Genomic DNA, 72089 nt, shown 5'->3' with positions numbered 1-72089 from the left:
TCATTAGCTTCATAAAGATAAAGCTATCCTCTGGGCACCGTGATTCTTCAGTGTAGACACTCGTCCTTTAGATCAAGGGTAACAGGAAAAGTTCTTGCTCAGATCCTTTCTTCTCCCTCCCCACATACCTCCAATAATCCTGTTATGGATGCCTGCACTGCAAAGCGAGGCCCATAGTTATTTGGCATAGTTCCCTCCAAATTGAAGCTGTTCTGGTGTAACATTTCAGAGCAGCTGTGCCAAACATTAAAGTACTTTTTTCTTTTTTTTTTTAGTTTTTGCTTGCTAAGTATTCGAATGAGAGAAATTCATTACTATTTCCCCTTTCTGAGCTCTACACTAGTGATGGGGAATTCAAGGAAGACAGGATGACAGAGAAGAAAACTATGAAGATGTCTGTTTTTTTACTTTTGCTAATTCGGCAATTAAAAAACTTATGGTGTAATTTCTTTAGACTGTCACGTATCCTCTATGTCATAATGGCCCCATTATCTAGTTTTAAGAGGATGCTCATAGTTTTAAAATGGGTGCACAGATGTGGCCTTATCAAAACACCTGTGTCAAAAAGTTGCTTTAAAATATTGAATGTTTAGGGCGCCTGGGTGGCTCGGTCGGTTAAGCGTCCAACTTCGGCTCGGGTCATGATCTCACGGTCCGTGAGTTCGAGCCCCGCGTCGGGCTCTGTGCTGACAGCTCAGAGCCTGGAGCCTGGTTCAGATTCTGTGTCTCCCTCTCTCTCTGCCCCTCCCCTGTTCATGCTCTGTCTCTCTCTGTCTCAAAAATAAATAAACGTTCAAAAAAAATTTAAAATATCGAATGTTTATTAAACTCCATTTTAGTGATAAATTCATTCAAGAAAAATAGACTAAAAAAATAGGCTAGACATTGATATAAATGGAAGGAAATGTATAGAAAGTTGAACAAGCATACCAAAAAACGTTGATTAGAAAATCCATGTCAGGGTGCCTGGGTGGCGCAGTCGGTTAAGCGTCCGACTTCAGCCAGGTCACGATCTCGCGGTCCGTGAGTTCGAGCCCCGCGTCAGGCTCTGGGCTGATGGCTCGGAGCCTGGAGCCTGTTTCCCATTCTGTGTCTCCCTCTCTCTCTGCCCCTTCCCCGTTCATGCTCTGTCTCTCTCTGTCCCAAAATAAATAAAAAACGTTGAAAAAAAATTTAAGAAAATCCATGTCAAGCAGGAAGTGTTTTAGATTCCTGTCCTTGACCTTTTATAAATTTTTTGTCAACCAGTTAGATGAAGGAATAAAGGTATAAAATTCATTGTTATCTTATTCATGGGCAACACCTATTTAGGAAGGGCAGATAATCTTTTGGAGGACAGAATTAAGTTTTAAATTATTGATTCTCACCCTCTAACTTCCATTCCAGTGAACTGATAATAATGTTCAAGATGTTAGGACAAAAACAACAACAACAACAACAACAACAAAAACCCAACAAAGGAAGAGAGGCCTGGATTTACAACACCTTCTTAGGAGAAAAAAAAGTAATGTTATCTATTGATTGGTAAATTTACCATGAGATTACTGTGTAACATGCCTGTTCTAAAAGTCAATTGAAATTAGATTACGTGAATAGGAATAAAGTATGTGGAATGAGGGAGGTGATAGTACCACGGAGTCTGGAATATCAGTTGGTCAGATGTTGGCGGAAGTCATATGATTGGTTCTGAATGCTGTACACCAAGAGTGATTCTAAAACCTGGAATAAAACAGAGAGGTATAAAAGGCTAAGTGGTGATGGTGATGGTGGTAGTACTGTTTTATGAGAAAGTGTTGGAAATAGGACAAATGACAATATTTAAAGAGCTAGCATATGACCAAAGTGGATTGGGGTTATTCTGTAGAGTGTAGAGGGCATGGAAAATGAAAGTTACATGGAGAGAGAATTCAGAGGAACATAAGGAAGGACTGTTTGGCAGTTGGCAACTGTCCAAGAGTGGAATGTGTGCCTTGTATAAAAATGTGTCCTGTACACAGTGAAAACACCATGTAGAAATGACCATTTAGAGGCCTGCTTGATGAGTTTTTCAAGCACTGCTTCCATGTTGGAACTCAGTCATAAAGAAAGCCAGAACAATGGTTAATGTTTGTTGAATAAATGATTTTAAATTCTAAGATGATGACAATGAAAACACTCAACCATTATTTGTCAGTGAAACACATTGTAGTTTTGTTCCTCGAAAGTCTCAGGAGTAGATGCAAAAGGAAGAGACAGAATAGTGTATGATTTATAGGGAGTGAAGAAGTATAGAGGTTAGCAGGAGGTCAGTTGGTATACAGTTGGTCAGTTGGCCTAAGAAAAAAGAGAAGGGCTTATAAAGGACACGAAGAACCCTGGAGATAAACATATTTTCCAGAAAGTGCACATTGGCATGTCTTCCTGAAAGGAGCGTTTACGCTGGAGTTGGGGAGACTTAGGACGGATTTAGCTAAATAGGCAGGTTAATTAAACTCGTGGTCATTTGTTCTCTTTCAGTAAAGCAAGGATAATAATTCTGAGCTATAGCTGATCACTATTAATAGATCTTACTAGAGTAGAGAAATGGGAGAGAGGAAAAATTGGTGTGTGAATGCCCACACTTAGAAACAAGGGACAAATGAATGCTCCTATCCACTAGTGCCTTCATATTTGTAACTAATGACGGGATCATAGACGGTATTGATAGCTTAACTTTTCCCACTCCCCATTTCATATTTTTTGCCCCCAGCCAGTGTCTGAGTTCATTGTGGTTCCTTACTTAGTGGGGTGGCTCAAATCTTCATTCCTAAGGAATCTGTGCTGTTACAGTCCTGCTTTTGTTGAGTGGCTGTTAACTTCTTACTAACTTTTACCATAAAATGTGGGAAGACGAAGTAACACTCTCGTGGATCTCTTCCATGCTAAAAATACTCCCCCTGCTTCTTTCCTATTTTTGTGTCAAGAGGTGTCCCAAGTAGCCAATGGTAATCTCAGGTTCCAGGACAATGTTTTATTGTTTGGTGGAATCACTTTTCCTCTGGGAATGAAGACTTCTAAGGGAAAAATGCCAAAAGTTGTAGAGAAAGGAAACAAAAACATTGCTAGTGAATCATTAGCATTAATATGAGAAGAGCCATTTCTTTGTCTATCTTGTGATTCCTAGACTCATGAATTCTGGGTATAGGAAAAGCATCACTACATATTTACAGCTGATTCAAAGCATATCTTACATCTAGGAGGACATTATTCCGGCCCCATAAAGTGCTGTCACCAGCTGGTGCCATAACTGAGTCTTCCAAAGGCCATTCCATAATTTTATTAAGCCAGCTGTTTCAGGATGAGGGAAACATGATGATACCAGAGAAAGAAGTCCATGAGCATGAGACAAATGTTGTACTTCATTTGCTATAAAGTGAATTTCTTTGTCAGAAGCAATGTTGTATGGAATACTGTGAAGGTGAATAAAGCATTCGGTAAGCCCACAGATGGTAGTTTTAGCCGAAACTGAGAGTAGGAAAGACAAAACCATATCCAGAATAAATGTCTTTTCCAGTGAGAACAAAGAGCTTCTCCTTCAATGATGGAAGTGATCCAGTGTAATCAACCTGATACCAGGTGGTTGGCTGGTTCCCCCCAGGAAAGGGTGCCATTTTAGGGGCTCAGTGTTGATGTTTGCTCTTGGCAGGTTGGGTACTCAGCAGTGGCTCTAGCCAAATTGGCCTGGGTGAGTGGAAATCCGTGTTGCTGAGCCCATACACAAGTTCCATCTCTGCTTCCATGATCATTGTCTTCATGAGCCAGTTGAGCAATTACAGAGATAAAAGAATGGGGGAAAGAATGGGTCACTTTGTGCAAATGATTATTAAGATCTTCCTCTTCTAAGATTGCTGTTTGGGACAGCATTTTTATGGGACAAAAAGATTCTCATATCTGTGCCCACTGGGAGAGGTCTTTCCACATATCTCTTCCCTAGATTGTGTTTTTTTTCATGTTTCTCCCAGCTATGTTTCTTCTGGCCAGAGAGCCAAACTGTGAGCCACTGCTCATGACTCATTTTTAGATATGTGCTTCCATCCATCTATTCTTCTCTTCCAGGCAAAATGAACAATCAGGTCCACAGCTTGAAGTTCTTCCCATTGGAAAGATTTTCTTCATTGCTCTCCTTCAGGGCCACACCTGTAGTACTGCAGCTGTTCATTTTAGATAGTGCCAGAATCATGTGTAGAATTATCTGTGAACAAGGACCAAATTGTTCTTCTTTATTCTGGTGTCATAGACAACTTCACATTAGAGAGAAAGGAGGAAATGTGGCAGGGGTCTGAGCCATGGAAATTTGAGCCACTTTTCATGTAACTGGTTTGTGACTTCAAAACTTGGGGAGAAAAACCTATGTATCACTTCCACTTGACTAAAATACTGCTATAGAGGATTTTGTGGGTCACACAACACTCAGTTCATATGAGTATTTCAGGTCACATGTTTATTTAATGGCCAGTATTAAGTGTTAGGGCTCTAGTAGGACCCAGTTACAAGGCAGAAGCTGTTTGTCAAATGCAAATGATTATCTGCACAGAAGCATAGCTTTTCTCCAAAGTCCAAGAAGGGTATCCTATGATTTATGTATAGAAGTCAACCAAAGCTTTCCCTTAGGATCACCAACTGCCATAGACACTTCAAGCACTGTTGAATATACTGAGTCATGTGACCCAAATGATAAGACAGGTTGAATAGAAGAGTGGATCTGTTGCAGAACTTCCTTTTGATCTAGAACTCAAGCACACCATTTACTGGGTTATTTAGTGAATAGGTTGAAGTAAGATGCTCAAATCAGGTATCTATGCCAACTAAAATTCAGAAGTCCATCTTTTAGAGGTAGTGGGTGCCAAATACAGAAACATGCTTACCATTGGGTAAGACATACTTCAACATGCACCAGACCACCGATACCCTGGAAATTTCGCTAGAAATTTTACTACTTCCTACTCACTGGGTTCAGTCAGCATGATATCATCTGTATGGGCTTGCTTGATGTCCTGTAGAAAAGAGAGAAGCAAACAAGTTCCCAGAGGACTAGACCATGGAGACAGCTGGAGAGTTGATAGAGCTCTAAGGTGAAATGCTAAAGTCTATTACTGTTTCTGTGGCCTTTACTAGCAAGTACAGAGGAAAAGTATTTTTTTCAGTTTTGTTATTTTTTAATTGAAATATAATTAACATACCACGTTATATTAGTTTCAGGTGTACAATATAATGATTCAACATTTCTGTATATTAGTTTTCATCATAAGTGTACTCTTTTTATAATGTTTATTTATTTTTGAGAGGGGGAGAGAGTGTGAGCAGGAGAAGGACGGTGGATGGGGGGGAGACAGAGGATCTGAAGCAGGTCCTGTGCTGACAGCAGAGAGCCTGATGCGGACTCAAACTCATGAACCATGAGATCATGACCTGAGCTGAAGTCAGATGCTTAATTGACTAAGCCACCCAAGCACCCTGATAATTGTACACCTAATGCTCTTTATCTATTTCATCCCCCTCTCCCCCTGCACCTCCCCTCTGGAAACCACCAGTTCTGTATATATGAGTCTGTTTATTTCTCTTTTGTTTTCTTTGTTTTTTTTCTTAAATTTCACATGAGTGAAATCATATGGTAATTGACCTTCTGATGATTATTTCACTTAGAATTATTCTCTAGGTCTATCCATGTTGTTGCAAATGGAAAGATCTCATTCTTTTTATGGCCAAGTAAAGCATTCCATTGTGTGTGTGTGAGTGTGTGTGTGTGTGTGTGTGTGTGTGTGTGTGTATCCATTCATCTACTGATGGACACTTGAATTCCTTCCCTTTATTGTCTATTGTAAATAATGCAATAAATGTAGGAGTGCATTTATCTTTCTTAATCAGTGTTTTCATTTTCATGAGGTAGACACCTAGCAGTGAAATTACTGGGTAGTATGGTACTTCTATATTTAGTTTTCTCAGGAAACTACATACTTTTTCCCTAGTGGTGGCACCAATTTACATTGCCACCAACAGTGCACAAGTGTTCCCTATTCTCCCTATCCTCTCCAACACTTGTTATTTCTTATCTTTTTGATACCAGCCATTCTGGGTCATATGAGATGATATCTCATTGTGGTTTTGATTTGCATTTTCTTGATGATGAGTGATTTTGAGCATCTTTTCTTGTGTCTGTTGGCCATTTGTATGTCTTCTTTGGAAAAATTTCTGTTCAGGTTCTATGTCATTTTTAATCAGATTATTTTTTTTGTTGCTGTTGTTGTTTCAGTGTCAAGTTCTATAAGTACTTTATAGATTTTTGGATACTAACCCTTTACCAAATATGTCATTTGCAAATATCTTCTCCCATTCAGTAAAGTTGTCTTTTGTTTTAATGATGGTTTCCTGTGCAAAAGCTTTTTATTTTGATGTAGACCCAGTAGTTTATTTTTGCTTTTGTTTCCCTTGCCTGAGGAGACATATCTAGAAAAATGTTTCAATGGCCAATATCAAATAAATTACTACCTATGTTTTCTTCTAGAAGTTTTATAGTTTCAGGTCTCACATTTAGGTCTTTAATGCATCTTGAGTTTATTTTTGTGTATGTTGTAAGACAATGGTTCGGTGTCTTTCTTTTACGTGTAGCTGTCCAGTTTTCCCAGCACCATTTGTTGAAGAGAACTGTCTTTTACCCATTGTATGTTCTTGCTTTTTTTGTCTTAGATTAATTGACAATGTAAGCATGAGTTTATTTCTGGGCTCTCTGTTCTGTTCCATTATTCTATGTTCCAGGACCATACTGCTTTAATTACTACAACTTTGTAGTATCTCTTGAAATTTGGGATTGTGATACCTCCAGCTTTGATCTTTCTCAAGATGGCTTTGGCTGTTCAGGGTCTTTTGTGGTTCCATGCAAATTTTAGTATTATTTATTCTAGTTCTGTGAAAAATGTCATTGGTATTTGGTAGGGATCACATTGGATCTGTAGATTGCTTTGGGTAGTATGGACATTTTAACATATTCATTCTTCCAAATGATGAGCATGGAATATCTTTCCATTTTGTTGTGTCATCTTCAATTTCTTGCATCAGTGTTTTATAGTTTTTGGAGTACAGGTCTTTCTCCTTTTTGGTTAAGTTTGAGAAAACGTATTTTTGAGATCAATAGTCTCAAACTAGAAAAAAATGGAGTTGTTGACTTGCTCCAATAAAGCAGCCACATCTGGAAATAAGCTGCAGTTGTGGTTACCACCTAATTAAGTTTATAATAGTACAGTGTCATTTTTCAAGACCCATCTGCCTTATCCATAGTCCAAATAGGTGAATTGAATGAGGATGTGGTAGGGCTCTGTCCTTGATGATGAGAGAAATCTTGGCATTCTCTCCAGGAATGTGCTATTGTTTTTCCTCACTACTTTGGTCAAGAGTGGAAGTTCTAGAGGCTTACATTTGACATTTTCCATTGTAACCTACTCGATCCATAGGTCAGGGATCCAATGTGGGGACTGTGCCAATTTCTGAGTATGTCTCTTCCAACTATCCTTTCCAGAGTTGAGGAAATAAACATGGGGTAATTTGGGGGCACCCACTGGGTTCACTATGAGGCTGATGATCTGATCCAAAATGTCATTGACGATTAGATCTCATTTCTCCTTCTTAAACCTTATCTAGCCTGGTGGATCATAGTGGTAGTTTGGATTCTCAGGGAATAGTCACTGTCTAATAAATCCTGAAAAATATGATTATTTATTTGTCCCCATTGTATAGACTGTCACCCGCAAAATTGGCTCATGTCCTTTTGGAGAAAGCTAGGAGGAAGATTTATAGTTTAAATTGTTACAAGTGTAGCAGGGTCCTCACTCAAGTGGACCCATCCTCAATTTCTATAAGAGGCTCTAGGTCTATAAACAGGCTTAAGTCTAGAAATTTGTTGAAGAGCTGTAACTCTTTTATGGTGGCTCAAGAAACAGTTTTATCATACTTAGACCTTTTATACTTATACAATTAAGTATTAGTACAATTATACAATTAAAGTATGACTTTTTCAGATTTCTCATCTATTTTAATCATAGAGACATAATGATTGATTAGTCAATGCCAAAGAGCCCTGCAGGTCAAATGATTCTGGCAACTGTTTCAGTTCTGTGTTGTTACTGTTTTTTAATAGTAGCCATGCCCATCCAGGGTGCTTGAAAAAAATTATGTTCACTGTTCTGTGTTGTTTATTGTTCTGTTCTATAAATGCCAATTAGACACTGTTGGTTGGTTGTATTGTCCAGTATGTCCATATTCTTGCTGATTTTTGTCTAGTGGTTCTATGAATTCCTGAGAGTAGGGTATTAAAGGTGCCATTTGTAATGGTGGTATTGTCTCACTGTTTTGGCAAAACACACCAGTCTCCCATCCCAAACACATATGCATACAACTTGTTCTCCATGCAGAAAACATTATTATTAATAAATTAAATAATCAGGAAGAGTATGATTTGGTGATTGTTGAAATTCTGAGTTTTTGTCATTTTCATATTTTGAAAACTAATGCAAATACTTTGGTGTGTGTATCACATACCGTAATTTATGATTTGATTTGAAAATTTATACTTTCTAATATAAAAAGTTTTCAACACTTTCTAAAAACCCAGCATAAATGAAGTCTTATAATTTTCTGTCTTTATTTTATGGACAAATGTGGAAACCTATAGTTATTTTCATGGGTGGAACACACTGTGGCATTTAAATGCATTAAGATGATTTTGATTACCAAACAGTGTGTCTTAACATCCGATCAAGCAGCAGCTATGCGTTCACAGTTTAATTTACCCTTTCTGTTGAATACACATAAAAATCATAAATAAAATACATTTATTTAAAAATTAAATGCCCATAGCTTTGTTCAAAAATAAGATAAATATTTTTGAGAAATGAATAGAACGGAAACTGATAGTAATAAACAGAAGGCTAAAGGTACATATTTCTTGGGATTTAGGGAACCGAATGGTGAAAGACAATTGGAATTTGACTGCTTTGGACTAATGTCAATCAATATTGCCTTCTGTTCATGAGTAGTTAGAGAAACAAGTTGATGAATCAAACTTGGAGGATGTGGCTAGGGTTCCTTGCCAAGGAAAGCAGGCTGAAAAAGGCTGCCACAGTTGCCTAGAGTTATACCTTGCGTGGTATGATAGGAAAGAGAAAACAGTCATGCACCCAGGATCTGGATCATGCTCTGTTATGGCCTTTGATATCATTCCAGTACTAATGTGAAATAGGAGCCTTGAGGTGCCATTATAATGCACAGTTGTACATTGGAGGTCTTGAGGGTGCAATGTAGGCAAGCATAAAGCTGCTAGGGAAGAATGAACAGAGAGAATAAGAAAGGAAGAAAAGTGAACTACCACTAAAGAAGCATGCAAATTAAAATTTTAATGCACAGGAGGAAATCTATTTCCAAGACACGACTGTCTCAAGCAACAGTTGGGGCATAAGTATATGTCCATAAAATTCAAACAATAGAATGATTTGAATATGACATTAAAATTAATATATTTAAGAGCCTCAAAGATATAAAAGTAGAAATACTACTTAAAAATAAATTGATTTATGAAATAGATTCAGACTGATATGTATTTTTGAAAAACAGTTACAGATAGTAAAAACCAATTAAAAATCTTAGGAATAAAGAGTATTGAGAAAAGAATTAGCTAATTGGAAAATACTACTGAGAAGTTCATCTGGAACCTAGCACAAAGATAAAGAGGTGAAAAAGATAAATGGGTACTTAGAATGATGGTGGAAAATAGATTGAGAGGCTCCAACATATGTCTTGTAGAAGTCCTAGGAGTAGAGAATTGAGGAAATTGTATAGAGTAACAGCTAAAGTATTTTCAGGTGTGCAGTTGAGAAAACAAACAGCTAAACTATGTGTTAATAACTACTCTATGTCTACCTTTTTATAAGTAAAAAAAAAATTAGGACTATAGATCTAGGTAGTAACATGGAAAATACAGATGGGGAAAGGGTGTTTGTGATAAGATTCTTGTCTTTTGGGAGAGAAAAAAGATATTAAATAATTTTAGAAAAAATATTTTCTTAGGTATGCATGTTGACAACCTAAAGGTTATCACTGAAGAATAATAATCAAATATATAACTTCTAAGCCATGAGATATATTAATATACATTTCAAGTCATTTTTCTTCAGATGTTTTACTCCTTGAATAGAGACATGACCTTACTCTCCTTTTTCCCTCTCATCTCCTACTGGGACTTCTCACTCAGTAAACCCAATGGGAAGCCTTAGGGAAAGGAAGCTGGTTGATGTGCCCACATAGATAGATCCACCACTTGGGACACAGAGTAGAATGTAGAATTGGGAGATCTGATCTGGAGGTGGAAAGGAATATATTTGGTAAAACCTCATCACAAAAATAAATCCCAGGTAGAATAAAGACCCTTATGTGAAAAACACAGCATTGAAATTATTAAAAGATAATGAGACTATATCTAGGGAGTATGGGAATATTTCTTTACCAAGATCCCAAAAACACATCTCAAAAGACAGACAGATGAATGGAACTATAGTAAAATTAATTTTTTGGACAGTAATATGCAAAACAATCAAATGTCAATAACAAACTACATATATAGCACACAAAGAATGGCATTCCAGGATATATAAATACTATGAATCAATACAGTTGGCCAAATAATCATTAGAAGATGTAAACCATTATACAGCAGTTAACATGAATTGGTTGGATCTTTATGTGTCAATGTGGATAAATCTCAAGACAAAATACTGAATTAAAAAAACCTCATGAAATGATTATAGAATATACTTAATATGACCGTGACTGGAATAATCCCATTTGTGAAAATTAAACTAAAAGTACAATAATGCTGTGTATTGTTTCTGGATAGATATGCAATAAAAGTACAAACAAACAGATTAGTTATAGTAAAGAAATCATGTTAGTTACTTGCAACTAGGATTGGAGGGGATTGGGAGTGGGTAATGTAATGTAGGTGTTTGAATGTAATCTCTAATGTTTTATTTCCTTTTTATTATTGTTTAATTTGTATATATTTTTTATTTTAGAGAGAGAGAGAGAGTGCGAGTGGGGGAGAGGGGCAGAGGGAGAGAGAAAGAGGATCTTAAGCAGGTTCCTAACTCAGCACAATATGGGGCTGGATCCCATGACCCTGGGATCATGACCTAAGCTGAACTCGAGTCAGACACTTAACTGACTGAGCTACCTAGGTGCCTCCACCCCCACAGATGTTTTCTTTCTTTTCTTTTTACTTTTTTTAACATTTATTTATTTTTGACAGAGAGAGAGACAGACAGACAGAGGACGAGCAGGGAGGGGCAAAGTGAGAGAGAAACACACACAAAATCTGAAGCAGGCTCCAGGCTCTGAGCTGTCAGCACAGAGCCCGACGCAGGGTTCAAACCCACGAATTGTGGGATTATGACCTGAGGCGAAGTCGGACTGACTCAACTGACTGGGCCAGCCAGGTGCTCCTATTTCTTAAAAAAAATCTTAAATATGACCAAATGTCAATTTTACTTAATTAAAAGAGGTATAGGTACATTTTATTATCCTTTTTTTATTTTCTGGGCTTTAAAAGCTTTTTTGGGGGGGCTTTAAAACTTTTTAAAAATAACAAAAAGGAAGAATACTTTATTAATGCAATACAAAAATACTTTCTCTCAGATATATGAGTGTGATTAGGGTCATCATGAGACTACTAATTTTAATTCTGTAGACCGAGTTCATGATGCAAGTTAAGGAATTCCTTTTGTGCTTTTTCCGGTCCTACTGTTTTTCTGGTAATGGAGGCAAACAAGCAAGACGTATTTTTCCTCTGTCTTTCCTTCCCATAGCAGAAGAGTATTAAAAATAGTCCCAGGAGTTCAGGAACTGAGCAGCCAGAAAGTGGTTCTTAATTCATGCATAAGTGTTAATTGATTTCTTAATTGAATAAGCACAATTGTACAAAACAATATTCGGGGCTATGTAGATAAATACAGAAATGATCTTAGAGAAAAAGCAGGTGGCAGGAAATTAACATTTACTAAACACCTCTTGTGTGGCAGGCTCTAAACAGGAATTTGAGTGCACAATCAGACTATTAATATGGAATCCTTTAAATCTGATGTTTTAAAATATATACTCAGTGTTTACTTAATTTTGGCACTTAGAAACTTGTTTCCTATCAATAAAAATGGAATACTTGTGTTCCACATAACAGATTCATTCCATAAACTCATTATCACAGCATTTAACTTGTGTCTGCTGTACTGTTTGGTCGTTCACACCGTAAGGAAAGAAACACCTCTCTTGGACAGAGTTTAGACTGTATTTGAAGTTTCTTTTCCGTCTTTTCTGAATAGGAAAACATTTCCTATTTTCCAGGGGATTTTATTTCTCTGACTTTCTTTTCTGATACTCTGAACTGTAAAGCTAATTGGTTGACATAAAAATGAAGAGCAAGGAAGGTCCTAAGGTTCAATTCTTGATTTTTCACTTCCTGTTTGACCCCTGTTGGGCAACTGCCTTTTTAATATTCCAGTTGCCTCATCGGGCAATTGAGATGTTAATAGTGCCACCTAGCTCAGAGGGTTGTTGGGAGTGGAGGGAGGGAGGTTAAAAAAGTAGGAAATAACACATCTGTCACTTCGACATTGAGCAGCATTAAGCTTCTGCAAATGTAACCTATGGTTTTGTTTTTTTTTTTTTGAAAGAATTACAAGTTAGGTGATAAAATAACTCATCTGTTCTTGGAAGATAGCACTATACCACACAATCGTGTGCTTCAGATTTTCAGACTTGATGCCCGAGGCCATGTCAGCTGTTCAGTCTCCAGCCTGGGGTATAGGTGGGAACCTGTACTATGCCATTTTCATCTTGCTCCAAACGGGTCCATTCTGTAGGGAGTGCTTTTTAAAACCTCCACTTGAGGGCGCTGTCTACTTCTGTGGGAATTAGAATATCACAAATGTCCAGTTACACAAAGAACCTTTTTTGATTTAGCCCATATCGTATTTCCAATTTATTCCAGGGTCATGTTAGTTCTCCTTATTGATTGTTGCCCCAGGCAGGTGCCATCCTGACCTATGCTGAGCACTGATATTAGACATTTCATTACATTGCATTAATCTTCTCAATTATCTTGAGGAGAATACTTGTCCCAATTTTATAGATGGGCAAAAAGCCTGAGAAAGGTTAAGTAATTCTCCCAAGTTGTCCTAACTAGCATGTGGTATAAAACTCAAACTTAAGCCTATATCAGTCTAACTACAAGACTAGTTGATATTCTTTCATGATTTCTCTCTATTTAATATATATATTTGTTTACAAATATGTGTATATATATATGTCTATATAGTACATGTATATGTGCATATACATGTATATGTACATGTGTGTATATGAGCATATGTGTATATATTTATTAGTGTAATTTTAGAATTTAATGGACAAATATTTCATATATAATTATTATATTTAGACTACATTTTAATTTTTTTAAATTTATTTTGAGAGAGACAGAGGCAGTGCCAGTGGGAGAGGGGCAGAGAGAGGAAGAGAGAGAGAATGCCCAGCAGGCTCTGTGCTGTCAGTGCAGAGCCCAACGCGGGGCTCAAACTCATGAAACTGTGAGATCATGACCTGAGCAGAAACCGAGAGTTGGATGCTTTACCAGCTGAGCCACCCTGGCGCCCCTAGGCTATATTTTAAAAACTACATTTAGATTATACTTTAAAACCGGTCCAAATTAAAGATCCTGATGAAGAAAATACGCAGATAAAATTGTTTGCCTGCAGAGGAAGTTCTGGTATTTTTGCTGAATAATTATGCGATAAATGTGCTAAAGCAGAGCCAGCATGCCCAACTGTTTCATCACATTGGCAAGCTATAATAAAACACCAAATTACTGTCTAGAAACAAAACACATTGTTGTTACCATGAGTTGCTTTAAGTAATAGGAAAGCATCCTGGCCCATTTAATACATGAACTCCCCCTCCCCCCCCCACCCCCCTGCCATTTCTTGTAAAATTGAATTAGGTAAAGGCTATAATATTATTTGTATTTATAGAGAATCACTTCCTGGAGCAGACTAAGCCACTAATTCACATAAAGTTACTATTTCCCAACATAAGTAAAAGCAAAAGAGATAGCATGAATTACTATTCCATTTGTATGCAAATGTATAAAAATTCCTCCAGGTAACCTGGCTGGTATTTGCCACTTCTTTTTAAATGGTGCCAAATGGAATGCTCTTTTTTCAAAATTTTCAAACTTGAACAATCTCATTAACAGAAAGGTGACTGAGAAGAGCATTAAAGTAATCATCACTCGAGCTTTATATAAGTGAGCACTTTCTTCATAACAAATAGTAAGCACTTATTGAATGCCTGTTGTGTCTGGGGCATTGTGCTAAGCAGGTCGAAAGCATGTCTCCTGCCCTATTTGAAAGGGGGGGCTTCATTTGGGGAAGGACAGAAGGTATTTTCAGTCAGAGTGAGGACTCCGGGAATGAGGGAGGTGGACCACAGAGAAAGGCTGGGCCCTGACCAAGATGTCCTCATTTCTCAAGACTTTGCCTGTACAGTGTTTTGTTACATGCAATGTAGTTAATATGCTCTAGGCATTTGGAGGAGAGAAAATGGTCCTAGATAGCCATGGAAGTGCATTCCGTCTCATCTCTTGGTAGTTTAGCGAGCAGCTTGGCTCAGCAGCGTTGAAGAGAAGAGGCTGACACTAGAGACTGAAGTCCCTCCCCTCCCCCATCATTTCTAGCAGTGCCCTTCTGTCACCAGGTAGCCACGACTGGCTTTCAAAAACCGGCATGTTCCCTGCAGTACTGTTTTGCCCTCTTTCCCTCTGTGCAGAAGGTTATGAAGTTCGATTCCTTCTCTGGAGCTTTTCTGTGCTGCGTGCAATATAGCTATGCCTGGCCTAAGCACAGCCACGTCTGTGGGACAAACAAGACTTTGAGAGATTGTGTGTGTTCTGCTGCTTCTCTGTTTTTTAATTAAAAAGGAAAAAAACCAAACCTCAAAACATCATCTTAATGCTGCTGATGGTGCTATGGTGGGTGTGGTTGTGATTTCGTTACATTGACACGTTTATTTATAAAATGCCATGTGTGAGCAAGGAGGGCAAAGACCACCAAATCAGTTATAATTAGAGTTACAACAAAAATCATCTTTTCTTTGAAGTCTGGCATGTCACTTGTGCTCAGAACCAGAGGACCGACTAATTCACAACCTGTGGATGTGTCTGCATAAATATTTCAATGAATCGACTGTTCTGTCCGTGCTTGTTGTGAAGGGACATGTTGAAGAATCCAGATTGTGAAGCAGACTTTAATTCAGGCACATCAAAGCGAAAATTTTTTGAGAATACATGGGCAGAAGCGTTAATGCTAGATAATATGTTATAAATTTTAACAATGACCTTTAACACTCCAAGAGCAGGAATTGCCAGAGGCTTGCTACTGTCTTCGCCTCAAGTTCTAGTTGAACAAGCTTTCATTTGGCCCTCCAGAGGGACTACTGATGAAATCACTTCGAGAAATGTCAGAACTGGATAAAACATTTTCACACACATTGCCCCTGACAGGCAAACCTGGTGGGCTGATGTCAAAAACATAACACCACATCCTAGACTTTTTTGAAATACTTTGCCTGTCCCCTCTACAAATATAGAGCCATTTAAGATTAACTTCCTTGCTGAGACCTCCGTGTGTGTAAAAAGACATGTAGGGTTGAGAGCATTGATCTCTGCTGGGGCTTTGAGATGGAGATGTTGTCTTCCAAAATCTGGAGACTAAAAGGGAAAATTATGACATTTACTTTCCATGGAGAGAGTTCTATAGTTCTGTGAAAATTTGAAGCAGAGGGTCAAACCAAAAATAAATATGCAAAAAAAAAAAATGCTTGGATTGTAAAGGCTCTTTGGAAATGACAACCGTTTTAGCTCAATGGAATATATAGCTGGCCATTTGAGGTTTTTCCTCATATTAGAATATACTTGTTAAAAAAACAATCAAACAACATAAAAAGACGTACAATAAAACAGGACTGTCTTACTGCCTCTTCCCCCCCCCCCCCGCCCCTATTTTTTAAATGTTTATTTAGTTTGAGAGAGAGAGGAAGAGAGAGAATGCCAAGCAGGCTGCATGCTCAGCACAGAGCCAGATGCAGGGCTCAATCCCACTTATCGTGAGATCATGACCTGAGCCAAAATCAAGAGTCCCATGCAAAATGACTGAACCACCTAGGTATCCTGACTCCTTTTCTTTGTCCCTTTTATTAATTTCTTTAGTATACTTCCACAAGTTTTTAATGCAAATATAAGCAAATAGGTATTGTATTTTATTCTTATCTTTACCCACCTTTTACATGATTCAAAAGGTAGCACCTCGTTTTATTCATTTAACACTGTATCTTGGCACTATTTCCATATCAAACTCAATGAGATTCCTTGTCTTTCCCTTTCTCCCTTTAAAAAATAACTACATAGTATGTCAGTGTATGGGTGTAACAATTCAAAGAGTCTCTTATTGAAGGCAATCTATATGGTTGCTAATTTTATGCAATTGTGAACGATACTGTGATGAATAACTGAATATGTGTCATTTGCTTGTGGACAATTATTTCTGTAGGATAAATTGAATCCAGGTAATATATAATTTTGAAAGAACTTGCCAAATTGCTCACAATAGGTTAAGCTACTTTGTGGTCTCAGCAGCAACTCAGGAGCATGTTAACAGTGTGTCAGAAATATTTTGGTTTTTAATAGATTACAAATATTTAAGATATCTGGATAAAAATCATATCAGTGTAATTTTAATCTGCATTTCTCTTATGATAAGGTTAAAAACCTGTCTTCAGATGTTTAGGGGCCATTCGCATTTCTTTTTCTATGAACCATCTGTACATATACTGTGCTCACTTTTTCTATTGGGTCATTATATTTTCTTCTTATAAACATCCTGAGGTATGTTTCATCTATCTTTTGACTTAGGGTATTTTTGAAGGTTTGTTATTAATTATAATTTTTATATAATAAAATACATTTATCTTTTCTTCTGTGGCTTCTGAACTTTGAGTACAGGTTAGAAAACTGCCTACTTTGGGGCATCTGGGTGGCTCAGTTGGGTAAGTGCCCAACTTCAGCTCAGGTCATGATCTCACAGCTCCTGAGTTTAGCCCTGTGTATGGCTATATGCCCTAACATCTCAGAGCCTGGAGCTTGTTTCGGATTCCGTGTCTCCCTCTCTCCTGCCTCTCTGTCGCTCATGCTCTGTCTCTCTCTCTTTCTCTCTCAAAAATAAATAAACATTAAAAAAATAAGTAAATAAAAGAGAGTTGCCTACCTCAAAGCAATAAAATAATTGTTCCAAGTTTTAATCTAATGGCTTGATATATAAAGTAATTTTAATTATCAATATATATATTATGAAGATATTAAAATAAGATAAATAAATATAAATAATATAAATAAATGTACAAATATAAAATAAAATATAAGAACACAAATGAACTGATGTAATTAATCATTAATATCCAGTCACTAATAAAACTTCAAATAGTATATATATTTATAGCTTTGACACAAGATTTGAGAGTTTTATTTTTTAAATTTCCAAGTGAAAAGGACTTTTTGTTTCTGAATTTAAAGTTATTTTCTATTTTTCTGTGTTTTGATCAGTGAATATTATCTGTACTCATTCCAGTTTTTAATATTTATTTTTTGTGTGTGCAGCTTAATAATGTTCTACTACTGATATATTTCAAATTTTTGTTTGTATCTCCTGCATTATTTTGTCCTTTAAAAGGTTTCATATTATGAGATATGTAAAGGTTAATGACTTTAATATATTCATTGTGATTTGTGTTCTTTAGACTTATAAAGTATCCTTTCTAACTTTTTATTTTCTTATGTTTAATACATTGGCTGGAACTCTGCCTCATCTGATTCAACTGAGAGTTATATCCCAATCCTTATCTTTTCTTTTCCCCCTACACTGTGTGGTTTATACTTTTCACTATTCTTTTATTTTCAGACTTTCTGAATCACTTGTTTTAGTAGGATCTGTGCATACAGCACAGAAGTAAGTTCATATCTGTAGTGTGATCTGTAGTTTGTAGTCCTGTTTTTCAGTGAGTTGTAGATTTTTCAGCCCGTTAAAATGGGAGATATATTTGGTTTCATTGTAGCTAATTTTAATACGAATTCTTGATTTAACAATGACTACATAAATGAATTACCTATAGTTGGACTTTGAGGCAGAATGGAATGTTACTGGCCTTGGTAATGAGAGAAATAATATGGTCAATCATGTACTGGCTTATAATGTATTGGCTTTCTGCCTGGAAGTTTTCATTCACATTTCATTGACACAAGCACATTATTGCTACATTGAAGTTGAAAGCAGGGGGAGGAGTGAACAATCTTATCTTTGACCCGAAAGCATGAGACCAGGAATATTTGTGCATAGTTTATGATTACCACCTGAAGCTGTTTGACATTTTGGTTTGTGATTGTCAGGTGGACTATGCAGGTTATTTAGGAGGTCTTGATATGAGGACTAAAATATACAAGAGAAATATGGTCCAAATACTCTTTGACATTTTCATTATATCAGTGAGTGACTTGGATTATATTTTTTGTGTCTGTAGACAAAATATACTTTGGATATGGAGAAAATTTGAATTTCTAAAATACTTGACTACCAGGAATAATGATGATGATAACAACTATAGCAATGATAATAACAAGAGGAAGATAATGGTAGGAAAACTATTGCACAAGAAATGTAATTATAGTATGTCAAATGGCAGAACTTTATTTAAAGGCCAATCACATTTATTTTATGGCACTAGGAGATAATCTTTTTGGAATAACAGCTTGGAGCATCACTGACCAGAATGCCTTTCACTCCTGGTTTATGGAACAATCTGTTTCCTTGGGCTCACTTTCTTACAATATGTAATTTATGTTCCTGATTCACATTTTTCTTTCTCTTTATTATTGTAAGTACTTCTGTTGGAGTTTACTTGTTGATATTATTTTAAACACAAGAGCCATTAAAACGGTACATCTACCAAAAAAACCTGTGCATCTACAGCCTTAAAATTGTGGTAGCCTATAATAATACTTTGCATGGTACCTTGACCACAGTAAGTGCTCAAATTGTGTTTGTTGAAAGGCTCCCTGTAAAAAGGAATTTGATGACTGAAGAGCAGTTGTGCTCTAGGTCTTTTATTACCTTCCACATAACAGATAAGAAGAACTAAAATTTCAGAGATCACAGGTGTTTGTGCCTTGTGTTCATTAATTGAAATTAGTCCTAATAAAATCCAGGGTTAGATGAGACTCATATAAGGGTACAGAAAAATATTTCTCTCTGGTGAACCTTAAAGAAACTGAGAAAATATCAATTTGCTATTACTGATTGAGCATTTAATATGTGCCAATAATTTTATCCTATTGATAACTTAATGAAGTAGAATTATTATTATATTTATACCCATTTTCTGATGAGAAAAGCTTCTTCACTATTCAGTTGGCAAAAGCATGGAAGTATGATTTGCACCCAGAAAGTCTAACTCCAGAACCCATTATGTGACAGACGACCTTGCCACAATTATTGGAAAAGACTCCATCATTGCATTCAAACTGCATTTTATTCCAAGATACAAATTACAAAGCTATAAAAAAGAAACACTGTGGGGGAATAAGGACCTTAATGTTCACTTTGTAGGTCCGAATATATCAAGCTAGCTCTCTGTTTTTTCCTGTGTGTTTAATATGCAATAATATCTCCGTGCTACCTTAACTATGCACCAAATGCTAAGCTCCTGATAACTAAGAGCCTGATTAGTTTAAGGGAATATCATACTTTTTTACTCACTGAGACTCTAATCTAGTAAATCGATAAAATCTTTTATTACTTATAAACTACTACAGTTGAAAAGATTATATCCACTTTATTGCAGATATAAACACTTAGGAACTATTCTCAGCTATCATAAACTGTTAAAAATCATGAGTCAATTTAATCTTATTATTCTTGTCATGCCAGAAAAGAGTTAATTTTTGCACATGGTATGAGGTAGGGGTCCAACTTTACTCTTTTGCTTGTGGCTGTCTTGTCCCAGCACCATTTGTTAAAGACTGTTCTTTTCCCATTGAGTAGTCTTGATACCTTTGTCAACAATCGGTTTACCATAGGTGCTTGCGTGTATTTCTCGATTTTCGATTCTGTTCTATTGATCTGTATGCCTATCTTTATGCTAGTACCATACTGTCTGATTACTGTTGCAGTATAAGTCTTGAAATTGGGAAGTACATATCCCTCCTTTATTCTCTTTTTTTCTTTTTAGGACTATTTTGGCTCTTCTGGGATCCTTGCAATTTCATATGAACTTTAGAATCTGTTAATTTTAAAACACAAATCAGCTGGGATTTTCATAGGAATTGCACTAAATCTGTATATCAGTTTGGGGTCTGTTGCCTTCTTAACAATGTTAAGTGTTCTGATCCATGAACATGAATTACTTTCCCATTTACTTAGATCTTTGTTACTTTATTGCAACAATGTATTATAGTATTCAGAAGTAAGTTTTGAGCTTCTTTGGTTAAATTTATTCTACTCTATTCCTTTTGATGTTATTGCAAACGGAATTTTTATTTTCAGATTGTCTATTGTAAATGTGTAAAAATATGGTTGATTTTTGCATATTGATATTATATTCTGCAAAGTTACTGAACTCACTTATTCTAATAGTTTTTTTTAGTGGATTCTTTAGGATTTTCTCTATGTAAGATCACGCCATCTATGAATAGTTGTTGTTTTACTTCTTCCTTTGCAATCGGCATGACTTTTATTTCTTTGTTTTTGACCTGTGGGAACTTCCTGTATAATGTTAAATAAAGGTGGCAAGACTGGTTACCTTGTCTTGTGCCTGATCTTCGAGATAAGCATTCAGTCTTTCACTATTAAGTATGAGGTAAACTATGAGTTTTTTTCTAGATGCCCTTTATCTGTTGAGGAAGCTCCCTTCTATTCCAAGTCTGTGTAGTGTTTTTATCATCAAAGGACATTGGATTTTGTCAAATCCTTTTTCTCTGTCTTTTGAGATGATTGTGTGTTTTAAAAAATTCTATTACTATTATATATTACATTAATTGATTTTCAGATGTTACACCAGCTGGTATGCTGGGATAAATTTCACTTGACCAAAATGTATAATTCTTCTCCTATGTTGTTGAATTCAGTTTGCTAGTATCTTATTGAGGATTTTGCATCTATATTCATAAGAAACATTGGCCTATAGTTTCTTTTCTTGTGTAGTTTTCTTTCCTCCTCCTCCTCCTCCTCCTCCTCCTCCTCCTCCTCTTCCTCCTCCTCCTTCTCCCCCCTCTCCTCCTCTGCTTTCTTTGCCTAATTTTAGTATCAGGGTAATCCCTTATAAAATGAGTTGGGAAGTACTAACTCCTCTTCTAGTTTTTGAAAGAATTTGTGAAGAATTGGTATTCACTCTCCTTTGAATATGTGGTAGAAATCAATAGTGAAGCCATATTGGCCTGGGCTTCTTTGTTAAATTATGGATTCAGTCTTTTATTCACTTTTTATATAGATCTATTCAGATTGTCTATTTCTTCTTGAGTCAGTTTAAGTAGTTTATGTCTTTCTAAGATTTTCTCCCTTTCTTCTAAGTAATCTAATTTGTTGGTGTGCAACTGTTCATAGTGTTCCTTCATAATCCTTTTTATTTATATAAGGCTTGTTTTATTTATGTAAAGTTGGTATTTATATGATATCTGCTCATTCATTTCTGATTCTAGTAATTTGAATCTTTTCCTCTTTTCCTTTTGGTCAAACTGGTAAAGGTTACTTATTTTTTTGTTGTTGTTGTTGATCTTTTCAAGGAGACTGATTTTCTGTTGTCTGTTTCATTAATTTCCACTACAATCTTTTAACTTTTCTCCTGCTTCCTTTAGGTTTAGTTTGCTCTTTTCCCTCCCCCTCAATATCTGAAGGTAGAAGTTCATATTTTTGATTTGAGACATTTGTTTCTTTTTAAAATTTTTTATTAAAAGCATTTTTTAAATGTTTACTTATTTTTGAGAGAGAAAGAGTGAGAGAGAGAGAGAGGGAGTGGGTGAGGGGCAGAGAGAGAGGGAGACAGAATACAAAGCAGGCTCCAGGCTCTGAGCTGTCAGAACAGAGCCTGACGTGGGGCTCAAACCCACAAACCACGAGATCATGACCTGAGCTGAAGTCTGAGACTTAACTAAGTCACCCAGGCGCCCCTCTTTTTTCTTTAAATACAGGCATTTACAGCTATAAAGAATAACTCTAAGAATTCCTTTAGCTGCATCCCATAAGTTTTGATATATTGTATCTTTATTTTCATTCATCACAGAGTATTTTCAGGTTTACTTTTTAATTTCTTCTTTGACCCATTGGTTGTTTGAGAATGTGTTTTATGATTTCCATATATTTATGTTTCCTTAATTTTTCTGTTTTGGTATCTAATTTTATTACATTATTATTTTTATTGTTTATTTATTTATTTTGAGAGAGAGAACATGGGCCAGGGAGGGGCAGAGAGAGAGGGAGAGAGAGACTCTCAAGCAGGGTCCATGCTGTCAGCACAGAACCCAACGTGGGGCTCAAACCCATGAACCGTGAGATCATGACCAAAGATGAAATGATGCTCAACTGACTGAGCCACCCAGGCACACCTTGATTTCTAATTTTATTTCATTGTGTTCAGAACACATGTTTAGTATTATTTCTATTCTTTTAAATTTATTGAAGTTTGTTTTGTGACATAAGCATATGGTCTATTCTGGAGAATGTGTCATGTGCACTTGAGAAAACTATATATTCTGTTGTTGGATATATAGATGTTTGTTAGATCTAGTTGTTTTATAGTGTTGTTCAAATCTATTTTCTTGCAGATTTTCTCCTCAGTTGTTTTTATTATTATGGAAAGCAGGATATTGAAGTCTTCAACTATTATTATTGAGTTGTATGTTTCTCTCTTCATTTGTGTCAGTATTTTGCCTTATATATTTTGGCACTTTGTGATTAGGTGCATATACATTAGTAATTGGTATATATTCCTCATAGATGGACCCTTTTATCATTATAAAATCTCTCTCTTTATCTCTAGTAACATTTGTAGAAGTCTATTTTATTTAGTATTACTGTAGAACTACTCCAGCTTTCCTCTGGGTTGCCCTTTGCATGATGTATCTTTTTCCATCATTTTATTTTTAATCTACTTGTGTCTTTGAATTTAAAGTGTTGTGTGGACAACATAGAGTTGAATAATGTTTTTAAATCCAGTCTGATGGTCTCTGCTTTTTGATTGGCTTGTTTAATCCAGTTACATTCAGTGTTATTATTGTTATGTTGCATTTATGTTTGCTGTTTAAAATTTTGTTTTCTATGTGTCTCATGTCTTTTTTGTTCTTTTATTTCTCCTTTACTGATCTTTTCTGCAGTGAGTAAATATTTTCTCGTGTAACATTTCAGCCTCATTATTGATTTTGTCACTATACTTTCTGAGTATAAGTGACATATCACTTTAGTGATAGCTCTAGGGTTTGCCATGTATGTTTTTTGACTCATCAGAATCAGCTTCAGATTATGCTAGCTTAATTCCAGAAGTCTACAGAAAATACTACCTCTATATAAATCTATTCATTCTGTCTCCTTTTTGTGGTATTATTGTTATGCATGTTATGTCTATTAAAATTATAAATCCCAAAATACTACTTTAGTTAGCATCTGTAGTTATTCCCTTACCCTATTACATATTTGCTTTCTCCTACATCCTCTGTGCTATTAGTAGAAAATATATACAGGGGCAGCTGGGTGGCTCAGTCAAGCACCCAACTCTTGACTTTGGCTCAGGTCATGATCTCATGGTTCGTGAGTTCAAGCCCTGCATTGGGCTCTGCACTGATTGTGCAGAGCCTGTTTGGGATTCTGTCTCCCTCTCTCTCTCTGCCCCTCCCCTGCTTGCTCTCTCTCTCTCTCTCTCTCAAAACAAATAAAAATAAACTTAAAAAATTTTTAAAAATATATATTATATATAAACAAGTATAAATTACATGTGTATAAAGAATTGGTTGTTAACTCAGTTAAGAGAGGAAAGGAGAAGGAAAAAGAAGAAAAGAGAAAGAAAAGAAGAAAGTTAAAAAAAATATGCAGTAGTAGTGTTTTTTATTGTTATATAATTACCTGTACTGGTACTCTTCGTTTGTATAAATGTGAATTACCGTCCAGGATTGCTTGCTTTCATCAAGGCATTTTTGCTAGAAACACATATTCTGTTTTGTTTTTTTTTAATATGGAAAATCTTCGTTTCACTTTTATTTGAGAATAATCATTTTGCCAGATACAGAATTCTTAGTTGACTTTTCTTCTTTGAACACTGAATATGTTACCCACTGCCTTCTGATTCCTGCTGAGATTTTAGCTGTTAATCATATTGGAGTGTCATTTAAGTGATGTGTTATTTTTTTTCTCTTGCTGCTTTTAAGATTTTCTCTTTGTCTTTGACTATCAGCATTTTTAGCAGGGTGTGTCTGTGGATCTCTTTGTGTTTCTACTTAGAGTCTGTTGAGCTTTCTGGAAATGTAGGCTATACTTTTGCAATAATACTGAGAAGTTTTTAGCCATTATTTTTTGAATACTTTTTTCTCATTTCTTTCTCTCCTTTCCTTATATGCTTATTATACATATTTTAATGTTCTTAATATTGTCCCACATTTCTCTGAGACTCTATTCATTTATCTTCATTTTTTTCCCTTTCTAGTTGGGCTTACATAATTTCTATCAACCTATTTTCAAGTTTGTTAATTCTTTCTTCTGCCATTGCATATCTGTTGTTGAGCCCCAGTGAATTTGTTTATATCAGTTACTACACTTTTTAGCTCCATAATTTCCATTTGGTTATTTTATTTTTTAAAATTTCAGTCTCGTTATTGGTATTCTTTCTTTGATGCAACATTGTTATCATACCTTTCATTTCACTAATCATACTTTCTTTTTGTTTTGTGAACAAATTTACAATGGCTCCTTACAAATCTTTTTCTGTTAAATCTGACATCTGGTCACCCTCACAAGTAGTTTTGCCCCTCCTCCCCTTCCAGTGTATGGCTCATATTTCTGTTTGTTTGTTTGTTTGTTTCTTTGCATGCGTCATAATTCCTTTTTGGAAACTGAACACTTTAAATAACACATTGTAGCAATTCTGGGTATCCTCCCTCTCCTCCTCCATTTCAGGGCAGATATTGTTATTTACTGGTTCATATGTTTAGTAAGTGGCAGGATTATATTCGTGAAGTCTATTGCCCCACCTCCCTATTTTAAACCTCTGAGATTGCTTTTCAAAGACGCATAGGTTTGGATATGCCTACAGTCACCCTACATAACAATGGGACTGGTAGAACTCTCTTCCATTCTTTTTTGGACCACACCCACCTATTAAACTCCACTGATTTCCAGTTGATTGCTTTGTTTTCAACAATACCCTGGGACACACATTCCTCTACAAATCAAATTGTCACAGATCACAGATCAAATTGTGACTCTTTCAATGGCTGGAATAGTTTCTGAGGTCAGTGTTTGATATTTGTTGTGACTGCAGAAGGATTTTTCCCAGCTGTCTTATTTCCCAGTTATCTCCTGTGAGATAGCATCTACAATCTAGGCTGTATCTTCATGAATCTCCTCATATTTGAATATTCTTTCACCAGGTTAACCTTAAAAATAAAACAGGGGCACCTGGGTGGCTCAGTAAGATAAGTGACTGGCTCTTGGTTTCAGCTCAGATCATGATCTTACAGTTGGTGAGTTGAATCCTGCATCCCGCTGTGCACTGACAGCATGGAGTCTGCTTGGGATTCTCTGTCTCCCTCTCTCTCTGCCCCTTCTCCACTTGTCCTCTATCTCTCTTTCAAAATAAATAAATAAACATTAAAAAAAAAAAACCCAGCCAGTCATTTTACCAGCAAAATAGCTTTCTTTGGGAATAGTAGAGGAATTATAATTATAGACATGCCAGCTATGGCAAAACTTAGGCAAGTTTGGAGAACAAGGGGAGGAATGCTCTTTTACAGAGGAAAGAGGAGTTAAGAGAGGCTATCATAAAGGAAAGTCCATTGGAGTAAACTAGGAGTTCAAAGTGTAGTGGCTTTTCATTGGCTGAGTTGTGTTAGTGTTAGTCTCTCATTGGCTGGGCTGTTGCTGGGCAAGGAGAAAAATCTTCCTCCTCCTGGGTAGTATAGGCTTCTCCCTGTTTGGAATACAAAGTATGCCTCTTTGCATAGTTTCTATAAAATGCTATGAGGAGTGGTATGGCATAAGAGCTCCCCCTTCTGGCTTCCATTTTAAATGAGGTTTATTTTATTCATTTTCATAACCACAACCTTCAATAATCTTGAGAGCACCCTCAGGTTTAAACTTCTTCATGTTCAGTTGCAAATGAAGCCAGTTCCTCTGGGAAGAGATCAGCAGCCATCTGTTTTACAGTCTGTTCTTCCTCCAGGCAAAATCTCTGAGTCAGAGCTTTGGAGCTGGTAGCGCGGATTGTGGCAAGTGTTTCTCTGAGTGACACCCCTGCTCTTGGAGCTGAGTGCTTGCTGTGTGTTGGGGAGTGCAGGCAGCATAGAGATGCAAATAGAGAAAATGGAAAGCAAGGGGGAACTCTGTGGCATTGGATTAGAATTACAAATATCAGGGTAAACATCATATATACATATATGTAATACAAACGCGCACACACACACACACACACACACACACACACATATCCCTGTACATGCAAGTTCATTCGTTGGTTTTTCTGGTACTCTTCTGTTTTAGGAACCTCGGTGAGGCAGAAGAGCTCCTGTGTAGGTGTAATAGTTGGGCCAATAATATGTGGCTGATTTACTTGATGTATTTTGCATTAAACAGAGACAAAGTCTCATTCCTTGCCATAAGGTTGTTTTTGCAAACATATTCCCTTAAGTGTACAGAAGACCAGATAAAAAGCATGAAATTAGCTTTTATTAGAGTAAAAACTATATCCTCTCCCTGATAACTTTTTCAAAGATCAAGTTAATATAGTTCAAAGTTAAATATAAATGGAATCTTGGAGAAGTTGTTAGATTTTTATGGATACAGAATTTTCTTTTTGTGTAGGGTTGGTGATTTGCATGAATCCCAATTTGACATATGTTTTTCACTACACATTAATGAACTGTTCACACTCTATGTGGCAGAAAGCAGTGGAAAATAGAAAGTAAATGACATTAAAATGAAGTTTTTAATCTATGGTGGGTATAGATTTGCATTATTGTCCTTGTATGGAATATGAAGGTTACTGCTTCCTCCTGTCTGATAAATTTTCACATACCTGAGAGAGGGAGAAAGAGAGAGATAGAGAGAAGGAGTATCAAACTAAGTAAAAAAAAATTTGCATAAAATTTTGAGGTAATAAAGGGAACTTAAAAATCTAATTACTTTTTTAATGATATGGTTTATGTAAAACAGGTGCTTCAAAATGATATGATACCTAATGAATATTCATATTATTTAATTTCATTTTATTTATTTAATTTTTTTGCAAGTTGGAAAACAGTTTAATGACCACTCACTAAAATTCATAAGAGAACCTTAAATGTTTACAGGGTAAACTTTTACACTACACTTGCTATCACCGTGTTTTACAGAGTAGAGTATAGCAAGTCAAAAGTTTCTGGTTGTTTCATCTACTTAAAACCAGAAGGAAGAAATAACCTAAGTTATAGCAACTTCATGCTTCATTATGAACCCATCAAAGCTCTCTTGGAAAGTTTTTCTCTCTGAAAGCAGCTTCCCTGTCTAAAGATGCCTAAGGTCCATGTATCTTTCTTCTTCCAAATAGCCAAGAGACGGTTAAATACTTTAAAATGCCCAAAGAGGGGCACCTGGGTGGCTCAGTCAGTTAAGCATCCGACCTCGGCTCAAGTCATGATATCACGGTCCGTGAGTTCAAGCCCCGCGTCAGGCTCTGTGCTGACAGCTCAGAGCCTGGAGCCTGTTTCAGATTCTGTGTCTCCTTCTCTCTCTGCCCCTCCCCTGTTCATGCTCTGTCTCTCTCTGTCTCAAAAACAAATACACATTAAAAAAAATTAAAAAAATAAAATAAAATGCCCAAAGAGGTCCCAATATTTAGTCAAGGCAAGTATGAAACAGGGCACGTGCTTTTTAGATGTGATGAATATCAGAGTTCTGAGAAAGACATTAAAGCCATCATCGAATCCTTGGAGGACTGAGATATTTGAGCAGCAGTGCAAAAGTCTCATGCAATAGGAAGAAGTCTGGAACCCGTACTTCTTCCTTCAGTACCAGGCCCTTCTAGGCTTTGTGGTCTAGAAGATGATTTCTTTGTGCTTTGAGTTGGGGATGTGCCCCTTTGACTTTAACCTCTGAACAGTGTCCCTCATATGTTTGAGTTGTAGTTGGTGGCATTTCTCCCCACTTGCCCCACACATCCAGTACTGCTTCTATCATCTCCCCCAGAGAAAACCCTGGAAACACCATTCACAGCAATCCCAACATTCTGAGACACAGGAGGTGCCACATGACGGACTGGATCAGCCCTTTAATGGCTGCCTTAGGGAAACCTGACTGGTGATATGTTTTATAACTGTTCAGCTGCTCCTCAGAAAAAGAAGAAACCAGATCTGCATCTTTTGAATCTGTTCGTCCACTTTTGGCTTCTTCTCTTCTTTTCTTCGGTGTCTATTTTCATTTCTTTGGCTGCAGGAGTAAGTCATGATGAGTCCTCCTTTCCAGTTGCTCTTCAATCTGAGATGTCCTGACTCTTGAGCTTGCAGCTTCGGCCATGTCTCCTCTCTAGTCCCCATCTCCATCCCTGTCAGTTTCCTCCAGGAATGTCTCTATATCGGTGATCCTGGGGGCCCTGGGAGCAGTGCCATTTTCATCTGACTCCCCTGTCTCTCCACTTTTATCCACGGTGACTCACAGGCATTATTATCACAGCGGCAAGAAAAAATGGAGAGATCACAATCCTGTCAGACTCTGGAGCTCTGGGTGCAGGCGGCCTCCTAATTTTAAATAACAAATAATCGGGGCACCTGGGTGCCACAGTCGGTTGAGCAGCTGACTTCAGCTCAGGTCATGATCTCACAGTTCCTGGGTTCGAGCCCCGTGTCAGGCTCTGTGCTGACAGCTCAGAGCCTGGAACCTCCTTTGGATTCTGTGTCTCCCTCTCTCTCTCTGTCCCTCCCCCACTCATCCTGTGTCTCTCTCTCCCACAAATAAATAAACATTAAAAAAATTAAAAAAAATAACAATCTACATGGTATGCTAATCACATGGAAGATGTAAACATATCACAGTTGTTCTTGAGGAATTTATCAGTGCTCAGATAGATATCTCTGATTATTAAAAGAAAAATAGTAAGTAAAAATAATTATTTTTAAAACTTACCTACCGTGTTCATTGATGGAAAGAATTAAGTTGCTAATCATACTCTGGAAGTATTTTGGGCTTATATTTGGAGTAGCAAATTTCTGTCCAAAGGAAGACTCTGGAGGCCTATGAAGTATCAGAGAAGAAAGACAAGGTTGTTCAGTAGAAATATTTCCATCATTAAACTGTTCAAAATGTCAGTTAAAATCCAGTTATTATTTCTGAAACTGGAAGGATACAGTGTGGCAAATTCCCCATAGTACATATTCTAAATTTTGCCATTCAGGTGGAACTTTTTCAACACCCACATTTTGTGCTTTCCTTCCTTCCTTTTTCTGAGTTCATTCCCTTTTATTTCTATTGGTAGCTCTTAGATTGATCCTCCCTGCTTTGAATAATTCACCATCTAAATAAAAGTAACAACATCAAAGCATCCCAGACTTAATACACTCCATTCCGTCTTGGGCTCCCGCGGGTTGATCTGAAGGAGCCTGAAGAATTAATCACCCAGGATAAGAGCCTCAAGGTTTTCATACATTTAATGCTCAAGTCACTTTCAGGAAAAAAAAAAATTCTCTTTCCCTTTTGTTTTTGTGTTTAGTTTTCTAAACACTGTCATTCTGTTTCCACTTCAGCTCCAGATCCCCGGGACGTCTTGGCACCAAACACATGTAAAACAAATAAACACCTTCTTGCACACTCTAACAAGTGTAGCAATTAGTCGCTGAGCACAGCTTGCTCTCCACCGCGGCAACTCATTTGGTGCTGGTTGTTATTGTAGGAGAACAACTTTGAATCAGCAACATTTGTTTGATTCTGCAGTGTTCACCCCTGTCTGCGTGGCGACTTCTGTACATCCTTTTCAAATCGCAAGTTCTACACCCTTATGAAGTGAGCTGCCACCCAGCATACAGCACTTAACCTCCTGTATGTCACCTTGTCACACTCTCATGGAATTTTCAGCAGTGGGTGATCCTCACTCCATATGGACTGTAATAACTACTTGCTGTGGTGTGAATTACAGATGATCTCAGTTGAGTATTTTTTCCCTTTTTGTTATATGATAGTATTGGCTTAAAATAGTATTAATAACCTTTGGTATATATTTATAAACAGCCTGTATTCCAAGATACAAAATGTTATTTGTAAGTGCCCAAGTGGTCTCTTTAGTACATAAGTGAGAAAACAACTTGCTTTCATTTTATGTATGCCACAGAGAGGCTAAAGATTTTCTTTGAGTTGATGCAGAAATTGGAAGGTTGAGGGGCGCCTGGGTGGCTCAGTCGGTTAAGCGTCCGACTTCGGCTCAGGTCATGATCTCACGGTCCGTGGGTTCGAGCCTCGCGTCGGGCTCTGTGCTGACAGCTCAGAGCCTGGAGCCTGTTTCAGATTCTGGGTCTCCCTCTCTCTCTGCCCCTCTGTTCATGCTCTGTCTCTCTCTGTCTCAAAAAAATAAATAAATAAACATTAAAAAAAAATTAAAAACAAAAAAAAGAAATTGGAAGGTTGAACATAAAGTCCCTGTCTGTGGCATTATTTGATATAATATCCTACCATCCCAAATGATTTTATTTCAGAACTGATGGATTCTTTTGTGGGTGAGGGCTTAAAGCATGTTAAAATATGTTTTTTATCCTGAAATACAGTGTTGTAAGTTATGGAACAGACTAGTATTATTTGGAAACTGGATCAAATGTTTCTAGCTACAAAAAATTGAATTGCTATTGAACTTTGTGTCAGGGTGCTAACTTCTACCTTTTTTCAACATTATGAGTCAAATTCCCTAGACCTCTTCTTCAGTAATGCAGGGTACATGTGAACAAATAAACAAAATTAATAAACATTCACTAGGTTTTAGTCCCAGCTCTGTGGCTAAGTGTGTAGCTTTGGGTAAGCTGAGTAACCTCTGGGATTCAATACTTCATCAATTATACCGAATGGTTCAATGAAGTAGTTTTCTAAAGCCCTTTATGGTTCTCAAATGTACTATTTTTATTCCTATCAGCTAATTCTTGCATTACGAGGATTTGATTTTAAGTGACATCATACAGAACTCTGCTTGATTCTTCTGTGTAAAATATGAAGAAATAGAACTATTTACATCTAACTACTGATTATAACTCTACTTATGTGCTAGTCATTGTGCTGAAAGCTAGATGCAGTGAGTGCAATAAAAAGACACTGGCAGCCCCACCCCCAGAGAAATTGGGGCCCAGTGTATGACAGATAAGCAAGCAATCAGGAAAATGATTATAGATTGTGGTAGGTGGCAAGAAGGCAGTAGAGAGCTGAGACTGAGAACAGTGGGTATAGGAAGGAGATACTTTACCTAAGGTAATCAGGGATAGCTTTGCAGGTTTTGGTGTCTTTAGAAATTTTGGTTGCAAGAAAAACCACTCCAAGTATACTTGCTCCCTTTGAGAGGAGAAGATAATGGTGTGGGAGGAATATGAGCTGTGATTTCAGAGAAGGTGAATGGAAATGTGCTGGTGCCTTGTGCTCACAGTGTGTTTTGGACAGAGCCTCTTAGTTCTTCTGGACTTGTTTCCCTGTCTGTTCCGGTGCTTATAGGGGCACTCAGTAACCAAACTGGTAAGAAATACAGTAGCTGCAAAAACTCTCAGAAGAGTTGCCAACTCTCAAATGAGTGGTAAGTTTTTTTTTTTTAACATATCAGTGAGAGAAAGATTTAAAAATCATCGAACACCTTTCCCTCAATTCTTAATTTTAGCAAGAAGCAAGAAAAGCCATGAGGTAGACAGGCACAGTTGAAAGGCCAAGCAGGAATTCAGAAAAGTAGGCTGGTGAATGAAGACTGGTTTGCTGTGCAAAATGCGATATCCACAGTTTGCTTCCTCCTTTAGTCCCATTTCTGCCACTATATCCACATAGTGTTCCTTCTCCAGTGTAAGGGATTTTTGCTATTTTATCCCGTAAGTTTTGAATGAGGCTTTCTTGTAATTTCCTTTTTTTGCAATGAGCTGGAGTTTAAGTAGATCGTAATGCTGGAAATCTTTCTGTATTAACATTGCAAAGGCTGTCAATATCACTTGTGAAATAGTCATGGAATGGACAGCCTTTCAATTGGAATGACAAATTCAGAAACAGCTATTTGGAGTGTTCATTTCCCAGTGTGACAATTTATCATCAATACCATCTCTTAGGTTTCTTATGTTACAAACTTCATCAACTTTTCTTAGTTGCTAGACCAATAAGAGAAGCTTCTTTATTATCCATTTACAATATAAAGGAGAATCCCATTTTGCCCACTTTCTTTAAAATGTTACTATCAAAATGCCAAGCCAAGTGTTTAGTGCTGATAGGGCTGCATTTGATAACAGCATTAGCAGATCCTTAGTGGTTCTGCATATATAGCAAAAGCTACAGAATCCCTTGACAAGGCTTATCCAGTTGAGCCTATGGTATCTCTAGGATGTCTGCATCTATAAATATATAAGCCAGGCTTAGGCTTTTAAAGACGCTGATTAAGAACCACAGAGTGGTTTCTGTTGCCATGCGATAGAAAGTTGTGGAAATCTACAAACTTGTGGGAAAATATAATGGAGCAAGTTGTTCCCCCAAAGGTTTCCATTCTGGTAGGTTAAACATTCTCTAGGGGCACCTGGGTGGCTCAGTCAGTTAAGCGTCTGACTTCTGACCAGGTCATGATCTCATGGAGCCACGCGTCAGGCTCTGTGCTGACAGCTCGGGGCCTAGAGTCTGCTTCAGATTCTGTGTCTTGTCTCTCTTTGCCCCTCCCCCCACTCATACTCTCTGTCTCTCTCAAACATAAATAAGCATTAAAAAAATTCTCTAAACACACACTAGTATTTCAGAGTGCTGTGTTGTTAGGCAGTGTTCTCTGGCTGAGGATGTTGGATGAATACCGATCAAATGCTGTGCAGAGAGACTGCATGACAAATACCTGATTTCAAAGATGGTAGAAAATTTTAAAGCCTGCATACAACAGTTATAGATAGAAGAGCTCATTTTATTGGTTGTGGGTATTTATCCATTATGGTAATCACAGTCTATACGTTTGCAGTCAATTGTATCATTAGTGATACCTTCCCCCATTCATCCTTCCTCTTTATTCTCAGCACAATCATTCTTTGATAATGTTCTTTTGCCATTAAGAGGTTAAAAAAGCAATTCAACTAAATTATTGAGACCTGAAAAAATATGATATACACTTTCTAAAGCATCCTTGGGAGATTTTAACAGTTGTTGATTTCTTTAAAAAATACCTGTTACACACAGATAAAAATTCTAGCTCCATATATTACTATAGAATATCTTTAAAAGACTGGTAAGAAGAGAAGCAAAAGATTAGTCAACCATATAACCATGTACAAACATTTCTTTGTTTCCAAAAATGTATTTCATTTTTTTGTGACAAATATTTCCCTTTCTAGAGAAAGCTAGGATTTTGTAATTTCTTGGAGTGTGCATGGGAAAGGAAAGAGGTTGAAAAGATATTTGAAATAAAATATGTATCAGAACTTTTCTAAATTTTAAGAAATTTAAACAAAACCAGTACTTGCATACTTGCATATTTATATGTTCTAGTCTGTAAAGAACTAGAAGAGACCATTGTCTTGAGGCTTTCTTAAGTGGACTCTCTTCAGAGCTTTGAAAGATGTGCAAAAGCTTAATCTGCAAACCATTGAGATTCAACCTTAGGGATGATCAGAACTTTACATGATTCATCTTTAACTGGCCTTAAAATAAAATAGTCCCTTAAATAACAATACTTATATTCTGTCTCTTCTGTTTTCGACAGGGAATGTGTATTGATAAGTGATTTATCTTTCTTTTTTAAAAATTTTATTCCACTATAGTTAACATACAGTGTTATATTAGTTTCAGATGTAATATAGTAATTCAACAATTGTGTTTATTACTTATTGCTAATTGTGATAAGTGTACTCATTAATGCCCTTCACCTATTTCACCCACCCTGCTCCCCTCTGGTAACCATCAGTTTGTTCTCTATAGTTAAGAGTCTGTTTCTTAGTTTGTCTCTCTCTCTCTCTTTTTACTTTTGGTCATTTGTTTTGTTTTTTAAATTCCACATATGAATGAAATCATATGGTATTTGTCTTTCTCTGACTTATTTCACTTAGCATTATACTCTCTTTTTAATGGTTGAGTAACCTTCACATATATATCACATATTCTTTATCCATTCATCTATCAATGGACATTTGGTTCCTTCCTTAATTTGGCTATTGTGAATAAAGCTGCAGTAAACATGGGGTGCATATTATCTTTCTGAATTCGTGTTTTCATAGTCTTTGGGTAACTACTCAGTAGTGGAATTACTGGATCACAGAGTAATCCTATTTTTAATTTTATGAAGAAACTCTGTACTGCTTTCCACAGTGGCTGCACCAGTTTGCACTCTCATCAACAGTGCATAAGTGTTCCTTTTTTTCTCCACATCTTCATCAACACTTATTTCTTATGCTTTTGATTTTAGCCATTCTGACCGGTGTGAGGAGATATCTCGTTGTGGTTTTTGATTTACATTTCCTTGATGATGAGTGATGTTGAGCATCTTTTCATGTGTCTGTTCGCCATCTGGATGTCTTCTTTGGAGAAATGTCTGTTCATGTCTTCTGCCAATTTTTGAATTGGATAATTTGGTTTTTTGGTGTTGAGTTGTGTAAGTTCTTTATATATTTTGGATACTAACCCTTTATTAATTTTGTTTGTTCTTCTTTTTATGGCTCCTTTAGGTGTAGGTTTAGGTTGTTTATTTGAGATTTTTCTTGCTTCATGAGGTAGGCCTGTATTGCTATGCACTTCTCTCTTAGAGTAAGTCCCTTACTATTATTGTATTACTATTGATTACTTCATTTATGCTTGTTATTAGCTGTTTTATACATTTGGGTGCTTTCATGCTGGGTGCATAAATATTGACAATTATTATATCTTTTTGTTGGATTGTTCCCTGTATGCATGTGTGGTGTCATTCTTGGTCTCTTGTTACAGTCTCTGTTTTAAAATCTATTTCAGGGGCGCCTGGGTGGCTCAGTCGGTTGAGGGGCCGACTTCGGCTCAGGTCACAATCTCGCGGTCCGTGAGTTCGAGCCCCGCGTCGGGCTCTGTGCTGACAGCTCAGAGCCTGGAGCCTGTTTCGGATTCTGTGTCTACCTCTCTCTGACCCTCCCCCATTCATGCTTTGTCTCTCTCTGTCTCAAAAATAAATAAACGTTAAAAAAATTAAAAAAAAATCTATTTCATCTGACGTAAGTATTGCCACCCCAGCTTTCTTTTCATTTCTATATGCAGGATAAATGCTTGTCTACTCCTTCACTTTCAATCTGCATGTGTCTTTAGGTCTGAAATGAATCTTTTCTAGGCAGCATATAGATGGGTCTTGCTTTTTTATCCATGTGGTCACCCTGTGTCTTTTGATTGGGATATATAGTCCATTTATATTCAAAGTAATTATTGATAGGTATGGACTTACTGCCATTTTTTACTTGTTTTATGGTTGTTTTTGTAGTTTTTCTCTGTTTCTTTCTTCTCTCTTCTCTCATGGTTTTCTGGCTTTCTTTAGTGGTGTACTTGGGTTCCTTTCTCTTTATTTTTTAAATATCTATTACTGGTTTTTGATATGTGGTTACCATTAGGTTTATATATAATATCTTATGCACATAGCAGTCAGTATTAAGTTGATGGTCACTTAAATTTGAACCCATTAGGTACTCCAGGTTTTAGGTATATGGGGTCATACTTTACATCCTTTTATTTTGTGAAATAGTAATCACTCCTGACTGATTTTTTACAGATACACTTAATAGTACTATTTCTGTACTTCATACTTTTCTTACTCCTTCTTATGGTCTTTCCTTCCCACTCAAAGAATCCCCTTTATTATTTCTGTGGGCTGGTTTAGTGTCATGAATTCTTTTAGTGTTATTTAACTTTTGTTTGTCTTGGAAATTTTATCTCTCTTATTCTGAACAATAGCCTTGATGAGTATTCCTGTAGATTATTTTGTTTCAGCACTTTGATTATATTATGCCACTCTTTTCTGGCCTGCAGAGTTTCTGGAGAGAAATCAGCTGATAGACTTGTGGGGTTTCCCTTATATGTAACCATTTCCTTTTTTCTGGCTGCTTTTAAAATTCTCTCTTTATTGTTACTTTTTGCCATTTTAATTACTGTGATTCTTGGTGTGGACCTCCTTGGGTTGATTTTCTTGGGGGCTCTCTGTGCCTCCTGGGCCTGGGTTTTGTTTCCCTTTCTAAATTCAGGAAGTTTTCAGCTATTGTTTCTTCAAATAAATTTTCTGCCCACTTTTCTCTCCCTTCTCCTCTGGGATCCCCATAATGTGAATGTTATTAGGCTTGATGGTATAATTGATTTCCCTCTGTTTATTATCATGTAATATTATTTTTTTCCTCTCTTTTGTTCAGCTTCATTGCTTCCGTTACTTTGTCCCCAGGTCACTGATCTGTTCTTCTGTTTCTACTAGTCTACTATTTATTCCATCTTGCGTATTTTTAAATTTTATTTATTGAATTCTTCCTTTCTGATTGGGTTGATTGGGTCTTTTTAATGTTTTCTGTCTCTGTTAAGGGTCTCACTGAGGTCCTCCAGTCTTTTCTTAAGTCCAGTGAATATCTTTATGAGTATTTAAATTCTCTATCAGGCATATTACTCATTGCCTTTCCATTTAGGTCTCTTTTGTTCTGTTCTTTCATTTGGGACTTACTCCTCTGTCCCCTTGTTTTGTCTAACTCTCTGTGTCTGTTTCTATGTGTTAGGAAAGTCAGCTATATCTTTTTGCTCTTGAAGGTAGTGGCCTTATGAAGAAGAGGTCATGTAGTGCTTTGCAGTGCAGTGTCTCCTGTTCACCAGATTCTGGTGCTTCAGGGGTGCCTCCTGTGTGTGTTGTGTGTGCTCTACTGTTGTGGCTGAGCTACTTTTGCCTTTAGTCCTGTCATCTGCAGTGCTCTCTTTGCGTGTTGTGGGCCGGGTTCGTTCCCTGTGTTGTTAGTGGGCCAGTATGGGGCTGGCTTGGTCTTGAGTGGACTCAGACCAGGTAGGCATTTGTCAGAGATGCAATAGCACTAAACTGCAGGGAAATTTTCCCCATGTTATTCCCTGGGAAACTTTTATTGATGGGCAGGGTCTGCAGTCACATCAGATGTCTGACCCCAGCCCCACTGCTGGGGTTGCTGTCAGACTGGTGTATCTTTGGTTATCTTCGCCCTCTCTCCAGGGCAGGAGTCACTTTGGAGAGGATCTGGCCTCTGCTGGGGTTGCTTGCACACTGCCAGGCTTCTGGCACTGCTTTGGAGGTCTCTGGCCAAGGGTATGTTGGATGGGGCAGATCTGCAGGAGAATGCAGGGGCAGGATATGCTATTAGCAAGTTAGGTATAGAATGTTGGTGCTATGCTAGTTCCCATATGTATCCGTGTGGCTAGGCTGGGGGACAGGGGAGGGAAATAGTGCCTTCTAGCTCCTTCATTCCTGGTGAACTCTTCCAAAGATCCCTGCCCCTCCAGCACGGGCTCTGAGATTGATAAACAAATATCCCTTCTGTGTTTTTCAAACTGCTGCTTCTATTCTTTATCTCCAGGGGGCTGTTTGTTGTGCTGTCTCTTTAAGTGGGGGAACTCAGTTTTCCTTCATTTTCTCAGCTCTGCTAGAGCCCAGCCCACTGATTTTTAAAGTCCTAGGTGTTAAGCCCCACTGATTATAAGACCTCACAAAATCAGGCTCCTCTGATTTTCAAAGCTAAATGCTATGGAGATTAATCTTTACTGTGTGGGGTTGTCTATGCCTGGGGTACATGGTGTGAGAGTCTTTTTCTCTTCTTTCTCTGCACCCCTGGGGTCCCTCCCTCACATGAACAGCCCTGCAGGTCTATCTCTTGACCACATCTCTGCTTTTCCTGTCCTCTTCAACATGGCCTCCTGTCTACATGTAGCCGAGGAGATTCTGCCCTGCCAGTCTTTGGGTAACATTCTCTGGATTATTTACATTGATGCGAGTGTTATCTGGTTGTATCCATGGAACAAGGGGAGCTTAGGATCCTCCTAATCCTCCTTCTTCTGAAGTCTCTCAAGTGAGTTTTGCTATAAAACCAATTCTATTTAACATTCTGGTACTAGCACATTCTATGAAGGAAACAAAACAAAACAAATTTAAACCAATCTTTCAAAAGGATTCATTCCTAAAATCACTTACTATTTAACACTTTAATCTGTATATTAAAAGCAACATTCTTTCTTTTACTTTTCTCAAAGATTTAAAAAAATTTTTTTAATGTTTTTATTTATTTTTGAAAGAGAGAGAGAGAGAGACAGAGCATGAGCTGGGGAGGAGCAGAGAGAGAGGGAGACACAGAATCTGAAGCAGGCTCCAGGCTCTGAGCTGTCAGCACAGAGCCTGATATGGGGCTCAAATTCATGAACTGTGAGATCATGACCTGAGCCGAAGCTGGATGCTCAACTGGCTGAGCCACCCAGGCGCCCCACTTTTCTCAAAGATTTTTTTGAGCAACTGGTGTGTGGTGTGTATGTGGAGGCCTACTATATGTGTTCAGGTGTTGATACTTCTGCTTGGCCTTAATTGCTTTCAAGCTATATCTATTTATCGTGAACTTAGGTTTCGAAGAGAATATACACAAAATTTTGAATTTTATTCTTTGGGAAATAAAAATAATCCCTGAATAAATGAAAAAAAAATATTTATGTAGTGGTTTTGACTTTATTGCTAAATGGTCTTCTGAAATTTCATTCTTTTAATTGGCTAATTAGTAATTACTAGTTAAGTTAAATAGTTTGTCATATGCAAAAACATCCTTGGTTTTGTAATTAAAACTAGTGAGAAGAATATCATTGGCACAAAAAGGAACAGTTTTGAAATTCAACACATACTCAAAGGAGAAAAGCTTGAGTAGTCAGTTTGACCATTAACATAGGTACATTGCATAAACAAACAAAATTTAGACTAAAGTAGTTCTGATATACTGTGTGATCTTTATAGGACTGGATGAATGTACTTCTCAAAAGTTTTGTGATACAGCAAAATCATTTTTTGCCTTGTTGAAATAACTATGTGATAGAGAAGAGTTTGGGGGAAATTTATACTTTTTTAAAAGTTTATTTATTTATTTTGAGAGAGAGAGAGAGAGAGAGTAGCAGCACACTAATGAGTGGGGGAGGGGCAGAGAGAGGGGGAGAAAGAGAGAATCCCAAGCAGGGTTTGCACTGTCAGCTCAGAGCCTGATGCAGGGCTTGATCCCATGACCGTGCTATCATGACCTGAGCTGAAATCAACAGTTGGAGACTTAACCAATTGAGCTATGCAAGCACCCCAGTAACTACGTGACGAAGGAGTTTTGGGGAAATTTACACTTGACAGAAGGCATTCTCAATATTTAAATATCTTTTTTTTAATTTACTATTTTTATGGAAAATAAAGCTGATGGATATGTACTGTTGTTCTGTGAAACACAAATACACCTATATATACATATACACATAATAAGTCTGTTGTAAATTTAAGCATAAAATGAGGGCTGGGGCGCCTGGATGGCTCAGTAGGTTGGGCGTCCGACTTCAGCTCAGGTCACGATCTCACTGCTCGTGAGTTAGAGCCCCACGTTGGGCTCTGCTGACAGCTCCGAGCCTGGAGCCTGCTTCGGATTCTGTGTCTCCCTCTCCATGCCCCTCCCCTGCTCATGCTCTCTCTCTCTCTCTGTCTCTCAAATATAAAATAAAACATTAAAAAATTAAAAAAAAAATGAGGGCTAAAATTGTTCAATTTACTAAGCAATACCAAAGCAGAGGGCAAGTAGTATTATGGTGGATGAGAAGGTCCCATGGACAAAATTGAAACTTCCACCTTGGCTAGGAAATATACTCAGAAGCCTTCAAGATTAATCTTAAGTAATGAAGAGGACATGTGAAAGCATACGCATAGAGAAGGGCATTGCAACTGATTCTGCATTTGGACGATAAGAAGTAAATATGAGATAGTAATTGTAGCACTCTGTATTTATTCAATGACATTTCAGTGTCCCTTAAAGTTGCAGTGGGAGTTGTTTTGGGTAGATGACATATTTGCTCATTCAACCACCCTAAATTTAAGAATGGGAGATCTTTCAAGCCAAGGGAGACCTGATTTGTACCTGTTTGTAGGAAAATCAGCCCAGTTAGCTCTTTTTTGTTCAAATAAAAGCAGAAATAAGCACTACTACCATTTATTGAGTACCTGATATCTTCAGGTACCTTGCTTGCTGTGACTTTTTCAAAGGACTGTATTATTTTCCCTGTTCTACAAATAAAGATAAAATTGTCCACATAGCAGAGACCTAGGATTAATCAACATTGCAGACAATAGTACAGAAACACTATCAATGAATTTTGAAACCTAAGCACAAGCTGTATAAAGTTATTTTAAGTCTGTTTTCAGATTGAAGAATGGGGAGTGCAGATATTACAAGAGGTTAGAAGCATCTTGATAAAGCTCTATTTTAATCATCCTTAACACCCTGGTGGCATTTCCTTGGCTTCTGTAAAATTGTACTTTTCTGTTTATCTTCCTCCTTTCTGACTGAAATTTGCTTATCTTGGATTTTGGCTGCTCTTATTTTTAACATCGCTACCAACATAGTGTACTCTCCCAAGATGATATTAATCGTTTTGAAAAGCTGTTAGCACAGAGCCTGACGTGGGGCTTGAACTCACAAACCATGAGATCATGACCTAAGCCGAAATCAAGAATCAGTCGCTTAACCAACTTAGCCACCCAGACACCCCTATCCTATGTTTTTAATTATCATAACATTTGTAGTATTTACATGTTTTCCCAGGTCTTGACTGTCACCTTCCTGCTATTCTTTATTTGATAGCTGTGTTCAGGACAAGCCAGCATTTACTTCAGCAGTTTCTCAAATACAATCAGTCCCAAACTGAAAATAATCATCCCCACATGTTCCCATTTCTTTTTCAGTTACTCTGCTTTTGTCTCTGTTACATGGAGACATTTTCTCATGTCCCAGGCTAGAACATTTCAAGCCATTTTTTTTGTCTTCACATTATTATATCTGTTTCTAAGTTCTATAATTTTCCTGTCAGTTGCGTCATTGATTTACCCATTTCTTTCCATTTCCAGCTCCTTAATTTAGGACTTCCGAATCTATGTCCAAATTATCTTTCAATGAGCACTCTGATGTCTTTTCTCACTCTTTGTCTTATACTCAAAATAGCCTCCTTTCCTACAGTCAGCTTCATTCTATATATTCTTCTCTGATGATGCCTGTACACCTAAATCTTGGCTTTCTGTAACCAAATCCTAAATCTTAGAAATGAGACCATGTGGTTTAATCCTTTATTGAGTTTTTATTTCATATTGTCTTCTCAGATAAATTATCACCTCTCTTAGGTCACGAACTGTGGTCATGAACCCTTTGATAATTAGAAAAGAATTAGAGCATCGGGACACTTAATAAATACTAAGAATTGACCGAAGGACTTTTTCAAGACTACAGAGAAAGAATGAGAAATGTAACCAGATCGCCAAACCAGACTCCAGATTGATTCAGTATGTGTGGCAGCTAAAAACAGATTATAGAACAAGGTGTATCTCAAAGTTTATACGTTGGCTTTTCTACTTGGCCAAATTAGTTACATCCTTTAAACCGCAGTGTTCTCATTTGTGACATGGGGATAATCCTATCCATCTTCTGTTATCATTGTAGATACTAAATGGGATAATAATACAAAATTACTAAATTTGTATATTGCTAATACCTTAACTGGATATTTTACATGGGTATTTCATTTACTATGTGATAATGACTTCTTGAAATACACTGAGGTAGGTGCTATTATTATCATCTTCAGTTTACAAAGAAGTTAAGGTTTAGAGACTAAGCAACTTGCCCAAGATTATAACTCATGAGCAATGGGACAAGGATGTGAACCCAACGTTGTAAAATTTAACCCCTTAATCAGTAAACTTTAATGTATGTAAGCATTTGACACAATGATGAGCTCATATTACATATTCAATAAATGATAGCAGTTTTATTAGCATGAAGGATGTCTTCGCATAAGATTTGAGGGCTTGCTGTTGAATGCTGTTGGATGAATGCATTCTAGTCTGTCTTTCTATTATTATCACCTACTCTCCTAGACTCTATGCCACTATTTTAGCAAGATTGTCCTCTAATGTATCCCTTGGTAAATGAAACAGGAAATTTCTTATTCCCAGTCCCATGATCTAACAGGAAATCAAACATACTTTTCTCTAACAACTTCGTAGCCTTAAGAATAAGTATTCCATGTCCTCCTTTGGTGTCTGTAGGAGAAATACTTAGATTGTGGAATCTAAATCTTAGTGGTGGAATTAACTAATATTGTGACCTTGAGTATGTTATTTTTACCACTTTGGGTTTTATTCTTCCCATTCTAAGAAAGGGGCTTGAGTTATTTATTTTCTAATGGCTCTTAAAAATATTTTACGGCAGCCCTAAATATGGAATTAGAACTCTGAGTAAAAATATATAATTGGAATCGTGAAAAACAAAGAATAACTGTAGGAACATTAGTTTTATGTTCAAATATTTCAATGATTATACGTCTTTAACATTGTCTCCACCAACATTTCTTTCCTTTAATTATTCCAACTGAAAACTTTTCTATCTATCTATCTATCTATCTATTTATGTATTTATTTAGAAACTAGCCTGCAAGCATCTCAGAGGAGGGCTTGCACTTCTAAAAGTTGTTTTAGTCCCCACCACACCCTTTCTCTTGTGATCAAGAGGATGAGAAGGCAGAATGCAGGCATTTGGTAGGACTGCCGTATTAACACTCCTTGCTGTTCGCAGCATAGTTCTCCAACCTGTTTCAATAACAAAATCATTAATTATTCATTAGAACCTTTCTCTTCACGAGTAATTAGTTAAGCAGCACTGGAAGAAGGTTCTAAGGGGAACATGTTCACAGACCAAGAAGTCAAGGGTGTTAAATTATGATCATGATTGTTTTATTTCGGAAAGAGACAGCACGTACTACTTATTTCTGTCACTCAGAGGCCAACAACGGCAACGCTGATGGTTTACCTGAGCTCTGCTCATCTGTTTACACTTTTACATCCAATAAAGCTGTGCAGTTACTATGGCAACTGGGAGTCTATAAGGTCTGTTTCAAAACCTGTGTTTGGCAGTTTATGTGCATAAATCTTCAACACACTGATATAAGGCTCTAGTCCAGTGTTTCATTAATTTGTATTTTCTTTGTATCTCAGATAGATAGTGTTTTATTTTATAAACTGTGAAGTCAAGAAGAGGTTGGCTGAAGAAACAATTTGTCTTGAGAGTCTAACCTTGGAGACTCAGAGAATTCTGGCCTATTAGCATGAAAATAAAGCCCAAAGCTTGGCATTTCAGATATATAAACATTAACACTAATTTCTTCTACGAAGTTGGTAAAAGCATTGGATCTTTTACAATTCGGGTTCCTAAGCAGTTCAATAATGACTCCTCTAACTGGGAAGGTAGAAAACCAAACACTGGTTTCCAAAGGAGAATGAGCAGTAATGGAGTACGTTTTCCTCCTTAATATTGATATATAAAACTGTATACTAATAGTTCTACGAGATGATAAAACTCTTCTGGTACAGGTGAGGTTGCATCATTTCTGCCCAGAAGAAGTCATTAGAGAAAGAGCTCAACTAACACATATGATCAATACATCAAACTTGCTCAATAGACTCCTTTTTGTGTCAGAGTGTCTTGTAATCTTCAGAACTTTCTCCAGCAAATATTTGAACTATATTGAGGAAGTGTGGTCAGTGTGGGTAAGTGTAGTCTATTTGAACCTGCAAGTCTTTAATGTGAGGTCAACATGGATTTGAAATCTGGTTCTGCTTAGCAACTTGACCTTTCTGAGCCTCTGTTACCTCATCTGAAAAATTCAAATAGGAATATATATTAGCTGTGTTATTGTTTGAATTGCTATATAGATTACCTGTTTTTCAGTTATGTTTTTCAATTATGAAATAAACATAAAATTTACCATTTTAACCATTTTTAACGGTACTTAAGTGGCATTAAGTACATTTACATTGTTGTACAACCATCATTGCCATCTATCTCCAAAGCGTTTATCATGTAAAACTGAAACTCTGTACCCGTTGGACAATAACTTTTCATTTCCTCCTTTCTCCAGCCCATAGCAACTACCATTCTATTTTCTCTCTCTCTGAATTTAACTGTTTTAGGTACCACATGAATCTTACAAAGAATCATTTGTTCTTTTAAAAAATTTTTTATATTTATTTATTTTTGAGAGAGACAGAGTGTGAGCAGGAAAGGGGCAGAGAGAAAGAGAGACACAGAATCTGAGTCAGGATCTAGGCTCTGAGTTGTCAACACAGAGCCTGATGCGGGGCTCGAACCCACAAACTGTGAGAGCATGACCTAAGCCTAAGTCAGATGCTTAACAGACTGAGCCATCCAGGTGCCCCAAGCATTTGTTCTTTTGTGAGATTTATTTCACTTAGCATAATGTGCTCAAGGTTCATCCATGTGGTAGCCTTTTCCTTCCTAAGGCTGAATATTATTCCATTGTGTGTGTATACTATATTTTGTTTATTCATTCATCTATCAATACACAGTTGGGTTGCTTCTATCTTTTGGCTATTGTGAATAATGCAGCTATGAACATGAGTAGAAATATCTCTTTATGTCCCTAATTTAAATTCTTTTGGGCTTACACCCAGAAGTGAAATTGTTGGATCACATGTATTTGCATTTTTAATTTTTTGAGGAAATGCTCAACTGTTTTCCACAGTGGTTGCCCCATTTTACATTACCACCAGCAGTTCCTGAGGGTTCTGATTTCTCCACATCCTCACCAAAACTTGTTGTTTTCTTATTTTTTGATAATCACTATCCTAATAGGTATGTAGTGGTACTTCATTATGGTTTGATTTGTATTTCCTTACTAATTAGTGATGTTGAGCATGGTTTTATGTGGCAGTTTGTATATCTCTGGAGAAAATCTATTCAAATCTGTTATGGGCTGAATTGTTCACATGTTGAAGCTCTAACCCCAGTGCCTCAGAACGTGACCATAGTTGAAGATAAGGTCTTTCAAGAGATAATAAAGTTATAATGAGATCTTTAGGGTGGGCCCTATTTCAACATGACTGGATTTCTTGTAAGAGGAGGAAATCGGGACATGCATATGAACACACAGAGGAAAGACCATAGAGAGAGAAGATGGCCATATATGGGCCAAAAAGAGAGGCCTCAGAAGAAATAAACTTTGATGACACCTTGATGTTTGACTTCTAGCCTCCAAAAATATGAGGAAATAAGTTTTAGTTGTTTAAGCAACCCAAGTCTGTGGTTTTTGTCATGTTAGCCCTGGCATACTAATATGTAGTCTTTAGCCATATTTTTAATTGGGTTGTATTTTTTGGTTGTTGTTGAGTTATAGAAGATCTTTATATATTCTGGATATTAACTCCTTATCAAATGTATAATTTGCAAATATTTTGTATCTTTCCATGTATCTAGATTAAATTTTAAAAATGTGTCTGTATTTTATAGTTCATAGGTAACACTCAACAAATGATAGCTGCTGTCGGTAAATGCACAAATGTACACTTATTATAATTTGTAGCCCTCTTTATCTTTTGCTATTTTCCTTTTTTACTGTAAAAATGGGGCAAAAAATGAAAGAATAATTATTTAATGTTAGGGAGTCTCTGGATATCAACAGAAAAAGCATAATTGTCCACTACAGATGACTTGCCACAAACAAATTGGTCAAATACAGCATCTGTTAAACATTAGAATCTAAGAATATGTCAGGCTGAAAAGAGGATATGTACATTCTGGGATATGTAGACCAGACATATAGATAAGCTAAGTGGATAATATATACAGTGTCCTATGATTTGATACTGTAGAAAATTAGTTTTAATATGATTCAAATCCTATGCATTGATTATGATGTGACCAATAGACTATAGGAGACAAAATTAATATGTTCGTTGGAGAAAAAAAAAAGACACCAAAGTCTTGAACATTGAAAGCATGCTATTTTTTTCTGTACAGAGAATTCCAAGTACAAAAGCTTATAAAGTGAAATTTATTTAGTAGTTTGTAGGAGCATTTTCTGTTAGAAGAAATGGAATTAAGTGGTGAAAGAAGTTGAACTTAAGTGCTCTTACGCATGGGCACCTGGGTAGTTCAGTTGGTTAAGCACCTGACTCTTGATATCGACTCAGATCATGATCCCAGGGTCATGGAATTGAGCCTCTTGTTTGGCTCCATGCTCAATAATAAGTAAATAAATATCTATTTATTAATTAAAACTGTTTATTGTTTATTAATTAAATACATTTAATAAATATTCATTGATTTGTTTATTTTGTATTCAAAATAAATAAACATTTAAAAAATGGTCTGATTCAAAACAAAGACAAAAATAAGGCAAAACAAAACAACCAAAATAAATAAGCAATATTTCTAGCTTTTTTTAATTTTTAATTTTCTTTTTAGAGAGAGAGAGACAGCATGAGTACTGGACAGAGGCAGAGAGAGAGAGAGAGAGATAGAGAATCTTAAGCAGGCTCCATGCTCAGCACAGGGCCCAACACGGGCCTTGATCCCATGACCTGAGCCCAAATCAAGAGTTGGATGCCCAACCAACTGAGCCACCCAGGTGCCCCAACATCTCGAGCTTTATCTATTGAGCCTCTTGTTTTGCCCTGGATGAGTAAAGTGGGAATATTTATTTTGGAATTGCTAGTAAAATATCACTTAAAAAAGTTCTTTTTGTATTTGTAAACTACAGAGAATTGCTTTAAAAAGCAGTATTTTGGGGGGGCTGCATAACAAGGAATTGTATTTTAGTTTTGTCATTTGAAGTTAGAAATTTAATAATGACACTAATTTGAAATAATGAGAAACAAATAAGAAATAGATAAAAGAGCAACATGAATTATACCCAGTAAAGCTGGAAAAAGGTAAAACAACAACAACAACAACAACAAAAGAAAACCAGGATGTCTGTTGTCACCACAGATAATGCAGTAAGGAAAGAAGTAGTCAATATTGGCTTGAATATGACGGAAAGTTTCATAGGAAGGGTGATCCTTGAAAGTTTTAGATAGTTGGTATTGGAAGGAGATGTCTCTCAGGGTGAGAGAACCAAGGTATGAAAAATAAAGAGGTAGGATTTAGTATGGTGTGGGTTGATGGAGTTTGATTCTAAGCAGTGCTATTCTGAATGGTTCCTCAAGGTCATTTTTTTGTGAGACAGCTCAAACTGACCATAATGTTGTCTTTGATGTGTATTTTTATTTCTTCAAGGGATAAATTAGTCTAATGACTGGAGTGACTTAATTGCACTATTTAGTGTTTAGATTATTGTGGGCCAGGATTTAATGAGTTGTTACTGTGTTTTATTATATGTTGTAAATATTTATCTTAGCCTGTTTGCACCATTCTTTAGAAATGTTTGATTTACATATGTCTTTCCAAGATAGAAATGCATAATTAGTCATAGATGACAAATGGATTTCATTAAGTATTTCAATATGTGGTAAATTGGTTGTATGAAAAATATGATTGATTTCTTTCCATCTGAGATACATTTCAGGTGACTAATCATTGAAACCACAGCTGACATGAGGTATCTTTTTTGTTTTTTCTTATCTGTGTGTACTTTGTGGTTGTATATTCAATGATAGGAGGTATGTTGTAGCAAGGTATTTGTTTATCAGATTGTGTATAATAAATCCATTAATTACACTCTTACATAAATTGATGAAACAACAAATGAGGATTATCTGTTAGGTAAGTACAAGGATGTAGCATCTAGGAAAAGATAATATAAAGAAAACTATAGGTTGAGATAGATTTAATAAGGGGATGAATGTGTTATTATACATGTTGAACAGATCCTTTAAGTAAAGTGTATTTGTCTTTAGTTTTTGAGCTTTGAATCACAGATTTATTTTAATTCAAGTTTTTAGTAATGCTTTTAAAAATGAAAGATGAAAGTTAAAAAAAATCCACTTTACCAAAATAGAGAATTTTAAGAATTACTCCAATTTCAAATTACAGTTAGTAGTGAAAGAAAAATTCTCATATGGTTTTTGTGTTATTATAGTGATGTAGCTCTGGCCTGAAGCTGAAGTATTATATTTACTATAAAATTATGGATGGCCATGTTACATCACAGATGATGAACATAGATGAACATAAAAATTTTTTGTACCTTCAAAATTCTGTGACTCTGTGGGCAATTATAAATTTACCTGGGATGTAAAATATGGTGTTATTCAGAAAATATTATATAAATTCTAAGTAAAAATAAAATCTCTTAAATTCAAGGGCTATAATATTGGCATTTTTAAATGTGATAAATTGATTATTCTAGGAGGAAGAAAAGTTATGCTACTGTCTTGGTTTGATTTGACTGTCTCATTGCCTTTGCCATTCCTGATAATGTTTGGAAGAAACCGACTAATTATTTAGGAAAGCATTCAGTTTGAGTAATGTATGCTGAGTTCCCCAGAGGGAAAATACATTTAATTATTTTGACCAGAATAACACTTAGTTTAATCTTATCACTGATATCTTCTTCACTTTCTCTGGTCATAAATTATTCTTCTCAAGATGGATAGAAAGTATTAGAGCATTTACTGCCTCATTAGGAATTCCTTCCCAGAACAGGTGCATCAATGTGTTTAGTAGGTGAGGTCAGTGCTGGAGAGTGCTAACCAACTGTATATTCTCTTTGCCGTAGTCTCCCAGCAGACAGAAGAGAACCATAGTCTTAATCTTAATTCTCTTTTCTCTTTAACACTCTCAAATCCCCCCAGCATCATCTAATTTTAAAGGAATAGGTGATTCAGTAGTCAATAGCACTAAAGATATCTGTCCCCAAAACGACTAGTCTGGAGTTAGGAAGGAGTCAACTCCATCTGGAGTTCAATCACACTTTCCCATATGGTTAATCACCAGCTGCTTATGAAGGAGAGTGTTGTCAAGGCTGGTAGGCCCGAAATTAGCTGCGCGTCTGCATTTTGGCTATAGGCAAAACCTATAACAAGCTTAGAGTGTATGAAGGCAAAGATAGCTATGACTCCTTTATTCCCTACTTTTTTTTCAATATGAAAAGTGCTGTATTAATAAAAGAAAATGTATCTGCGCTGGTAAGAAGCAGTCTGTATCACTTTCTGAAATCCAAATTAAGTCTGAATATAATTAGCATGTGGCTAGACATGAGTATTATTAATACAAGTCTTGCGACTTTACAGCTGGCATATGCAAGTTTCGGAATTTTATTTATGTGATTCATTTTACTCTTTCCTGATAAGGATAATAGGTTTTGGTTGCTTAAAATTATGTTTGCTTTGTTTATAATTCATGGGTTATATCCTAAGCTTTTTGAAAGCTAACCTAGTGTGGGGACATTGTTGCCTTAGTCTACTATAGAATGCTTTTGAATGCCTGGAAGTTAGTATCACAGATGTTTTTGTTTGTTGTTTTATTTTACTATTTTTTGTTTTTTAGTGATGATTAGTTTTTGATTGATGCCTATTTGGAGATATTTAAAACTTCTTGTATGATAATTACTGAAATTATCAGTAATATCTCTATCTTGAAGTTTTAACTTTTTTTTTTTTTAATTGAGTGGCATTGGTAGTCTTAGCCATAGATAGGAACAGGAGGCAAACTATTATTCCGTTTTACTCAAGCAGAAAATTGAATTTAGTATCTGGTGTGTGTTACACAGTGACTATTTGGTTAGGGATATTGGACCTCGTTTCTTATCCAGCATAATATTATGGGAATTAATGCCTTTAAACATTTTGCCACTGAATTTCTTATGTTGAGACACTAGACCAGATCTTTTGGAGGAAGCTTTATGCAAAGTGACCATGAGGGCGGGGATCGTTTATTCGCATTGTAACCAACAATCAAAGTCTATGTTTGTTGTTTTCAGTGGGGTGATTTTCCCTCTCTTTAACGGTCAGCAAAAAAAACCTGTAATGGAATTGAATTGAAACTGTGATGACTTTTGAAAAAACAATTTCCTGTATAAGTTATAATTTAATGCAAAAGGCTGCACAAGCCTTTCAGGATACAGCTTGGTGATCTAGATAGACACTGATGATGTTAATTAAGTACCTGTGGTCCATTCCACTGATTTGTGAAATGTATATAGGAGATGGGGGCAGAAAAGCTTTAAAAAAATTGCCATAGTGAGAGCAACACATTTTTTGAATGAGAATATTTTAAGAATACATTTTGGCAGTTTAGGTAAATGTACACTTGTAAAAATTATGTCATATACTTCTCGTGCATATGCATGTTGCAAGATGGTTAAAACATTGCACCAGGGAATTGTTCTGGTCAACCTTCAATGATAAATTCATACAGACTTTTCCAGTGAAGAAGCAAAATGATTTTGAACAACCAGCACTATAAAGAATGTGACATAATAGCCACTAACTGATTTGGATATACTTTAATATTCTCACGTATGTCACAGTAATTTCAAGTTTGTGTAGTCAGCCTTATTGCTTTACTGAATTGTGTGCTACTGCTGTAATATCCCCATTATATAGACTTCATCCAAATGCCCAACACCCCAAATTCTTCTTATTTCCTTTACATACTTTACCTTGAAATTAGGGCATTCTGCCAAAAAGTAAGTGGTTGTGATCACATGATCCAAATAAGCACGTGTCTTTTGTAGTTAACTAATAAAGGTATTAGCACAGTTCAACCCTATTATTTTCATAATTCTTTAAAAATCTCGTTTCCTCTTGGGGCACCGGGGTGCGTGGCTCAGTTGGTTACGTGTCTGACTTTGGCTCAGATTAAGATCTCACAGTTAGTGGGTTCGAGCGCTCTGTGCTGACTGACCGCTCAGAGCCTGGAGCCTGCGTCGGAGTCTGTGTCTCCCTCTCTCTGCCCCTCCCCTGCTTGTGCTCTGTCTCTGTTTTTCAAAAATAAATAAAAATGTGAAAACAATTAAAAAAAATCATTTTTCCGCTTTATTTAAGCAATCGGGTTAAAACTCTAAAGACAAAATCATCTATCTATTAAACAGGAATTTAATTGCTGGAAGTAGGAAAAAAAATGAAATAATTCTAATGGGATTTTAAAACATTTCATTTCTAACCAATATCCTCTAAGGAAATGTAGTGTTAGGAAATAATCCATGAGTGGCTATTTATCCATTCTGTTGCAGTGGCTCAGCCCAGTTGATAGGAGCTGATGTCTACTGGCAATATACGCCATGCACATGTGTTAAATCGTTTAATCCTCAAAACAGGCTTCTGTGGCAGATACTATTATCATCCTCCCTATTTTACAGATAGCAAACCGTGGCACTGAGAATTTAAGGAACTTGCCTGGTGTCATTTGATTAGTAAGCAGAAAAGCTGTGATTTGAACTTTAGGCAGTCTGGTTTTCCAGCCTGTGCTGGATTTTGATATTGTAGGTGGTAATGGATGGATTGATCAAAAATGATTCTTTCAGTTTGCGAAAATCCTGGAAATAGCATGGAACAAAGGTCATTTACTTCTGAGCAGAGGGCACTTCAGACATCCATGTAGAAAGAAAGATGTGCCAAAGAAAAGGCTTAGTAAGAGCAGGTGTGAGACACAGGAGGATTTTTTATAGCATTGCTGCATCATTCTTTGCACAGATAGCTGGTGTAACTAACCCTGACGATGAATGATTTTGTCACGTCTCCCTGTGAAGATTAACTAGGATTTCCCAGTAAACAAAAGTGCCCCATGATGCAGTTTTACAGACACTGCAGATCCAGATGCCACAAAACTCAGTTATGACATTGCCAGTTCCAGTCTTTTCTTTTCTTTCTGTGTTTAGAGCTCTAAATACCCATTGTGTTTTCCAAGTTTTTATTTAAATGCCAGCTAGTTAACGTACAGTGCAGTATTCATTTCAGGTGTAGAATTTAGTGATTCATGCTTCCATACATCATCCGGTGCTCATCACCAGTGCCCTCCTTCATGCCCATCACCCACTTAACCCATCTCCCCGTCCACCTCCCCTCTAATAACCTCAGATTGTTCTCTATGGTTAAGAGTCTGTTTCTTGGTTTGCCTCTCTTTTTTCCCTTCTATGTTCATTTGTTTTGCTTCTTAAATTCCACATATGAGGGAAATCATATGGTATTTCTCTTTCTCTGGCTGACTGATTTCACTTAGCAGAATACTGTCTAGCTCTCTTGACATTATTGCAAATGGCAAGATTGCATTCTTCTTGATGGCTGAGTAATATTCCATTGTGTGTATATATACACTACATCTTTTTTACCCACTCCAAATGTCTAATAAGTCTTTTTGTTATTCATTTATCTTTTCTTCCTTTTTGTGCCACAAAGGTGAGGAGACATGAAATCAAGGTTAACATGCTGGGGGAGGAGGTTTAGAGAAAGGGAGAGAAACCCTAGTATTCTCTTTTCTCCAAGACCCGATACCATCAGGGCTGCAGGAGGGGGAGACAATCCCATTTTAAATTAAGTTCAGTGTATTGATCACTAATGAGACAGGATGTTCTAATTTTTGAACGTAGACTGTGCTTTGAATTTAAAATGGTTTTACAACTGTTGAAAGCCATGGGTCCTACAGATTTTTAATCTAGGGTCAGGGAAAACAATCTTTCACTACTGAATAAATTTTAAAGGGGCAGTGGGAGTCACAAGTAAAGATGTATTTTGATTACATCCCATATGCTGTGCTTGATTAACTTGTGTAGAAAGAAATCATCAGGGGGAGTAATAGCATCTCCAACCACATAGCTAATAAGCTCAAATGTAGCTACATCGGATGGGAAGGGAGCCCAGTAGGCTTGTGGATGCTGAGCTGCCAGCAACCAGGTAAAAGCTGTGGCTGCTTTGATATGTTTTCCACTGCTTTTGATTAGTATTGTAGATGGATTAAGGTAATAGATATGAAAGTACAATGCAAATTATAAAGTTGATAGAGATGCAAATTGTAGTTTTGTGTATTTTTTTTTTTACGTTGAACTATGCCAATAATTATCTTCATTACATTTGCTCCACAAACACTTGTTTTCTTATGCAAATTCTATCCTTTAAAGGATTACGTTGCTTCACTTATAATTTCTGGCTGGTATTTGGGACATAACTTTTTAAAAAAATATATAACATTTTACAGGATATCTTGGTGCAGTTTTCAGATGTGAATTTTTAAGTTTAATTACAACACTCTTGAGGAGACAGAAATAATTTTGAATTGTGTTGAAAGAATCTGGAAAACCACAATCTAGATTTTTCTAGTGAAAAATCACTACAATAACATCCGTATATTTTTAGCTGAGATTTTTGTATATCCAACGCCAGTAGGGTTACCCATTAGAAAAGAATAAGGTTACAGATTAAAAAAAAAATTCAACACATAATTTTAAATTCAATATATAACTTCAGGTGTCATCTAAGCTCCTTTGTGGAACAAGGTGAGATAAATACATAAGTACATCTATAATATGGCACTTGTGTCCATTTTAAATATACAGAATTGCAGTAATTGTTTATGGACTATATTAAAAAATAACACAAATATGGGGTGCCTGGGTGGCTCAGTCGGTTAAGCGTCTGACTTCGGCTCAGGTCATGATCTCGCGCTCTGTGAGTTCCAGCCCCACGTCGGGCTCTGTGCTGACAGCTCAGAGCCTGGAGCCTGCTTCAGATTCTGTGTCTCCCTCTCTCTCTGGCCCTCCCCCTTCATGCTCTGTCTCTCTCTGTCTCAAAAATAAATAAACGTTAAAAAAAATTAAAAAAATACACAAATAGATTGGAAGGTTATATACCAAACTTTTGGCATTGATTGGGTAAGATTAGAAAGTAGGATATTAGGAAAGGAACGGGGCTGGGGGAGATTTTCAGAAAAGACTCCAATTTTATTTGTAGTATTTTCTGTCCTTTAGTCATGAAATCTTGAATGAAAAGTAACAAAGTACTAGTAATTAATTCTAGATGGTGGAATCATAAGTGTTTGTTGTATTATTTATTTAAACTCATCTATATTGTTAATTCTCTCAAAAGAGCCAAGTAAGTGAAGGCACTCTGAAGCGTATTATATAAGCTGTGCTTTCCACTCTGGAGGAATTTACAATTTAAAAAGGAACAAGTCAGCCTGAAGTGAGACAAATGGATGGTGAGTGAAGACCAGAAAAACATGTCTGGATTGGATACACCATGAGATATAGACCCTGTTTTTCTCTTTGAGTCCTCAGCATCTTGCACAATGTCAGATACATGGTAGAGGCTCAGTAAGTATGTGTGGGTCTGACCTGAGGTCAGAGATCCAAGGAGAAAGATAGACTTAATTAATTGTTATGGCAGGCTATCAATGTCATAGCAAGCATATAATCTGTTGTTATAAGGTTTGAGAAGCACATAATGAACTGCAGTCTCATACTATAGAAGACCATGAACCTGTGAAAGATGAAAAAGATAATTAAATAAGTTACTAGAATAAGAGCGCTGTAAGGTGTTCCTGGCTCACCTGCAGCCTTTGCATATTCTTCCTGCCGGAACTGAATATTGCTCCGTGTCACCTCCTAGCTAGGAGGAGATGTGTCCTGTTGGAAGTTTTCTTTGAAAGCCACTTGATTTGGAAACACCTGTAGTGATTTTTAAAAATGAAGACTTCTGATTGCGTTCCAGACCAACCATATCAGATGCTGTACGTGTTTGGCCTAGACAATGTATTTTAATTAACTTGCAGGTGCTTCTTGTTGAGAACTCTTTGATTATGGAATATGGATTTGATTGTAGAGCCTAGTATGAAACATTAGAATGGAACAGCCTTGAAGTCCTCAATTGTGAGACTATATTTCAGGAAGTATGCAAAGTATTATAGAATTAGATAAAAACCTAATGAGTTAAGGGAATGAGAAGACAAACCACAGACTGGAAGAAAATATTTGTAGAAGACATATCTGATAAAGAACTGTTACTCATAGTATACAAGGAACAACAATAAAATTCAACAACAATAAAATGGAAAACCTAATTAAAAATGGGCAAAAAACCTAAATAGACACCTCACCAAAGAAGATATACAGATGGCAAGTAAGTATATGAGAAGATGCTCCACATCATATGTCATTAGGGAATTGCAAAGTAAAACACTGGTGAGATACCACTAAATACCTTTTAGAATGGCCAAAATCCAAAATCCCGACAACACCGAACGCTGGCAAGATGTAAAATAACAAAGACTCTCATTCATTGCTGGTAAGAATGCAAAATGGTACAGACACTTTGGAGGACAGTTTGGTGTTTTCTTACCAAACTAAACACACTCTTACTATATGATCAAGCAATGACACTCCCTGGTATTTACCCAAGTATATTGAAAACTTATGTCCACACACACACAAATTTATAGAAGCTATATTTATAATTGCTAAATTTATAATTTATAATTTATTTATAATTGCTAAAACTTGGAAGTAACTAAGATTCTTCAGTAAGTGAATGAATAAACAGTGGTACATCCAGACAATGGATTATTATTCAGTGCTAAAAAGAAAGGCGTTATCAAGCCATGAGAAGGCATGGAGAAATTTTAAATGCACATTACTAAGTGAAAGAAGCCAATGTGACAAGGCTACACACTGTGTGATTCCAACTATGTGACATTCTGGAAAAAGATGCAAAAAGATCAGTGGTACCGGAAGAAGTGGGAGAGATAAGGAGGGATGAATAGATGAATAGGTGGGACACAGGATTTGGGGGCAGTAAAACTATTCTGTATGATGCTGCAGTGATGGATACATGTAATTATCCATTTGTCCAAACCCATGGAATACACAACACCAATGATAAACCTAATGTAAATTATGAACTTTGGGTGATAATGCTGTGTTCATGTAGGTTCATTGATTGTAACTGATGTACCACTGTGGTGAATAGGATGTTGACTGTGGGGGAGATGGGTGAAGATGGGGAGTACATACACAGGAATTCTCTGTACTTTCACTCAATTTTGCTGCAAACCAAAAACTACTCTAAAAAAATTAAAGTCTATTATTTTAAAAATCCCAATAAGTGATTGATTCCTGCATTTATTTATTCATTCATAAATATCAATTGCATGTCCATTGTGTGGTTGGCATTCTGTATTGTACTAGGCAAAGTATGCCAGTTTGAGAGACAAATCAGTATATTATAGTGTGATGTGATAAGTACTGCAGTTGAAATAGAAACAAAATGTTTCAGTGGTCACTAACTCAGCTACAGAAAAAGGCAATACAAAAGGAAAAAAAGAGTTACTAACACAGCTTTAGTCAGTTGGAGAAGTTTCAGAGGATGTAAGAGTTGAATTGAGAATTGAACAATGACTAAGAGTTTTCTAGTTGAGGTCTTTTAGGGAAAGGCAATAGAAGCATTAAAACATGAAGAACTGTAGCAATCATGAAATATGATTGATTAACTCTCTTGAATGTCATCCACTAGCCCACTATCCTCATTCTTTAAAAAAACATTTTTTTAATGTTTTTATTTTATTTTGGAGAGTGAGACAGAGTGTGAGCAAGGGAGGGGTAGAGAGAGAGGGAGACAGAATCTGAAGCAGGCTCCAGGTTCTGAGCTGTCAGCCCAGAGACTGATGTGGGGCTTGAACTCACTGACTGTGAGATCGTGACCCAAGCTGAAGTCGGATGCCCAAATGAGCCACCTAGGCACCCTCCACTATCATCATTCTAATTATGGTGCTATAGGTTAGTTTCCTGATGGTGAGGCTTCACATATGTAGTGGATAAATAAAGATACTGATTACCTTAGGGGTAGAGAAGAAACATATATTTAGATGTGTATTAAAATATTGTCAAATGTTTCCTTTTATAAATCAGAAATATATTTTTCTAGCTGTCCTAATTAGTTTACATAGTTTAGATTTAATTAGGTTAAAATGGAATATAATGGAACCTCTGCATTTGTTCAGTAAATAAATGTTTTAGTCAATAGATTGTTTTTTAACAGGGTGTTTACTTATGATGCTCTTTATATCAGTGATTAATCCAATCTAACATCTTAATGGAAAGGTCTGTTTCTTTTCCAGCTAATGTGATAAACACCAACAGTGCAGCAGCATCACCTTAATTGCATACACCGAAGTCTAATATTAGACAAATTGTATTCTGTTGCCTATCTTTGGTTCAGTGGACTTCAGCCATTGCAATAAACTCTTTAAAGACAATAAATGGTGTCTCTGCAGTGTGCACCAAATGCTATTACTGTCATATACTTGCACATAAGACTTTTCATAGAATCCTTCAGAGGGGCCAGGGTTCTAGATTTGATTTCAGTTAACATTTACTGCTTCATGCATGGCTGTGTATGAGGCATTTACTGTTATTTTTATTATTGTATACCGTATGTTATCAGTAGGGAACTGGTGCTATTATTTTATGTGGTCTTGAGTTATAATTTTGGAAGCTGAGGGTGGGCACCTTTACAGAGGAAGTTCATCATCCTCAATTACCTCTCTTCCCCATGTCCTCTTATGCAATATCCAATCTATGCACTTTATAAGGACTGATTAGAAGGGAAGGCTATTTTCCATAATGAGGTATTTAGTAAACAGAGCACATGATAGATGTTGAAAAAATAAATTATAAGAAAAATGATGCAACAACACATAATACATTAACTTGGGAAATTTGGGGGAAGCTGTTGGGCAATAACAGTAAAAAAATAATGAATGAGGGCTTGAGACATATCTAGATTTTTTTTCAGTTCAGTTTTACTGAGCATCTTTTTTGAAAAATTACAAAAACACCTTCGGCTTTTAAGGATCCACTATCAAAACAGTGAGTGGTAAACTGACGAAGCTAACAATATTTCTTGTAAAGAGTTTTGAATATCCTCGATGACTTTCACAACCATTTTAACCTGTTCACAGAAACATCTGTGAGTAAGCACCTGGCATGGTGGTATGGAGGTGAAGGTCACATGCCTGGCCTTCAAGGAGCTCACAAAAGAGTCGTAACCAATCATTACAATAATGGCCATAACAACAGCTTACTGTGCACTCTGAATATGCCAGGCTTTGTTCCAAACATTTTACACATCATGTCATTTCAGCTTCACAATAACCCCAAACTATAAGAACTATCATTAATTCCACTTTGTGGATGAGAAACACAGAGGCATAGACAGAGGGTGAGGACACTTGCTCAAGATCAAACAACTAGTATAAGACACAAATTAAACTAGAATCTGCCTGCCCCCAGGACCCACATGGTTGAGCAATTTGCTATTCAATCTTCTCTCAGTATGTAGAGTTAATGGCTGTGATGCTTGAACTCCTAGAATGGTGAGGCTACCAAGAGGAGAGATACCCAATTCTAGACAAAAGAAATATAACATGGGAGTATATGATAAATTAGAATTTGAGGGGAACTCCAAGTAGTTCATTGTGGCTTCAGTACAGAGCTCATTAATGTTAAGAAATGAAGAAAGAGAAGTTGGCTGGGGCTGGATTATGACGGTTATGGGAAATTGTGAAAGAGAGGTAGGAAAGTAACATGTTTGGATCATCTTTTAGATAAAAAGGGAACAAAACAGGGAGGCAAGTGGAAAGGCAAGTGGAAAGGAGGCAAGAAGTGGAGAGGGCCTGAGCAATAGCAATAGACATGAAAAGTACAAAAACCTTTTTTGAGAGATAGTACTATGGAAGAAGTGACAAACATTGGTGACATTTTAGTTTGGGGTGAAGGGAGGAAAAGTTATAGTCTCCCAGGTTTCTGGCTTGGAGAACTGGGTGAAGGTGGCGTTCCACCCTTAGATCCTCCCTTAGTGAATCTGGAAACAAAGTTAGATTTGGTGTGGGGAGTGGGACGAGAAGGTGCTGGCTACACTTGGAATTCACTGATTTGAGTTGGCTGCTTATGTAGATCTGGAACAAAGACTGCCCTAGCCGGCGTCCGCATATGGATTGAAGTTGAAGCCGGAGGTTTAGATGATATCACCCAGGGAGAATTCATAGAACGCCAAGCACTGAGGCCCAACAGTGGAACCCTGTGCAATATTAATATTATCGAAGGGCAGGAGCATGAGGACCCTGGGAAGGAGTGGCCTGAAAAGAAGGAGGAAACCCAGGAGACAGTAGTGTGAAAACAGTTCCTCTTGGTTGAGCACAAAAACCCATAGAGAAGAGGTGCCAGTTCAAAAACCCTGAACACTAGTTACAGGAACTTAATTCTGTCTCTGATTTCTTTAAAATTACCTTCAGGGTGCCTGGGTGGCTCAGTCGGTTAATCGTCCAACTTCGGCTCAGGTCATGATCTCGAGGTTCGTGAATTCAAGCCCCACATCGGACTCAGCGTTGACAGCTCAGAGCCTGGAGCCTGCTTCAGATTCTGTGTCCCTCTCTCTCTCTCTCTCTCTCTGCCCGTCCCCCGTTCACGCTCTCTCTTTCTCAAAAATAATTAAAGTTTTTTTTTTTTTAATCACTTTCCCAAACTTTCCTGTATTGCTCATTAAAATACTTCTGATCTCAAATCCTAGGTGATTCCTCCCAGGTCAAATTCTGGATTCCTGAGAAGGTGACATTGTGCATTCACAGGAGGAAATACCATAAGCCCCAAGTAGAAAAATGTCTTAACAGATAGCATTCTGCATCAGATACCCAGAAGTATTTTCCTTAATTATCCTCGCACACTTGTAACCTTTTCTCGAGGTCACTGACGTACCCTACTGCCATGTTAGGTGTAGACAGAGGCAACAGACAGGGAGAAAATCTCTTGTACGTCAAGAAAAAAAAGAAACGATGAAAGGCAAAGTTGGGCATAATTTTCTTCAGAACCTGGAACACCTGCTACATTTCCTGGAGCCTAAAATGGCCTCTGCTGCTTTTGCTACTGCTCTAAACCATCTGCTGAGCCGCAGAGAGGTGGTCTGCGGCAGCTGAAAGCCACTACAAATGCTTCAAGTCAGGCTTGTTGGCACAGTAAGGGAGCCAGGAGTATATTGGTGCCAAATGTAGGTCCTGTTTCTTTCCCTTTGCTGCCGTGAAAAAAATTAACCAAGGCCTTAAGAGCTGCCATTTGACATAAACATGATTTAATGTCTTTTTAGCATTTTTAGGACCACGGCATTAGCAGAAGCCTTGGAGATATTTAAGGGTGAAGTCTCGAAAGTTGTTCTCTGGCAAGTCATCTTAAGAGCAGGTGTCTTGAGCATACTTCAGTACAGCTGCCTGTTAGGTGACAGTACTTTGAATGCATAGGACGTGAAGGAAATGTACATTCAGTTTTCTCTATAGGATGGCAGCCGGCACTTGCCTGTCTTAAGTGTGTACCAGATTTCCTGGTTGTTGCCTGCTCTCCTTTCCGTTTTCCGTGCTTCTCTCCAGCATGGTGAAGAAAGCTCTGATTAAATTAGGAGAGCTGTCAATATGAATCTATAGATGCAGTATCTGAGCAATCATTTATTTACATAACTGTCTCTTTGATTATACAGAGAGCTTCTTGAGAGCTGGAGCCAGATATTCTTTGGGTTTAAGTCCTGATTGCACTTCCCGCTAACTAGTTTGCGAACTTGGGCAAGAAACTTAGCTGCTTCGAGCCTCACGTTCCATGTGAGTCTCACTGGCTTTGTGATGCTGAGTGATGCTACCATCTTGAAAAATACCTAATTGGGTACCTGGCACATAATAGGTACTCAATAAATGTCTATGGACTAAAGGACATCGAAGCTCCTGTTTTAGGGCGAATGTGAAAATTTACATTACATGTTTGCCTTGTAATTGTGTAAAGACTCTTCATCTGGGAAGCAAGTCTGTGGCTAAAATGTGAAGGGGTATGCTGGCCTGCTGGCTATTTGTTTAGTAAGAGAATTCAGAGGAACCTTGCTTGCCTTTCTAATCCTTCAAAGAATTGGAGGGTTTGGACATGATCCCTGTTTAAAAATTTTTTTAATGTTTGTTTGTTTGTTTATTTATTTACTTATTTATTTATTTTTGAGAGAGACAGATAGATAGAGAGTGAGCAGGGGAGGGGCAGAGGGAGAGGGAGACAGAATCCCAAGCAGGCTCCATGCCATCAGCACAGAGTCTGATGTGGGGATTGAACTCCTGAACCATGAGATCATGACCTGAGCCAGAACCAAGAGTCGATGCTTGAGCCACCCAGATGCCTCAAGACATCATCCCTGTTTTTAGATCCTATCCTATATTCCCTTTCCTGTCTTACCAAAACGTACTTTTGTTTTAAGACACTAGCTCATAGCTGGTTTTTTGAACCAGCTATGAAAGCTGACTTAAAAACTAATTCATATTGGTAAATGTCTAATCGATGGCTTAAAGCAGTGCTTTTTAAAAACTATGTTCGGGTACTTCTCGGGATTCTTCAGGGAAGTCTAATGAAGAGCTGTAGGGATTTGGAGATTCAGTCCAGTGGCTCTGGGCACTCCACCCCAACCCTAATTTTATTCAGAAAAGTTATGCTTTTTATAGAATAATTTGTACACGTATATGTGTATTTTCTACTTAAGTGTATGTGTGTGTATATATATATTGACTTCATTAAATAATAGATTTACTGTTTTTAAAAAGATTAATCTTTAAAGAAGATTTATGATAACTGACTTATGTCTTTTCAGCTCATGCACTTTTGTCATGAGGCTGAATAATTTTACTAACGGGGCATTCTTTAATCCTAGAATTCTAGCAAATGATAGGAAGTGATAGTCACTAAGGATCACCATGTGGTCACTAAGATGTATTTCATTTCTTTCTTTGATAGAGTTGTTAGATTGGTATAAAGCATTTGACGTGGAGCATTTGAACTCCAGTAATTCATTTAGCAAAGTATATCATGTATTCTCATAGATAAGAAGGATAAGTATGAATTAAGTGTCTTATAATTAAGTGAATAATTGACAGAATATTAACCAAAGGACCTGATCTATAGATAAGCACGCATCTGGAGAGAAATTTCTATTGACAATCTCAGGGTTATGTTCCATACTCTTGTCATATTTTCTCCTTTCAGAATTTGTGACTTGGGTGAAGCTATAGAGGGAAGTCTCAACAAATTTGCAGATGACAAAGCTTGGAGGGATAAAGAATGTGTCGGATGGCAGAATTAGGATCCCAAAAGATCTTGACAGGGTGAAACATTTTGAAGTGAAAAAACATAATGAAATTTAACAGGGATAAATATGAGGTCCTATACTTGGGTCAAAAAATAGAAATATAACTGCACTTTCCAGGGATGATGAAGTTAGTAGTTTCTGAGCAGAATGTGTAAAAATGCTTAGAGGTATTAGAGGACAGTCCTATTTCTAGAAGTCAACTATGTGATGTGCATGTCCCAAAGGCTAATGTGAGTTTGGGGGATGTATCAATTGAATAAACAGAATGTAGAATGAGGATGGGCACAGACCCACTTTTCTTCAGACTGCTCAGATTTTGGAGGGATGATGTATCAAGAGGTATTTAGACAAACTGAAACACGTTAAAAAGAGAATGAATGTAGGGGCTTCAAACTCTTTTGCACGAAGTGTGTTCAGGCCTGAACATTAGGGAATGGATTCTGTAAGGCCTAGAGATAAGAATAAGATGTACCGTGGGGCACCTGGGTGGCTCAGTCGGTTAAGCATCCAGCTTTGACTTTGGCTCAGGTCATTATCTCACAGTTTGTGAGTTTGAGCCCTGCGTCCGGCTCTGTGCTGACAGCTCAAAGCCTGGAGCCTGCTTCGGATTCTGTGTCTCCCTATCTCCTGCCCCTCTCCTGCTCACGCTCTGTGTCTCTCTGTCTCTCAATAATAAATAAACATTAAAAAATTAAAAAAAAAGAATAAGATGTACCAAAGGCATCATCGAAAAATATTTAAATTGTTATCATTGAGAAATTTAGGGTGTGAACAGAGAGGAGAAGTCAGATTGATGAGAAATTTCAGATAGACGGACAGTATCTCAGTATAAGGAAGATTGTTTTAGCAGTAAGAACTGTCCAAAAGGGTGCAGTCTCCAGGAGAGAATTTGTTCCTCTCAATGCCAGTACTTGGTTAGACTGGACTTCCCATGACAGAGATGTAGAGTGAATGCATTTTAAAAGATGGCCAAATGAGATAAATTGTGAAATATCTCCCAGCCTGAGATTTTATGACTTGTAAGAGAGTTTAAGACACATTGAAAACCACAGGGGATGATGTTTCAAGTCAAAATGGCTCTTCCTTCACTTTTCACCTTGGATGCAACTTCCTAATTACCTCTTTCCCATATTAGCTAAAAACATGCTCAAATTTCTAAAGCTGAGCGCTTTAGAAAACAAGCAATAATAAAATTTGAAAGAGTCCCTTCATTAGAAACTCTGGGTAATTAAATCAAATAAGCAAACAAAAACAAACCACAATAACGGTGCCTTCCAGGAGTGTTTCACTTTCTAGACTCAATTTAGAATAAAAGATATTGAAAAGAAATGTCTTTATTTCTAGGTAAGAAATACTCTGATTTTTTTCTAGTTTTTCTTTGAATCTGCCAAGCCATACAAATTCCATAGGTCTATAATTAGGTAACCCAGCATAATGCAGCCTCCTAACAAAGGCAAGTAGTGATTGGTAGATACGCCAATCAGGGCTCTTAATTGCAAATAGCAGAAAAGAGATTCATTAATGGCGTGGAACTTGAACATGCATTTAGAATTACCTGGAAAGGCTTTTTAAACACAGATTGTTGATTCAGTGGGTCTGGAGTGGGCTTAATGGTTTAAATTCCTAATAAGTTCTCAGGAATGTTGCTGGTGCTGGTTTTAGACCATACTTCTGAGGATTACATACTGAAAGATAGCAGAGTTTTCAGAATTCTTGGGAATTCTGGAGGAGCAGACTTGAGGCCAAACTTTTAAGAACACCACCCATACTCTACTGGGCTTGATGAAGAAAATTGTGCCTGTTCTGTTGGCACTATCAGGCTGTGTATTTCAGGAATTTGATTTTTCTACAACTTCTAATGTTACTAGGGATGATGCTGATTCTGCAGTGGGAATTCAACTTGCATCCAGTGATCCCTCCAAAATCCAGACTTCTCTGATGTTACCTACCCCATACTCCTGTAGTAATGAAGTCTTCCCCGTGGAAGGAAGGCTATGGGACCAGGATGACCTGGCTGTTGGAGCATAGATTACATATGGTTTTGTGGCTGTGAGTACTTTCTCCTACAGTGGAGAAGCAGGACTCATATTTGCAGAAACATCCGTGTTAATATTAGAAAATTCTACTACATTAACCTCACTAGTACATTTTAAAGCTTAATTTATTGACTTCAGTTTTCTACTTCTATGGGACATCTGAACTCAGGGAAAACAAATTTCTTCTGGAAACTTCTATGGTGATGCTGTGCAAGTAAAGCTATGCAAGTTCTTCTAATATGACCCGAATGGGATTCTATGAAAGCTTTCATAGTGAGAAATGATTCCACATACCAGGAATTGTTCTGGGTGCTGAGATGTAAGGAAGAATAAGGCATGCATCTTGAATTAAAGAGTTTGCAGTTTAGTAAGGGAAGTAGTCAAGTAAATAGAATATTCCAGTATAGACACTTATTTTTTTTTATAGGCAAAGATTAGATGCCAGAGACAACATGGGCTCATGTAAGTTCATATGTTCAAAATGGTTTGTGTATACTATACCAAAAGTTACTGTAAGAGCTGTAAATGTTCATTGGTCACTTCTTGCTTCTTTTCCATCCTATGAAAACTGTAAATATAGATGTTTGTATTTTGGATTTTACTTTTCATTGTAAGTAAATATATAACAGAACAGTGCTTCAAATACAATGCACATGCCATAGACCATTACATTATTCAAAGACCACATCTACACTGGGAGAGCGCAATCACTCATGATACGGAGATGCTGAGTCAAACTGACATTTTTCTACGTTGTGTTCCATTTCTCCCAGTATTGAGTCTGTGTCACCTGAACCATTATTAAGCAGAGGAGCATTCTTTATAATGTGCAGAGTGAAATGACAATGATGTGGTACTAAGTAGACAAGGGTCTTGTAGTTTGGTCTGGAGAGTGATGGGTGCTTTGTTGAAGGATAGCGCACTTAAGCAGTTTTCAACGAAGACTATCAATTAGTCAAGAGAAATCAGAGGATGGGAAATGGATGGGCAGAAGTTTAGAAGTGTGGAATGGTATGTTACATCCAGGGGAAATAGAGGCACATAAAAAACTTGCGTGACGAGGGTTAGGAGAGAGGGAAGGTGAGATTGGAATGAGCAGAAGCTAGATCACAATGGGTCTCTCCAGCTATAGAAGAACTTCAGAGAGCACCCTCCATATGATGCTTGTGTGTTCCAGTATCCCACTGACCCTCTGACGGGAGAACAGTGAAACTGCAAAGGTGAGCAGAGAGGCCATAGAATACCTCATCTGCCACATGGGGCTCAGTGTGTGTCCTTCCTTGGTGGTGGCTAATTATCCTCCAGCATCTATTTTCCCTTATTCCTCTTGCAATTCAAATCCCCAGAGGGTGAGCTGGACATGTGGCTGCCCACTGAGATGCTAATTTTTTTAGTTTTTATCGAAACTGGGTATGGTGTGGATTGAATAAACAACACATTTTGTCAAGTGCCAATTTTATGCAGGACCCTCTTTTATGTCTGGAAACATACCGAAAGCCCAGAAATTGGGATTTTCATGTCACTAGCCAATTTTTCTCTTTTCTTTTTCTTCCCCCTATCTTTCTTTTTCTTTCCCCCTCGTTTTCTTTCCTTCCTATCCCTTCAAGGGATACCATTTAAAAGGACAAAATGAGCGGATGGAATGATTAAGTCAAGAACATTGGTTTCTGTAAGTAATGAGTTAGCCATTCTTATATTAAAAGTGGATGCTTTTAAAATTCTGCTATCTTTAGCATTTTCTGAATTATGTAGAGGCTTTCTGTAGTAGGATTTATTTAAACATATTATAGTCTAATTAATCATTCATGTTTATGGGCTTAATGAAGATTGTTCTTTTTGGCTGTTCATTTTCAAAACCAGAAATTTATAAATGGAGAGACCAAGTAAGTCTCAAGTGGCTTTGCTTCTTCAACGCTGTGAAAAGAAGCTTGCTATGCCATGCTTTGGCCACACGGGGGCATTACTGGCCTTCTCTTTTGTATCAGTCCTCTAAGGCAAGAGAATAAACCCCTAGAAACTCATTTTTCATTACTTTAAAAGGAAAACAATATATTAATATGCACACAAAACCCCTCAGAGTTAGTGGCCACTTACAAGTTATGTGTGATTTTTAGTCTAGAGAAATATTTTCCTGAATAGATTATCATAGGCAGCATAATCCTTTACATCTTCTCATGACCGAAGCAGTTATTTTTCTAGCTATTTCAAATTTCCTTATGTAAAATACTTCGATATTTCAAGAAAAGCTATGACCCTTATTTCAATAATGCTGGGCTAAATAGGGCTTGGAGAAACAATGCGTCTCATTGGCGGCCACTGCCATCTGAAAGAGAACACGACTCTCATTAGAGAATAGTCATGCTAGAAACATATTTTGAAAATGTGGTCTCTATTTCCTGCTGTCAGTTCCTGTCCTCCTCTTTGCCCTCCCAAATGGCTGGTGCATATGCTGTTGCTGCTTCCTGAACACACATCATATCAGGTTTCAGAAGGAGGAAAGAAACCAAGAAGAGCTAGAAAGAACAAAACACTAATAAGGTCCTGTGTTTGTACAATACTCCCAGTACAAATGGCACACACTTGGTTCCTCATATCTAATACAAGGTAATGGAGATGATTATCCAGTCCAGTTTGAGTCTGAATCTAAATACGATCCTAATTAAGATCGTGATCACAAGATTCACACACGCACAATACTTTCAAGCAGAGCCTAATTAAAATAGCACTAAAGAGACAGTCTTCTGACATTTCCTTTTAGAAGAAAAAGCATCAACACAGCTGCGGAGAGTTGTTCTCTAGAAGTTCCTGTAAAAAGGAACAGCAAGGCAAAGGCCCCCGTGCAGTGGCTAAGCCACAAGCTCAAATTAAATCGGGTAAGTACCTTCTTTTCCCCAATTCCTGTGGGTTAATCATGCCTTGGTGTTTTCATTGCCTTTCAGCCACGGGGTGAATGAACAGTTGATCACATACTCAGCTTGGATTTGGGGGAGCTGATGAATTTCCTTTCATCACCTCAAACTTAGTATTGTACTTCAAAGACACTAAAATATTGTCATGCCAATTGACCTTGAAAATTTATGAAAATTACAATTTCTTCTTGCTTACTGCTTTTCTTCATCTTTTCTCTTTTCAACCATTGCATCCATTTCCCCTTCCACCGTTTGTCATCATCTCCCTTCTAAACACTTCTTTCCCCCTGTGGTGTTTGAAATCATTACCAACTTCTCCTGGGAGAAGCAGCAAAAACTTGACCCAGGACTCTGCCAATCCCTCAGCAGTTGTTAGGGCCACAGAGAGGCTCAGTGCTGCTTGGTATGTGGTACTACGGCATGGGAATCCTAGATTGACTTGGGAAAGTTTAAGGGCATTTATGGCACCCTGTTGGTTTCTAGATTGGTATCATGATGAACATAGAAATCCCTTGGCACTTAAGTGGGCTCCCAGCCTGTAGGCTGCGAGATTAGATCTCTGGCACTCCCTGAGGATTCAGGGGTGACCAAAAGCATTTGAAGGTTTTATTCTCTAAATTGGATAAAAAATGGAATTCTTTTACACACTCTGGTTCCATCCCAGGAATTCTTGGATTTTACAGTGTCTGATTCTGGCACAGATTCCTCAGCTTTCAGCTTTTATCTTGTTTCTCCCATGGCTGATTCCCCCAGATTCATGTTGCAACTGTATCTACCAGACTGCTCTCAGATACAGGCTCAAAAAGACCTTGGTTTCCAAGCCCATCTGGATAGACATATTTATATCTTTACCACACCCCCACCACCTTGGAATTGATTCATATACTCAGAATCTGGAAGCCAGTCTGCACAGCCAGGCTTCTGTGTTACTCTTCTAATTTCTTCTACCACCAACAAACATTGGATATTGACTCCTAATTTTCAGTACTTCCCTCTCTCCCACTTATCCCATGAAAGGTCTGAAACATACGATGAAGGGTGAGGCTTCTATCCCGGTCTCTTTTCCCACCTAGTATCCTGCAAACCTCCCCTCCTCCCCAACCCAGCTCAACCCCATCAGTGCTCAGCACTGAGCCCTGAGGTGATTAGACTTGGTACCATATTTTTCTTCCTTCTTTTTCTCTTCTGTCTTTGATAGAACTGATCGTATGTCTACTATGAAAAAAACTAACAATTTACAGAATATTTGCAACTTACTAATAATTTACAGAATATTTGCAATATATATCAGGAGCCTTATACAAACTATCTCATTTAATTTTCCCCCGAATCGTCCACTAGACAGTGGAGGTTATTGAGAGAAGTTCTTGCATCTAGTATGTCACAGAGCTATAATTTAAATTTAATTCTCTTCCAAAGCCCTCATGCTTTACACTCTGCAACACTGTCCTGGGACCAAGGGAGAAGAAGCTAAGACCACAGTCTAGTCAAGTCAGGCAAATGAGCATCTCACCATATGCAATGCAACTTGAAACATACTCTAATGAAAAAATAGGTCCAAAGTGCACAAAATGCTTTAGATGGCAGATGAGGAAGAGAGAATTCTTGCTCGACCAGAGAGTGAGGGAGGGTGCTGCCATGGTTGTAAGTTCAGAGAAGTTTTATTTGAGCTGGCCTTTGAACAGTGAGATGAAATTCATGGAGCAGAAGATGGAACCAGTATTTAGAGTTGTTTGCACATTTGTCTCTTTCTGGTTTTTCTGTATCTTATTGTCCTTCTCCTCCTTAAAGACCTTATTAATCTTCTAGATGGAAAGTTTTCTCCCTTCCCATTTATGACCTCTTATTTTTCCTCTTTATTCTATGTCACTTTGTTAACATAGTGTCTCAAACCTGAAACTACTTTGTTTATGACACCAGGTTATCAGAGAAATGGAGCAAGACAATTTTTTTGCACTCCAGTTTTTCTTTCCTTTTGTTTTGTGTGAATGTTCTGTGCACTGACAAGGAATGGTATATTTTCTAATTAGGTATGTTGAAAAAGACGCATAACAAAGGTAAAATTCAGATGGCCTACCTGGAAAATTAGACATAACATTTTCAAAGAACAAAAGCTATTTTGGTTACAGATCTCTCTGTGACAAACTGTTAAGCTGGATGAGGTGTCTTGAATCACGAAAAATTATATTGGAATTTTGGAGTGGCTAAAAAAGAAACAGGATTGAAGTCAATGAGGTTGGAAAAAAAAGATGGACTATGACAGCGTGATTTATTCGGGTTATTTATTTATTTTTTTATTTTTTGTTTTGATAGGAGAGACCTTTTTATTTTTTTATTTTTACTTATTTATTTACTTATTTTTTAAACGTTTATTTATTTTTGAGAGAGAGAGAGAGACAGAGCATGAACGGGGGAGGGGCAGAGAGAGAGGGAGACACAGAATCGGAAGCAGGCTCCAGGCTCTGAGCCATCAGCCCAGAGCCTGACACGGGGCTCGAACTCACGGACCGTGAGATGGTGGCCTGAGCTGAAGTCGGATGCTTAACCGACTGAGCCACCCAGGCGCCCCTATTCGGGTTGTTTTTAAAAAGAAAGATTATTGAACTGATAAAATATAGATAGACTGAAACTACATATTTGTTGTGGAGTAGTCTCCAATTATATTTCTGAGAATCAGCATATGAAGTGTATAAATGCCATCTGTATTTAATTGTCTTCCATGAAATACTTTTGCATGGGTATTATTAGATATCTCATTAAAGATGAGCTCCATGGTTGAAAAACTGTAGGATTGACTAGGTTAAATAAAACTAAACAGGTTTTTTTCAGTTTACTCTGAGCTTTGTAAAGTTCTGTATTGGCTAATGAACTTTATGACTGTCCAAGAAAAAGAAATAGTTTGTGATGTGTTTGACCCAAACATATTTGTACCTTAGAACCAGTGTGTGTGTGTGTGTGTGTGTGTGTGTGTGTGTGTGTGTATGTATGGACTATCACTTGCAGTATCTCACTTTAGGAAATGCCAGTTTAAAGAAAAATAATGCAAAATAGAGTTGAAAAAAGAAACTCTTTGCGGAATTATAATTGTTCAAAATAAGAGAATATTGAAAAGAGGATTAATGAAGCATACAGATCATCTTAAGCTAACTCATCATTCTAAATATATTGTAGAATCTACTCTTCTAACTTCTCAGTGAAACCTGCCGTGATTATGTCAGCCTATGCCAATATCTTAAACATCTGAATTACTGTAGTTTAAATGACCGATTTGGCCACTTAGCATAGGTTGTATATTTAGTTGTCTTTCAGTGTATCCATTTCATCTTGCCAACTGGACTGTAGGATCTTTTAGAACAGAAGCCTTGTTGTGAAGTGATAATAATCATTTGTATTGATTTTCAGGTCAATCACAATTTTGAATATTCTATTTTATCAAATCATGTGTCAAAAAATGTATTCCTCTTGATTTCTCAGAACAAGGGTTATTTCATTTACACATTTTGAAACTTGAGTTTCTAGTGTAGTGCCTTATACAAATTGAGACTTCAGTAATTATCTGTTAATTATAACTTAAACACGGTGACAGGTACTTCCTGGTTTCAGGAAGAAAAAAAAAGAGAAGGAAATAGAGTAGAATTTAGCCGTTTAAACCAAATCAAATTAAGTTATATCTGTAAGATGCAAAACTGTGTGTGGGTGTGTGAAGGGGTAAAATAAAAACTAAAAAATATCTACCCATATGTTAATGGTGATTATCACTTTTGTTAGATTTTTTTCTGGTGGGGGGGTAATTTTATTGTTTGAAAATTTCTATACTTTCTGTGTGAACATGGCTTACATTTCTAATCAGCACAAAAATAAAAGTATTTCATTTATTTAATAATTAAAATTATACTCATAAAATGCTTACTAAGTGCCAGGCAGTGTGCATGGCACTGGTGATTCCTCTATCAAAATATATATGGAGTTCTTGGCTTCATGAAACATACAGTTTAGTGTGCAATACTAATGTTAAATGAATATGTAATTAATTAAAATTGATTTCAATGCTGTATGGGTCCATCAGATCAATTTTAAGGGACATCAAGAGTAACTCACCTTAGGAAATGATTTTGCAAAGATGACCTAATGACGAGTAGAATTCAGCTAAGCTGAGACTCGAGTAGCATCTTCAGGATCTAGAGTTAGGAAGAAAATGTTGTATTCAAGAAGCTGATACAAAACCACAGTGTAGGCAGTCAGCCAGACAGTGTCAGAAGAGAAGGCTGAAGAGGCTGACAGGGGCCTAATCACATAAGTCTGGCTAAGAACCTTTTCCTTGATTTTAAGAGTAATAGGATGACATTGAAAAAAAATTTTTTTTGACTAGTGTATATACCCTAGCTAGAGTTTAATTTTAAAAAACTCACTCTGACTGTTAAAAACTGAGAACAAACTGAGGGTTGATGGGGGGTGGGAGGGAGGGGAGGGGGGGTGATGGGTATTG

At 37.1% G+C, this 72089-nt stretch overlaps 1 protein-coding gene and 1 pseudogene across 1 annotated transcript in view; one reads left to right on the top strand and one right to left on the bottom strand.

Moving 5' to 3' along the window:
* DMRTA1 (DMRT like family A1) overlaps positions 1-228 on the top strand; it is an 8999-nt gene extending 8771 nt beyond the window's left edge. Inside the window, exon 2 of the mRNA XM_015084558.3 lies at positions 1-228. This exon is cut by the window's left edge and continues 4338 nt beyond it. The gene's annotated coding sequence lies outside the window, so the exon portion shown is untranslated.
* A 28076-nt stretch (positions 229-28304) lies between these two features.
* On the bottom strand, positions 28305-58055 carry LOC106986375 (transcription initiation factor TFIID subunit 11-like; annotated as a pseudogene).
* Positions 58056-72089: the final 14034 nt, after the last annotated feature.

Source organism: Acinonyx jubatus, chromosome D4, assembly GCF_027475565.1.
Source record: "Acinonyx jubatus isolate Ajub_Pintada_27869175 chromosome D4, VMU_Ajub_asm_v1.0, whole genome shotgun sequence".
Lineage (NCBI taxonomy): Eukaryota > Metazoa > Chordata > Mammalia > Carnivora > Felidae > Acinonyx > Acinonyx jubatus.
The sequence above is the reverse complement of the archived record's forward strand: the minus strand, read 5'-3'. Positions and strand labels throughout refer to the sequence as shown.